Here is a 72089-nt window from a genome sequence, read left to right as displayed (position 1 = left end):
TAAAAAAAAATGTTTTCAAGGTATTTTTTGATGCTGAATCTAATGACATAAAAATAAAGTCAATACGATTGCTCTAAGAAAAGTTATTTCCGATTAAAAACCAGGGTGCTTATTTTTTGACCTCAACAGGTAAAACTCAAGTAGCACAAAAGTCTAAAATACACCAAAATATTTGGAGTATTTTTTGCACTTTCGTGATATGCATTTTGAATATTAAAAATATAACATTTTCTCGTATATAATAAACTCCACTGGTTAAAAAATTAAACCGATTTTGGTATATAAATAGAGCTAATGGTATAAAAAATGAACTGGTTTTTGGTGAAAAATTATTCCTTTGAAATTGAAAAATACACAATAAATCTATGGATAAAATACACCATTTAAATTATTCTGATTTATAATTTGAACCAAAGTTTATTTTGTAACCTTAAATAGTTTGATGAATTAAAATGTACACTATTTCTTATGAAATAAATGAAAATAAATTATTCTCTATCACAATACAATTAATATGATTAAATATGAATTTGAGTGCCTAATTTAAGAACGAAACAAATTCCATCTACTGATTTTAGATACTACCCCGTATAAAAATCAAGCGCCTCAAAAATTTCAATGAATTAATGATTTTCTTTTTTCGATTATAAAAATCAGTTTTTCAAAAATAATAATTTTTTTGTTGTTTTTACATTTTTTTAGAAGCGTTCTCTTATTATTATATAAACGAATCGAAAAAAAGTAAGAATTCGGCATAATTAGGCCGATATAGTACTATTATAGTAAAATAATTAATCGCTGTCTTCATTATTTAAATGGCGGCCATGGAAAAATATGACGTCTCCCACTTATGCATATCGGCGTATTTTTTGCACGGAATCTTAAAAGAAATGTTGAAATTTTGCACAGAAAAGATGATGGTATAATTTTTATACCATCTTTTTTGATAAATACACCATTTTATTCAAATTTCTCAATTTTACACCAAAATTAATGAATTTACACCAATTTATACACCACTGTGCTACTTGAGAATATAACCGAAACCCATGTAAAAAAAAGCTACACTAACAAAATTTGGGATGAAGGTTTAAGATAAAACAGGGACAAAAGATTCATAAAGTTTTTAAAAATATTTTGGGTGAAAGGGTGTTTTTTTTTGATAGGTTAAGTTGTGTGTGAGAAAGGTATCATAACAGCTAACTTATATTTTATTAATTTTTAAAACTTGGTGAAATAGTTTTGGATGGTATAAGAATTAAGAATCTATAAAAAGTAAAAAATTATTTTGAGTGAAAGGGTGTTTTTTTTTTCAAGAAATGATTAAATTCGCAATTAGTATTACAAAAAATGGGAAAAAATTGTTACACCAATGAAAATTGGTAAAAATGTTTCATTTATAACAGAAAGCAAGAACTCAAAAATTCTATATACAAATATTTTAGGTTAAAGGGTGTTTTTTTTGGGAAATAGGGAAAAATCCGCGATAAGTCCGATAAAATCAATGGTATAAATGGTACACCCTTACGAAATTCATTAAATATGTTCTCTTTCCCATGGGAACTAAGAATAATGTAAGTCTATAAATTTTTTTTATGTGAAAGGGTGTTTTTTTTAGAAGTAGAGAAAATATGGGTTTATTTGAAAAAGTGTGAAATACTAGAGTAATATTAGTGGTACCCTATTGAAATTTAGCAATTATGTTACTTTTAAGATAAGAAACAAGAATCTTAAGTGTCTATAAAAATATCATGGTTAACAGGGTGTTTTTTTGAGTGAAAACAAAAATGATGGGTCACCCTATTAAAATTTGGTAAAAACATTGATTTTGGGATAGAAAGCAAGAATAAAGAGTTTTCATAAAAAAATTTTTGGTGAAAGGGTGTTTTTTTCGAAGAGACAGTAAAATCTGTAATTGGTCCCAAAAAGCCAATGATTCATTTTATTTATGGTTTTGATGACAAATTAAACATTTATAAATAAGTTCTTACACGTTTTACGCGATTCATTGGCTTTTTGATACCAATTACAGATTTTACTGTCTCTTCGAATTTATTGTGCTATTTTGTCTGTACTACTATAGAAACTTCTTTTTTAAATAGTTTTATTTTAAAACAATGAATATTCTCATGAAAGAAAATACATCGATGAAAGTGCTGTAATAAATATATCGGGCAGTCGATACAATAATATCTTACGTTGCACTCTCAAAAGATAAAATCGCATTCGTATGTTTACCCAGAGCTCCAGTCCTTGTGAATCTCCTATTACTCTAGCATGAAAATTTTCTGGCAAGTAGACATATTTAATTATTCAGCTAGCGCTAATCAGTGTTGCAGCTTGCAGTAGCAGCAGTATCAGCCAGTAAGGAATATTGTATCAGAGAAGACAAAATAAAAAAAAAAAAAATAATTCTGTGGGTGGGTAAAATTGTATTTGGAAAAAGAACGTCAGGTTGAAATTTGTACATCGAGGCGAGTTGGAAGACTGGAAGCTGGGGATACTATGACAACGACATCAGGCGGCATCGATTGTGCAACAACAAAGAAGACTCTAGAGAACACATCACCATCATTGTATGTTGTAACTAGAATAAAACAAGAACTCCATTTTATATACATCCATGGCATACATATAGATATAGAAATTTTATCTATGGTGGAACAATGAAAACGGATCCGGATGTAAATTTTTTATGAATTTTTCGAAGACTGATGGAGAAAAATTGCAATGAAACTTAAGCGAAGTGAATATTGTATGAATGAAAGAAGTATAATGGAATGGAATTTTTTCGGTTCAACTTTGTTCGGACAATGTTGATATGCGGATATACAGAAACTATATAGTTTTAAAAAAGTCAAAAACCTTATGTTGCTCTAGTGATTTATTGATTTTCAGTTATAGTAGCTTTGTCTAAGCTAAAAGCAATGTCAAATGCAACAGAAATAAATCGGTATATTGCTGTTGCAGAAATGAAGATTTATCGGTCAAGGTGTTCATCGTTCTTACGGAATAACTAAAATAGTCTGAAGAAATTAAGAGCTTATGTCAAAAACAAACGAAAAAAAAAGGATTTTAATTGCCCGAAATATATTTCTGAAATATATTTTTGTAATTTTTTTTACCTGAATGTATAAGCCTTTTGATTATGAACTCTATCCTTAATTCAAATAAAAATCGCAGACTTTGGTCAAAAGATATCGGCTTAGGAGTGTTACTTGCTCTTATAGTAAAAGTTGCTTAAAATGTTAAAATTTGTTATACAAGCATTCATAAAATCAAAAATTAAATTTATTTTTTCATTAATTTTATAAGAAAAAAATGTAAAAAAGGATTAGAAATTGTTTTAAAAACAACGTAAAAACCCTTTTGAATGGTTTCAATCTTCAAACTGAATATGCCATTTAGTTTCTTGTATATACCAAGGAATTTTTGGGTTTGTTTTTTTTTTTTTTTAATTGTAGGATTTTTTTTTTAGTTAAATTTTTTTTTATAAAAAGAGGTTGTCTGTAAAGCGATGATGTTACGTGATAACGTCATCAGAAAACAGGTGTGCTTTTGTTTAAAATGAGTCAATTGAAGCGTTTACTTATTTCAAACAATCATAATTTACAAAAAAAAATCTAAAAAAATACCTTTTTTATTTTGTCGTTATATTAATTTTTTATTTTAAAAGCTTTCAAAAAAAAATTATGCAATTTAAAAGCCAAGTATTTCTTCTTAAGAATAAAACTGTTTTTAAATTTTTACAATGCGCAAAAAGTATAAAAGTAATTTGTTGAAAACAATCATTTTCATCAAAAAAAACAAAAAAAAACATGAATTTTTATCTTCTCACGTCATTAATTACATATTTTTCCCTAACAACCTTTAAAAATGTTTATACCATCTGAAAGCTTATTGTCTTAGCTCATATAAATATATATATATCTACAAAAAAATCTAGAATTTTTTTAAGTCGATCAAATTTCATTAAAAAAAGGAAAAAAAAAAACATTTATTTTTATGTTCTCACGCTATGGTGTCAATTTGTTTTTTTGACAACTCATAAAAAAATTTATACCTACCATGTGAAAGCTTATTATTTCACCTATCATATGACGTATCAATCTCATTTTAAAGATGCCTACAAGAGAAGTAAGAATTTTTTAAAGTCAACCGAATTTTCCGACCGAGATTACGGTACTTCCCACACTAGTGGTGGTCATGGTCTATCATTACTCCATATACTTTATTCCTGTATCTATTAAAGAAAAAAAGATAAAAATATAAAACGATGAAAATCGGTTAAAAACGGTCAAAAAACTGTTTTAAAAACTTGTTTCTTCCGTTATTCAGTCAAAACTCACTAAACAATTCCATTTTTTGCACATGTATGCATAAGGGCAAAACCTATAAGTTTGAGATCATTTGAACGCTTCAAAAAAAAAAAAAAATTAAAAATCAAAAACTACCCAAAAATACCCCTAAAAAACAAGGTGTTTTTTAAAAATTCATATTTCGAAACGCAGAGTGTTGGAAAAAAATCCGTACCAGGCGCCTAATTTGTTTTTCCCTCATCTTTCACCTGGCACCTTTAGAATTGTCAAAAAAAATTTCCCTACCAATCATTTTGTCATAGCCCCAGCACGTGTTTAACGTTTCTTAGTTTCAGAATTTTTTAGAATTTTTTCTTGAATGCAGTTTTTTTTAAATTAGTCTCATCTATCTATAGCAAAAAAAAAATAAACTCTCTAAGACTTTGCTTTTAGATTTAATCTCAAATTTCATCTTTACGTTTTACCCCTGTTTACCCTATTAAATGACAGAATTTTAAAAAATCCTTAATTTGTATTAAGCTCTAGGTTATTATCTTTCAAATAAGCAGCTATAGAAGATTTTTGTATCTCTAATAGTTTATTTTTAATTTTTAATTGAAATTTTTGCGCGCACTGCGAAAGTGCGAGAGTGGAACGGGAGAAAATGGCGTCACTTTTTTGTTTTGACGTTATCACGTCAAAAAATTCAAAGAATTTTAAAAAGAAAAAATGGTATGCTATTCTTAAAAAAAAAAATATTATTTGTCACATGAAAAACAGAATTAAAAAAAAAAACGTATAAACCCGTTTTGAAAAACTTCATTTTTCAAATAAAAAACTTGAAATTTTTTTTTTTAAGGATTTGAAAATTCTTAGACATTTTAATATTACGGCTGCTTAGACGAAATCGACTCAGTCGTTTATGAGAATGTCAGAAATCAAGAAAACGTTTCTATTGCAGGTACCGTTAATAAAAGTTCAATAAATGAATATATTATTTCAGAGAAGAACTTTATTTGACACAGAACACGTATTTTTTCAATCAGAATCGCTAGAGCCGTTTTTGAAATTTAAAGACAAGACAAGTTAAAAATTATGAAAAGTGTTGTTGACTTCCCTTTGAAAGTAAAAAAGTACGCAATACAGACGATAATATTATTGAGTTTCCAGGTGCACCCAGATTCGTCTTTTGGTTTGCAGGGTTTACTTGTTTAGTCTCCAAGCTCCAAGCTTACTGATTTGCTAGGTTTTTTTTGGATTTAGTAATACATCAAAAGTCAGTTTTTTTCTTTTTTAACAAAGAAACAATTTAATTTGAAACCTCTGTCTTCATTAGCCAAATCAGACGTATACCAAATACCAACCGACCTATAGCGAAACAAAGTTTCCAGACACTCTTCAAGTTGAATTTACATTACGGCGAACTCTCAAAGAACTCACGAACCTGTGATGTATAGACTGTGTATTGTGAGAGTGTAGTGACCATTGTTTCAATTTGCATATTAATCTATGGTGTTCCAGTCTTTTACTAATAGGAAAGCCCAATTTCAAAGGACGACAAAATCATATCTCAATCCTTGCAACAGCAGCAATGCTCTGTCTATAGTGCAAAAGCAATTGTCGACAATGACTAAAACACTACGACGAACGACGACATCGAGGCGAAATATATTAACTGAAGCTGAACTGACGGACTATTCGAAGAGTTATCAGGACATGACCCGGATACAAGGAGGTTGAGAGTCGTATAGGGTTTAGGTTGGTTAGTCGTTATTTCTTCTCCTTTTTGTTCTATTATCAGAATTCACGCTTTTAGCCAAAAGCAAAAACTAAAGTAGTATAAGACACAACTAGTACACTCAACTGTAACGTATTACTTTCCTTATTCCGTTTTCTCTGTACGCTGGCAAGAGCTCGATTAAAAATTCTGAAATTCAAATTTACTACCTACGAGTATTTCAGCTGCTGCATGTTCTGGTCTTTTAGGATAGGTTAGAGGTTACTTTTTACCTACGTATTTCGTCTTTACTTTGCACCTCTATTATACACTACAAAACTACTACAATGTAGAATTATTATAGTAGATAGAGATGTATTGCAAATGGATGGTATTTTCTTCATTAAACTTTCATATGGTCTCGTTTGTAGAGGGACATAGTTTCTAGGTGTTTCCCTCTTGTTAACGACGGAATAAATTTTGTAAGAATTTGAAAAACGTTTTGTAATGCGGTTTAAATAGTTTTCTCATTATTTTTCATTTATCTTTTGAATAATTAATAATATTTAAGTTGGACTAATTGAAATACAAAAATTATGGAATTTATATTTTTGTAATGAAGAAAGAATTAATTATGAGTTTTTAAATGTACGATGGGTTTTTTGATATTTACTTACTTCGATAAGCTCTCTATAATTTTGTTTTCAATTGTCAAAATTTTCCACTTTGGTCATCCATAGAATTTGACAGTTCATTAATTATTATCAGATTGACGGATAGAAAACAAGACAAGGTCTATCTTTAAATGAAAAAGTTTTTTTTGGAAAATCATTTTATTAACGGTACCTGCCATAGAACCTTTTTTTTCAAATCCGATTATCTCCGAAATTGCTTATTCGATTTCAACGAAACTTTTTGCGAGGAAGCATTTATACAATTTAAATATAAACCAATAAACAAATTTTCAAAAAAATAATTTTTGGATTTTTAAACAAATTTTGAAATTTTTTTTTTGAAAAATCAAATTTTCGAAAACGGGACATTGAATTTTTTTGAAATTTTGTTTTTAGATGTTGATTAGTGATTCCTACAAAATGGCATACCAATTTTATTTTAAAAAACGGCTCTAACGATTTTGAAATTTTTTTTCTAAAAATACATCTTAATATATCATTCAAAACTGCATACTTGTTTTGGAAGGCAATTTGATTTCAGATTTTATTTAAAAAAAAAAACTAATTTTATTTTTTTTTCCAAATTTTTATATAAAAAGACTTAAAAATTTAAGCAAATTTAACTTTAAGAGCAAGTTCGTGCTACCCAGTCGTGCATTTTAGTTAAATATTACTTGAAGTCATCTTTTTAAATCTTAATGCCGACTTTTCATGAGTCGATTTAAGTCTTGCTGAGAAGTTTTTTGTTGTCAATCGACTCGTGTGAAAAATATCAATTTAAACAAAAATGCATTTGAATATTTATAGCAAATACAAAAACTGTATATTTATTGTAACTAAAATTGCAAAAAATATTTTGAAGTCAACAAAAGATCTATTGTAAATAAAAGAAATTTCTGCATTGAAAAACAATCAATGCAAAATTTGTGCATTAAATATTTTTCTTTTAATATTGGTCGAATTTCTTACAATTAGCTTTTTTTGGTTTTATATTTTATCTTTAACAGAATTTTATAGAGTTTTGTGAAGATGTACGTTCTTCTGTTTTTTTTTTGTTTTGTTTTTGTTTTTGTTTTTGAAAAAATGACATAATTTTCAACAAAAAAAAATTATGAAAAATGTTTTTTTTTTTTTAAATTTCAATACAGCATTAGTTGGTTGAAACTTTTACTTAAAGATGGTTAAAAATAGCCTATCTGCTATAATAAAACAAATATTTTTAAAAACGAAAACAATAAAAAACGCATTTTTCAGAAGGATTTTAATTGAATGGGCTTCAAAATGATAGGTATTCACTAGTGATGGGAACTATCGATTGATTTAAACTATCGATAGTTAGTAACAAAATGATTTGAACTATCATTCATTCATTCATTCATTCATTCATTCATTCATTCATTCATTCATTCATTCATTCATTCATTCATTCATTCATTCATTCATTCATTCATTCATTCATTCATTCATTCATTCATTCATTCATTCATTCATTCATTCATTCATTCATTCATTCATTCATTCATTCATTCATTCATTCATTCATTCATTCATTCATTCATTCATTCATTCATTCATTCATTCATTCATTCATTCATTCATTCATTCATTCATTCATTCATTCATTCATTCATTCATTCATTCATTCATTCATTCATTCATTCATTCATTCATTCATTCATTCATTCATTCATTCATTCATTCATTCATTCATTCATTCATTCATTCATTCATTCATTCATTCATTCATTCATTCATTCATTCATTCATTCATTCATTCATTCAATCATTCATTCATTCATTCATTCATTCATTCATTCATTCATTCATTCATTCATTCATTCATTCATTCATTCATTCATTCATTCATTCATTCAATCATTCATTCATTCATTCATTCATTCATTCATTCATTCATTCATTCATTCATTCATTCATTCATTCATTCATTCATTCATTCATTCATTCATTCATTCATTCATTCATTCATTCATTCATTCATTCATTCATTCATTCATTCATTCATTCATTCATTCATTCATTCATTCATTCATTCATTCATTCATTCATTCATTCATTCATTCATTCATTCATTCATTCATTCATTCATTCATTCATTCATTCATTCATTCATTCATTCATTCATTCATTCATTCATTCATTCATTCATTCATTCATTCATTCATTCATTCATTCATTCATTCATTCATTCATTCATTCATTCATTCATTCATTCATTCATTCATTCATTCATTCATTCATTCATTCATTCATTCATTCATTCATTCATTCATTCATTCATTCATTCATTCATTCATTCATTCATTCATTCATTCATTCATTCATTCATTCATTCATTCATTCATTCATTCATTCATTCATTCATTCATTCATTCATTCATTCATTCATTCATTCATTCATTCATTCATTCATTCATTCATTCATTCATTCATTCATTCAATCATTCATTCATTCATTCATTCATTCATTCATTCATTCATTCATTCATTCATTCATTCATTCATTCATTCATTCATTAATTCATTCATTCATTCATTCATTCATTCATTCATTCATTCATTCATTCATTCATTCATTCATTCATTCATTCATTCATTCATTGATTCATTCATTCATTCATTCATTCATTCATTCATTCATTCATTCATTCATTCATTCATTCATTCATTCATTCATTCATTCATTCATTCATTCATTCATTCGATTAAAAACTATTGAATAAAAAAACTATTCAAATGAAAATAGTAACTAAATGAATGAATGAATGATTTAAAACTATCGAATGAATGAATATTTTACAACTATCGATAGTTTGATAGTTTTTATTCGATAGTTCCCATCACTAGTATTCACCCACAGCTTAAACCACACGTAGTTTCAGTTTAATAGAGCCTTTCTTTTGTGTTATTCGATTAAGCTGAAAAAAAAAAAAAATTTTATAAATTTTTCAAAAAAAAAAAATGCGATGACGTTCTGAAAAATAATAAATCCACATATAAAAATAAAATTTCAAGAAAATTTTGTGATTAGTTTTGAAAAAAAAATCTGTAAGGGCCATTTGCTGAATCGAAACTTAAATAATTTATGTTGAACATAAACTCTTTTTCTCTACTTTTTCCTCTGAGTAAACTGTCACATAAGGATTTATGTTGAACTTAAATGCTTAAGTTTCAATTCAGCAAACGGGTCTAAGAAAAATTGAGATATTTTTTCATATTAATTTTAGAATTAAATTTTAAGAAAAAAAAACTTTTCCATTTTGTCATAAGGCAAGGACTATTAATTTTGATTAAAAAAAATTCAATTTCTCTTCTAGGGAAGCTTCCAAATCTTATAACAACCAAGTTAATGGCAAACCGTTAGCTCAAGACACAGACAGGCTGACAGTCTTTATATTCAATTTAACTTATCCTTTTTTGGTATCCCCCGCCCACTCTTTATTGGATTTAGTTATGTCATGGAAAATTTTCAAGCTATAAACCAATCAAATTATGGGTCACTGCGGTGTATACGTAACCTTTGTTTTCTATGGAAAAACTTAAAACTTTATGGTGCTTGTATCAATTTGACTCACATTTTTTAGATGAGAACATATAGTTCGATGAATTCCACAACACTGAAAATGTTTTCCATAAGATAAAAAGTCATAAAAATCAAAATATTTATTTACTTTAAAATCGATTTATTTTATTTCAGCTTTCTTTTTAGTTTACATTAAACTTTACAAATAACCAACTCGTACATTTATTATGATATAATAAATTTTTACTAAAGTAAAATGTTTCTGTTTACAAAATAATAATATAATACTTATGAAACTAAACAAAAAATATATAATATTATATAAAAAAGAAATAAGAGACTAACGAAATTCATTTTATTTTTTGTTTTTTTTTTTAGATTTTTATCATTCCAAACATTTACAAACATAAATCACTATTTCTAAGAATAATCTGATCACAGCTATGTTTGGAAATAATTATAAAGTTAAAGTTCAGTGTTTCGATATTCACTGAGTATTGAAATGAAAGTCATATTGAATTCCGTTGCACATTTAGTTTACTTCACCAAAGTCTTCTAACGATTTTAAGAGCGTTTGCTTTATTTTTTTTAGTTAGTTTTAATTCCTACGAATATTTTTAAAGTGCGTTTTTTTAGGAAGACATCTTAATATTGATCATGATTCTTCTCGCGCGCGTTTCGAAAACGATTTCTAAGTATACAAAATATAGCAACAATACCTATTTGCCTCATAACTGTATATTAATTATTTTTTTTTTTTTTTAATTTATTAAGTATTTATAAATTTATGGTGCTCCATCATATTTATTCTTAAGAAGTTGATATTCACGAATTCTTGATACTGCATATTTCTGTAATTAAAAAAAATCATTAAGAAAAATACAAAAAATTTGTTTTCAAAAACTTACGTAATAACCAAATTCAATATTTTGAAAAACATTCACCAACGACCATAATAAATGTGTTATCATTGAAAACATTTGAACTTCTTGATTGACAGTTTCGATTTCTTCAGAAGTCGTAGTGTACAATTCTCAATATCTTCATTATCCTTTTGCAAATAGGCACTAATAAAGTCCTGACGTTATTCTACTATTACAATACCGAGAAGCTGTTTGAAAAGAGAGAGAAAATTTTTCACTGTTAATTTTTGATATTTTTTAATTATAATACTTTTTAGTAAAATTTGAAGTTATATTTATTTCATTTTTCTATCCCAAGATTCTCTTTAAAAGAGTTTTGTTTTTGTTTTATTCTATTATTCCATAATAAAGGAAAAAAATATAAAAATATTGGTCACTGTGGTGTATAAGTACTTTAATTTAAACAATGTAGGTACATGTTTGAAAAAATTGTTTGGTTCACAATAACTCAACCAGATCGCTAAGAGAGATTTGGTTTTCATCCATGAATAGAGCTTAAAAATACCTTTCTTTTGATATCTCATTCGATGGATTTGAAGGAAATTTTTGCAAATGTATTTTTTTAGGCAAGGGGTTAACCTTGATTTTTTCTCGAAAATTATTAAAAAATCGATTTGTAATTTTTTCACCCAAATGTGTTGGCCTGCTCATTGTGAACTCATACCTGCAAACCAAATCTTGTTTCGAAACCATGATCCAAAAATATCTGCTTCCGAATGCAATGTTTCTTGTTTTGAGACCTTCCTATTGATGTGAATTTCGAGCGAATTTTTTAGAATGAATTTTTTTCGGCATTTTTTTTTAAATTTTTTCTCCAAAATTTGAAAAAAATAAATTTTTAATTTTTTTTTACCAAATGCATTGCTCTGTTCACTGTAAACTCATATTTGTAAAATAAAGCTTGTTTTGAGACTTTGGTCCGCAGATATCTTCGTAAGTGAATCATTATAGATGTGACTCATGAAAAGTGAAATGAATTTTTGAATCTCTCAAAACTCGAATAGCTCACAGTCAAAAACATTGTCTCCATTTAAAAACCGCACTTTCTCTCTAAATGACTAATGATTTCACAGAAAAAAACTAACCTACATTTTGATATAATTCTACTCTTTGAATTGAATAAATTGGATCAAAACTCTCTTTGACAAATCAGTAGGTATCCAACAGAATATCGCAAAAAAAAAACGATAAAAGCCCAATCAAAAACATACATACCCTTTGTAGAAAACTGAGGACTTTTACACACTTTCATTACCGCAGGTCGCGGTTGTTGTTTGCACTCATTTCCTGCCGGTCGTCGAGTGCCATACAACACGCACTTCAATAATCTGTATTTGAGGCCTTGACGACCACATGGAGCATTAAACTGTAAAACACAATTAAGTCACATTAGATCACACAAACAAAGAATAAAAAAAAAAGTTCGTTCTTTCTGATTCTCATCAAATCGAGTCTCCTTAAATTCACTTAAGGAACAAAGTTAATAAAAATATCTTCATGTACAATCAAAGACATGACAAATTGATGAAAAACTATGTTAACATTTTCATATAAATTTACACCCACTCACCCTTAATCCACTTCCCGAACCACAATGTTCTGAACACTCTGACCAATTACTGGTTACCCATTTGAACGTGATCTCGTTCGTGTTTCTACGTTGCTGCTATTCATATTCTCGTTCCAGAAATATGTGGCTATGATGCTGTAGTTTTTTTTAACATGTGTCCTCTGTGTCGGTCATCATCAACAGTTTCAGTAGCAACAGTTGCATCATCATCATCATCGTCGTCAATTCTAAATTCTTTCATAATCATCTGTGGCTTAACTTGTTCATTCTTTTCAAATCGTTCCAAATCGACACCAAATTGCAAACCCTTTCCCATTAATAAATGATGTTGCTAAATTTCTGTAACGGCCACAGGTACTGCAAAAATAATTTAAAAATAAAAGAAAAAAAAAAGAGAGAAAAAAATAAAAATTCATTCATTTTATGAAGAAGATTTTGAATATTATTTAAATGTAAAATAAAAGACATACACAAAAAAAAATATCAAAGGATATAGCAGAAATGTACACGAATGATTCTTGAATTACCACGATAACATTCCTCTTTCTCATGTCTAATACAATATTGCCCCCAACTCTAGACTTAAAATAAAAGTAAAAAATCAAAAAACGCTTCTTTTTCGTTAATTACTGATTGTAGCCTTTTGCTCATTTTAATTTCTTTGTACAAATAAGCGGAGTGAAAAAGCAAAAATTATAGAAGATCAGTCGGGCGCTCTTTTAAAATCTCCCGAAAACTACTTTTTCGCTAAAGTGGTTTTCAATCTGAAGCGATTTTATTTTTTTTTTTATATATATATATAAAATCCCATCATCAGATTCAAAATGCGAGTCCTTTTAGCTACCACCATTTCCATCAGCCATGACAGAATCAAGGAGGTTGGCTTTCATGCGGATTATTGAAAGATAATTCGTGCACACTCTTTTGAAACATCCTGTGATGAGTATAAGTTGCGGCGACGACGATGTTAATGGCAGTGTTGGCATTGCGAAGCTGCTTTAGTGAACTTAATTCACCAGAGTCAAAAATCGTCATCATGCTACGATAATTATCTGCTGAATAATATTTAATGACTCAAACCTTAGGTTAAGGAGTTGTTAAAAAAAAAAATTAATCCTAGTCGTCGTGTCGCCTTATCGCGGATAATGAGGATGATGGTCGTAAAAGGGGTAACATTCAGTTTTTTTTTTCTGATTTTTTTTTTTAGTAAGTTTAGGTATGTATCTCTATCTATCTCTGGATGTATCCTAAAGCGAGAAACTTTTACCTACATTTTTAATTACCGGAATACTTTTACAAGTCATAGAGACGTTGTACATAGTTTTTTTTTTTTTGCCTACATCTATTTAGTCTAACAGCCTGAAACAGAGAGAGAGAGAGAGAGAAAGAGATGTAAGGAGGGGGGAGGATCCCCAAAAAAAAAAAAAAAAAAAGGAATCCATCCGCCATCATCATCCTCATCAACATCGTAACATCTATCTATCCATGGATGTCCTTGGTCCTTGGTTTTCAACTGGAGACGAACATTTTTCCGCTTCGGAAGTAAATTTTGGATTTTTAATTTGTTTTGCTCTATATTTTTTTTATTCATTTGTTTTTGAGCTTTCAAATGGAAAATGTTGAAGTAGGTACCTACTTTTGCAAAACGGTTCTATATGAAGAGGATATTTTTTTTTTTTTAAATTTTGTGTACAATATTATGTTATGTAGTTGGTGTAGAGAGAGTGTCATGGTAACCTGTCATGAATTTACTATTGAAAATTAAACATTTTAGTGTTGAGAGGGTGTACTTATTTTTGTGTTTGCTTTTGTTTAAAACTATTTGTAAGGGTGTGCTTGTTGAATTTCTCATCAAGGAGCAGTTAAAAAATCCTTTAGATTCTAGAACGTTTAGAGGGAAATGACACTTTCGACAGAAGTTTTATCTTTTTACTCTCAATTAACTTCAGTTTAAAAAGGGATAAAATTGCTCCTTTTTTTTTTTTTACTCAGGTGAAAAATCCTTAATCTTTTGATAATTTAGTTAGAAGTATCTGTTAAAAGGTTTGAATTGGAAGGTAGAACAATACCAATATTTTATTCTGAGCTTTGATCCACTTTTTAAAATATTTAAAAAAAATGGATTTAATTGCATCAAAAAATACTTTAAGCCATTTTGTTAAAAAAAAGACCATATACCTATTTGTTAGTTTTTGTTGATACTCATGAATTCAAGTGAAACATTTGGGATCGGGTCAAAATTCTGCTTTTTTTCTATTCTGTTTTTCAAAATTCTGCTTTTTAAAATTCTGCTTTTTAAAATTCTGCTTTTCAAAATTCTGCCAGCATTATATTTGAACAAAAAAATTCTGCTAATTCTGTTTTTTTTTTTTTTATAGCATATGCGCTGGCTAAAGAAAAATACAACTCATTAATGTAATTCAACATTGGTACTTTCCTAAATTTTTTTATTTAAGTGTCGCAAATATTTTTTGAAATGCAAATACTGACTTTCTTTCAAATAAAATATGTATACTAATTGGAACCGATGTTGTATATTAATTTTTTTATTCAAATTTTTGAATATTCATCTTTATTTGATAAATTAATAAATTTTTAGTTATTTTCGGAAATGTTTAATATTAAAAACCTTTTCTTAATATTTTAAAATTTATTCATTTATAAAATAAAAATTAATTCGCATTTAAAAAATGACAAATTATGTAGGTAAGTAATCAAATACATATAATACATCTTTTTCAAAAAGATGATTTTACAGAATTCTGCAAAAAATTAAAAAAGGGTTTGGAAAATGTTAAAAAGCGCGCGCTTTTTAACATTTTCCAAACCCTATTTTAATTTTTTGCAGAATTTTGAAAAGCAGAATTATGAAAAGCAGAATTTTGAAAAACAGAATTTTGAAAAACAGAATTTTGATAAGCAGAATTTTGAAATCAGAATTTTGTAAAGCAGAATTTTGAAAGCAGAATTTTGACAAAAGAATTTTGACCCCGGCAGAATTTTGACCCCGGCAGAATTTTGACCCCAACCCGAAACATTTCATTAAAATCGAAATAAAAGCATTTTTGTTTGTTCTTGTTGATTCTCATGAATTCGAGTGACTGTTTTTTTTATTCTAGCTAATTCAAGTCACTAGTTTTTTATACAAAATTTGGCAAAATTCATAAAAAAACCGGACGGAAATATTTTTTCTTAAAAATGATATAAGAGCATTTTTTGATTCTCAAGAATTCAAGAGACTTTTTTTTTATAAAATGAATTGAAGCTTAATCAATTTTTTTTTAATTTAAATAAAAAAATTGTTCGTTCGTTCGATTCTCTCAAATTCAAGTGACTTGATTTTTCGTTCGACATTTGGGATTATTATTAAAAAAAGGAACCAAAACTGAAATAATAATTTATTTAAATTAAATAAAAACATATTTGTTCGTTCTTGTTGATTCTCATGAATTTGAGTGACTTCATTTTTTGAACAAATTTTTTAAAAATTCACGAAAAACGGACGGAAGTTAAAATACTTTCCATACGAGATTTAATAAAAGATTTTTTTTTGTTCGTTCTTATTGATTCTCACGAATTCAAGTGACTCTGTTTTTTGTACAACTTTTGGGAAAATTAAAAAAAAAGGAACAAAAACTAAAATAAAAATTCTTTTAAATCAAATAAAAATAAATAAAATTTTTGTTCGTTCTTGGAAAATTTCATAAAAATCGGCTGAAAAGAAAAATATTTTTCTTTAAATTGATTAAAAAAAAATTTTGTTTGTCCTTTTTGATTCTCAAGAATTCATGTGCTTTGATTTTTCGTACGAATTTTAGTAAATTCTAAAAAAATAAACAATCGAAACTAAAACAAATTGTTCTTTAAATTTAAACAAAAGAATTTTTTGTTCGTTCGTGTTAATTCTCACTAATTCAAGTCGATTGATTCTCACTTATCAAAGAAGCTTATTTTTTCAAATCAAAGTATGTATTAAAAATTGCCACAAAATTCAGTAAAAGAAGCCATTGTTGTCATGAATTTGTTAGTTTTTACAACTTCTTCACATTTTCATTCTAAAATCAATAATATCCATTTCGCTTTGAAAGCCAAGGAAACTATAACTATAACAAATTCAATTTGAAGACATTCATCCAAGAAATCGTGGTTGTTATAATATCTTGGAATGTTTGGAAGATGAAACGTGCGGCTTGTCGAAATTGCTTCATCAAAGAAACTTACTTCAAAGAGATCCTTAAAGTTCCATTCATTTCGTATCAACATCCATCATCATTATTATCATCATCATCATGAAGCTTTATCCTTGCATGAGTGATTTTCAAATTTATGCATCAATGCATTTTGTATGTATTTGTGCGAATTGTGGGCTAATGCATTTGGATTAGGTTTTAATCAACACAATATCACAATAGCATTTATAGTTTTGCTATTGAAGAAGCTAGGGCATACAGAAATGCAAGCATAGAGAGAGAGAGAAAGTACTTTAGTATTTTACGAGTATAGAGAGAGAGTGAATTAATCAAAGGTAGAATAGTGTAGGTAGGTATATAGAATAGATATATATCTTTGTATCTATATAGCTTACATCCTGCCATGAACAAATTATCCATTCGAAAAGAGAGGAAGCGATAAGTCTATATATTCACACAGGTAGGTACAATGGATGCACTTTCCCGTGTGATAAGTTAATTTCAGAATCCACTCAGTTGATTGAATGATTTCAATTTTAACTAGCTGCTGCTGCTGCTACCTGCTGCTGTATCATCACACGCTAACCTTACTGTTGTTTTTTTTTTTTGTATTTATCTCAATGATATTGCATCTATACATATAAATTTAATGTTCAATTGGGTCGTTGCTTGCTGGAAATCATCGTCATCAATATAACTTTCCTTGTACAGAGATCTCCTTTCAAAGAAATCACAGAGTACGCACTTGAAAATTATGACCAAGAGAGAGAGAAAGAGAAAGACATAGGAATTTTATTTACTAATTAATTAATGCACTTTATGGATGATCGACGTATATTATGCGGTCCGTTTCACGAGTGGCCAATGCACCGATTATTTATTATTATTTATTGATTTATTTTGATTTTGATTTTAATTTTTTTTTTTGTACTGATTTCCTGCTTTACTATCGACCTCATCAATCCTGCACTCATGTAATTCCAATACAAATACTGGCTGATGATGACGGCTTCTCACACTGAGCTATTATATGCTGAAGTAAACAGTTAAATGCTCATAATAAGCTGAAGGTAATTATTTTTTTTTTTTTAATTTTTACTTCAAAGAGAGGTTTTAATTTATAATTGAATGCATCAAGTATGAAATGAATTTTAATTTCAATGAAAAAAAAAATGTTTTCTTTTCAAAACTATATTATTGAAAAGAGCTGATGTTTTTCATTCTTTGGTATTTTTAATTAATTGAAATCGAAGAGTAGCTTCATTTTAAAGCATTTTTAACTAGGTCATTTAAATAAACTTGTGGACTCTGGTGTCTGATTTTCTTAACTTAATATGAACTTGTAGTGAAAAAAATAATTAGTTTTATATTTATTTTTTTTTTTGTCAAAAAGAATATATTATTGAATTAAAAAAATATATCATTGCAAATACTCATTAAATGTACTTGACACTTTTATCCTGAAAGGTCTTTTGGAATATGAAGATTAGAAAGACAAAATTGAATACAATTTTTTTCGGATTTACAATATCACATACGAGAACCATTACACTTTAATTAATGAGAATCAACAAGAACAAACAAAATTGCTTTTATTTGATTTCAAAGAGAAAATATTATAGTTTTCTCCTGAATTTAATAAATTTTGCTGTACAAAAAATCAAGTCACAAGGATCAATAACAACGAACTAAATTTGATTTTGTTTCACTTCAAAGAGAACAAAAAATCAAGTCACTTAAATTCGTGAGAATCAGCAAGAACTAACAAAAAATGCTTTTATTCAAAGAAAAATTATTTTTGCTTCGACTAGTTTTTTTTTTTTTTTGTTTTTTGATTTACCAAAATTCGTACTAGAAGTTGCCAAATCACTTGAATCTATGAGAATCAACAAGAACAAACAAAAATTATTTTATTCAATTTTAAAGAAATTTGGTTTCAGTTTCTTTTCTTTTTTTTCAAACTTTGTATGAAAATCAAGTCACTTGATTTCGTGAGAATCAACAAGAACGAACAAAAAATTATTTTTGTTTCGACTAGTTTTTATTTTTGTTTTTTGATTTACCAAAATTCGTACTAGAAGTTGCCAAATCACTTGAATCTGTGAGAATCAACAAGAACAAACAAAAATTATTTTATTCAATTTTAAAGAAATTTTGTTTCAGTTTCTTTTCTTTTTTTTCAAGCTTTGTATGAAAATCAAGTCACTTGATTTCGTGAGAATCAACAAGAACGAACAAAAAATTATTTTTATTTTTGTTTTTTGATTTACCAAAATTCGTACGAGAAGTTGCCAAATCACTTGAATCTGTGAGAATCAACAAGAACAAACAAAAATTATTTTATTCAATTTTAAAGAAATTTTGTTTGAAGAAAAACTTAAATAATAATTTTCTTATAACTTTTTAATTGTATTTCTTTTATGAAATCACTGAAGGAGCAATAAATAAATTAATTTTTTGCAATTTCGCATTCAAATAAACTTTACCCCTTAAATAATAACTATTTTTAGGCTAGATTTGATGGCATTTTTAGGAGTGACTTAGTCCACTTTCATAATTAAGGGCACATGTAACAACTAGGTACTCCCGACAGATTTCTAGTTCAACATTTAAAATTGTTTTGTAAATCGAAAAAAAAATAATCATAATTTTCCACTCGAAAGTAACATAATCTACGGGTGTTTGTTTAAATTGCAAAAGCATGTACCTCATTCATTTTGTGTCACTCTTTCTATAGGACTTTTTGTTTTTTTTTTTTTTTAATTTTTTTCATATTTTGTCATAATTTAACTTAAAATACAACAGAGATCAAATATAATACCACTTTCATGTACTCATTTATCACAACGGCTTCATCGCTAATGAAAAGTGATTCTCTGGATGAACCAAACCACCCTACACCCCCTCTCGCATAATTTTACAAAAATAAACAAAACAAAAAAAATATACATACAAAACAAGCTAATAATTTTATAATAATTCAAAGTGGAGTGCATTTTCCACTTGAACATTTTCATTTCATTTTATTCAACCGTATACCAAGTGAGCTAATATTTATTTTTCAAATTATTATCTATCAAATAAATTTATTGTTTCAACTAATTCTAAATTCTTCTTTTTTTTTTCTATAATATTCATATATTGGCCATTATGGGGCTTTAAAAGGCTTAAAAAGCCCTCCCACCTTGATACCTTTACACGATATATTTTTGTTGGGGTATTGTTTATTTAGACGTGGATTTGAAAAACAGGTCAAAATAGTTTTATGTAAAGTTTTATATTTCATTTTATTATATTTATAATTAAATAAATTGTATGAAATCTATAGAAAACTAAAACACACACACACATATAACAAAACATGAACTATTCTAAAAAAAAAAAAAACTATTAAAACTTCAAGCTCGTGCAAGGCAATCTATCGCCTACTTAAAAAAAAAAAAAAAATAAATAAAACAAAAGAGTTCCCATGTAACCAGAATAATGTATTTTCATTTAAAACCTAAAAAAAGGATACTAACCCACTTTTTCACTGGAATTTATAAATTACAAAAAAAAAAGAAAAATGGTCCAAAAATTCCAGACTCATTGATGTGAGCTTTATTATGAAGAGGCTGGCACTTAAAATTAAACAAAGATGATCTTGTTTTTCATAAGAGGACTACAACCCATACACAAACCATTTATAAGCACTAGCACATGCTTCAATAACGACGACGACCGACCGAGGACGTCTAAAGGACTTTTGGTTTTGGAATCCTTAATTCATTTTGTAAGCTTAAGCTGCTTGTTGTTGTTGTTATTTTTTATTAATATTTTATATATTTTATTTTACATAAATGGATATTATAACGAACTCGTACGTCCCAATGAACCACATCCAATAAGACATAACATCAGACCAGTCATCAGACATTATATCATTGATGTCGTTAATCATGTCATAAGACATGTCATCTCATCATACATCCCAACTAACATGTCGTCATCCATGTCAAAAGCAATGCCATCCATGAGACATGTAATATGATATTATGAGACATGCCTCAGGGACATGTCTCATGGGACATGTCTCACGGCAAACGTCTCACGGCAAATGTCTCACGGTAAATGTCTCACGGCAAATGTCTCACGGTAAATGTCTCACGGCAAATGTCTCACGGGAAATGTCTCACGGTAAATGTCTCACCGCAAATGTCTCACGGTAAATGTCTCACGGGAAATGTCTCACGGCAAATGTCTCACGGTAAATGTCTCACGGCAAATGTCTCACGGTAAATGTCTCACGGCAAATGTCTCACGGGAAATGTCTCACGGTAAATGTCTCACGGCAAATGTCTCACGGTAAATGTCTCACGGTAAATGTCTCACGGGAAATGTCTCACGGTAAATGTCTCACGGGAAATGTCTCACGGTAAATGTCTCACGATAAATGTCTCACGGGATATGTCTCACGGGAAATGTCTCACGGCAAATGTCTCACGGGAAATGTCTCACGGGAAATGTCTGACGGGAAATGTCTCACGGTGAATGTCTCACGGCAAATGTCTCACGGTAAATGTCTCACGGGAAATGTCTAACGGCAAATGTCTCACGGTAAATGTCTCATGGGAAATGCCTCATTTAACTAACAATTATATCACTTAGAGCCGATTTGTCAATCTTCTAATAAACAGTCAGTTAACTGTTCTACGAATAAAGTTATTAGGCTCATAAACAATCAGATAACCAAATTGAATTTTTCAATCAAGAATAATTTATTTTACAGAATAACAAAAAAAAATTGTCAAACTCAAAAATATTCAAAATTAAACGTCGTTTTTTATTCATATTTTTTTTTTTTTTGTTTTCTTGTGTTCCTCTGTATTTTTTGTCAAAATTCTTTCAAAGCAACTTTGAAAATTGACACAATTTTTTTGTTGAAATTATTCCTTAGAATAATTTTTATTCGTCTCTGAAAGAAGCAGATAATTTTATTGATAGGAATAAGCTATATCTGCCTGTGGAAAAAAGGATTGTTTCTCTATCAGGTGAATAAGTACTAACTGACTGTTTAACTGACTATTGAAAAATTGGCCCTTAAACAACTTAATACTTTGTTTCGAAAAAAATCAAATCTCGCCGAAAAACACAAAACTTGCCCAATCACAAGCACGTTCCTTTCGTTTGATAAAAACTCGACTGCATCTAATTTTGAATTTTCAATATTTTGTCCAGTTGATTTGACATATTTGACATTTAAACACGCCCGCTTCTTTTTTCGCTGTCGCTTAACCGACTGGTTCAAAAATTAAAGTAAAGGCATGCTTAGTTTTTGAGAAACCTGCTTAGCTTATACCACATTACCCAAGTGTACCAAATTTACCTTAATTACTCGACTAATGCCCTACCTGATAAGACTGTTGCCCTACCTTTAATTCAACTCTGGCTAAGGGCCTGCGTCCCATTTAAATAAAAACTTCCCCGGACATAATGAGAGCTCATATAAAGGTAGTTAATGTATACAAACCACTTTCATTAACAACAACAAGAACTGACAAAAAAAAACTATCGAGCAAAAGGTCAACATGTTGTTGCGATAACTTTTTATTATTGCGATTTTTCGTTGGCGACTTTATACCTACTCTATTATACTCCTTTTATACCTCTCGAGCACAGATATTTCTGAGTAAAATTGCTGGCAGATTGGGTAAAAGGATGTTTATATGCAATTTTCAGTACGTATATGAGGGGGTTTATAGCGCAGAAAAAAAAACACACACACAATATTCTATCCATATCCAGACTGTGTAATACTTGGTGAAAAGCGAGTGTTAAGGGTACATATATGGTTTAAGCGTTTTTTCGTGGTAAAAAAATAAAATAACGAGGGCAGAAATTAATTCCTTTGCTTTTGTATAGAAAGATTGTATAATTTTTGTCCAGAAAAAAGGATTATAGTATGAATTTTTTTTTTGATTTTTAGAAAAACATTTTTGTTTAGTCATTGAAAGCTTTCCAGAAATTTCATTCATCCTTTGAAATCATCAACTAAATGATGTATGTATACACAAAATCTAGGTATAAAGAGAAGAACATTTTACATAAACCCTAATGAATCCTTTGGTAACCCTATTCAATTATCGAAAATATAAAAAAAAAAAAAATTGAACAAAGCAATTCTATAGAGTAATGGCTTAAGTACACCAAAGATTTGCAGAAACTATATATTTTATTTAAAATAGTTGGACACAATCTCTTAAATATAAGCACGTACCTACTCGTTAAACTTGTTTAAATACTCCAAAAGGTTGAAAACACTTGTTTGTTTTTACCAAAATGAATCAAAATTAATACAATTTAACGTTTATCAAAAATTAAATTTAAATCTTAAATTGGACTATTTAAGCTCAAAATGTTCATTCAATAACAGTGGTCATAAAATAACCGTGGTTTAAAAAAAAATTGCAAATAAAAACAAAATATTTGTTGGAAATAAAAAAAATTGCATTACAAAAAATAATAAATAAAATATATTTTTTTCATTAAAAAAAATGTTATTGCAATCGAAAAGTATTTTCATTGAAAGTAAAATTTTTATTGCAAATATAAATATTTTGCATGAACAAAATTGTATTGCATATATACAAAATTTTCTTCATTGAAAAAAAAAAAAAAAAATCAATGCAAAATGTGTGCATTTAATTTTTTTTTTTTTTGTAATATTCGTTAAATTTTTACAATTTTGGCTATGCTTGTTTTATAAAGTCAAATAGCCAAAATTGTTAGAAATTAAACGAATATTTAAAATAATATTTAATGCACACATTTTTTTTTTTTCAATGAAGAAAATTTTGTATGCAAAATATTTTTTATGCAAAATATTTTTACTTTGCTTGAAAATAAAATTTGTATTGCAAAAATATAAAAAATTTATTTTTATTTTCAATAAAAATATTTGTTGTGCAAAATATTTTTACATTTTCTTGAAAATAAAATTTGTATTTGTATTTTTTTTTTTTCATGCAAATACTTTTCAGTTGCAAAAATATTTTTTGAATGCAATTTTTTGGTATTTACAAAAAATGTTTTTTTTTAATGTATTTTTTTGAATTGATACTTTGACAACTCTGTTGCCAATAAGAATGTATTGTTTCATTTTTATAATTTAAATCAAGAGGTAATAATATAGTGTCAGGAATAAGTATTTTCAGGGTCACAGTCAGAAAATGATAAGAAAAAGTTCATTATTTTTGTCTCTAGAGGGCGCCATATCCAATTTAATGTGATACCATATAGCACATAACTAGCTCACAAACAAAACACTTCTAACGATATCTTGATTGTCAAATAACGATAAGTAGTTTTGAAGATATGGTGGAGCACATGAACATCAAATTTCGGCTCAGACTCCTTCATAGCTCCTGTTCTGCTTATCATAATTTCACGTATGACATATCGTTAGAATTGTCTTGCTATTCCGCTGATTATAGGTTTTTTAGAATCACTGTACATAAAAATTAAATGTTTAGTTCATGACGTTTGTATCAATATCTCGCAATATAAATAATATTTAAATAACCTATAACCAGCGAAAAAACAAGACGTTTCTAACAATACCTAATATCTCAATAAATAATAAATAGTTAAGGAGTTATAAAGGAACATACATAGTCAAACGCATACAAACTGTTTAAATCAATGTCTTTAAAATTAAATTCAAAAATTTAATGAAATAATTACTAAAATATGCTTAAATAAATTCCCTACACCTCAATAAATTTCCAAATTCCCCCATCACTTCTCTGGTATTTTCCCACTCATTCCTCTTATTTGATTCAATTATAAACTCAAGAGGTCGTACATTATAATCATATCACTTTACCTATTATTTTTTTTTTCAGTCTTATTACAACATCACCTTTTGTGTATGGAGAGAGTCAGAAGGATATATAAAATAGGTATAGGTAACAAACTGGAGGCAGGTGTTTGGCTTTTACTTAAATCAAATACAAAAGCCTCCTGGAGATAGTTAACTGTTAAAAAGTGTTCTCAAAGTCCCATTATATTTACACTCCTAATTAGCAATTCCCAGATTGTTATGATAGCCAAGGAAGAAATATTTATGTACTAAAGCAATGGTATGAAATTGTGTAGGCGTACATAGATAAGTAGCTAGTAGTAAGTAAAATTGTTTCAAAGAAGAAACCTCGGGGGTAGTTCTGCTGATGCTGATGCAAAAAGCATTCAATTATCTTTTATTTTTTTCTGGCTGCTTTTCTCTCTATTTTAAGGGATGTTAATAGGTATTTCGTTTGAATTTTATTGCAAATTTAAAATTTTCAACAGAAGTTATCTACTATACTAAAATTCGTATTAAGGGAAATTAAAATACGAAAAAAATATTTATTAACTTAATGCATGAGTAAATCGTTCTCTCTCTCAATTAAAAAATAAACAAACAAGGAAAAACAGAATATCATCCAATAATTTGTCAAGAATTTTATTGGAAAATTTTTTATTGCTACCTGGAAATAAAATAAAAAAAAAAAAAAAAAAAAATACCAATTTTTTTTTGTAACTTCAGCTCGATTTAATAAAGGACAACATACAAAAATATAACATCCACCACCCAGACCTAATAGACACCAGTTATCCCATAATCAACGCAAATTCAACAATCCGAAATTAGCCAATCGTGAAAAAGAGAGGATTTAATAAATTAATACTCGTTGAGTTCATGGTCAAATGATTCGAATTATGTTTACGTATATTTTTTGGAAATATTTATTTATTCTTTTCCCTGTGTATTTTGTTGGATTTTTATTACATTTTTTTTTTTTTTCAAATTTTTTTTTTTTTTTTTTTTTTTTTTTTTTTTGACGGTTGTTATTGGCTCATCCGTCTGGCTGTTGTTTATCCTGTAACTGAATTTTATATAAATTGAGGATACATGCAGTAGCAGGAACAGCAGCAGCAGGATTCTCTAGTAACAAGAGCAACAGAATAAAATAAACAACAACAAAAAAATGGCATTCTTTTGTTGAAAAATATTGTGGTATCGTGCCAGCGTGCGTTTTTTTTTTTTTTTTTTTTATTTAAAAAAAAAATAAAAATAAAATATTATCTATGTTTTAAAAAAAGTGTCCATTTGGAAAATGAAGGATATCCGCGCGCATGTGTTATCATATATTTTGTGAGAATTTTTGTATTTTTTATGTTTGTTTTGAGTTTGTTTTGAGTTTATTTTTGGGCATAAATTAGATAAATGTTAAAAGTAAATAAAAAAAATAGGGACAAATAAAAACAAATGAATTTTCGATAGCTAAATCATATTTTGAATAAAAAAAATTAGGAGGATGAACCTAAACCGGACCCAATGGAACTGTGAAACCATAAAAATATGATGGCGTAGATAGATTACATACAAAGTAAACAATAGATGTATTTTTTAATTTATTGTGTAGTTTTTTTGTTTATTTTGGGTGAAAAAATATAACCGAAGTGATAGGGAATTACAAATTTTAACACAGCTCAGAACTGAATGAAAATTAACAGTAAAAAAGTTGTACAGGATTTTTTTTTGTTTGCAAAAATTTTACAAAAATCTGGAAAAAGCAAAGAATAATGGAGTTGCATGAAATTCATTTGAATGACTCCAGAACAAAAAAAATTCAAACAAAAAAAAATTTAAATATATATCAAAATTAATGCGATGCGAGCCTCATATCAACTATAACCTTCGGAAAAGATAGCATGTTCTAATGATACCTCATTTGTCAAATTACGATAAGTAGTTTAGAAGTTATGATGGAACATACATACAATTTTTTTTTTTTCAAATGATTATTTTTATAAAAAATTATTTCATTTGCAGAATTTTTTGGAGTTTTATCAAATGACTTTAGAAAAAAGTTAAAAATATAGTTAATTTTGATATAAGTTTAAGTGCTTCATACAGAAAAACTGTTTTTATTCATACATTTAATAAAGCGGTTTTATCATGAAAAACACGAATTCTTTTGAGTTTTCAATACTATATTTTTCTAAATCCGAATTTTGTTCAAATTTTATTTCGCTATTTTAACGATTCTTTTTACCATTTCTTGCAATTGTAGATAATAAATCGATTATACAATCTAGATTCTGTGTACAAAAAATTAATTAATTCTTGTCAGAAAAAGAGTGAAGTACTTCAAAAAATTGTCACTATTAAAAATTAACAAAATAAAAAATACATAATAAATGAGTTTCTTAAACTTTTTTAAGTTGTTTTGCATTTTCAAATGCTGCAGCAAAACAATGAGTTTTTTTTTTTTGTGTAAACATCATTCTAAAAAAAATTGGCCTCCAAACGAAGAATCCCATTTGTGCATATTAAATTTTTGTTTATATAAAAATTTTCAAAACATTTTTAAAAACAAAAATTTGATAGGTATGCGACTCAAAAGAAATAATTAATTGAAAAAAGGCATACTTCGTTTTGTGGTCTAAATCATTTTAAATGGTGCACTTCTGTATGACAATTATTAAGAATTTTTTTTGGTTGGGGTCAAAATTCTGTAAGTGCCAAAATTCTGTTTTGAAAATTCCGTATTTCAAAATTCTGTGTTTCAAAATTCTGTATTTTAAAAATTCTGTAAATCAAAAATTCTGTATTTTGAAGTTCAGGAATTCAAAAATTTTCAGATTAATGTAAATGTTAAAAAGAATGTGAGCCCTTTTTTTAATACAATTTTTTTTATTGTTTACTTACAGAATTTTAGATCCAGGTACCTACCTAAATAATTTTGAAATACAGTATTTTAAATTTAGAGAATTTTAGATTTCAGAATACTAGAAATGCAGAAAATTGGAATGAAGACTTGTATTCATACACTATTTTTGGTGCATATGCAGAATTTTGGAATATGGATTATCGACCCGATTCACAGTTTTTAATTGTGTTTAAATGATAAATTGTACGTCCCTACATACATAAAGAGGTGCCAAATTTTGATATTGTGGGATAAAAAAGATATGAACACTGCTAAAAAAAAATTAAGGGATAGTTCATTGTTTTAGATTTAATAGATGTGATAAGATTTTGTTGTGTAATAAAGAAAATTGATCGATATTTTTTTTAGATTTTAGTAAAATTGGAAGTTTTTCTTCTATAAATCTTCTATAAGGGTAACCAATTTCATATATAGGGGTTTTTAACTTCTTATTTTTTTTTTTTTTTTTTTTTTTCAAAAATTCGATAACAAATAATTCAGCAACCAGACCTTCAAAAAACTTTTGGTTTTCAGCTATGAATAGAGCTTAAAAATGCCTTTCTTTTGATGTACCACTCGAAGGGTTTGTAGGAAATTTTTGAAAATGTCTATTTTTCTCGAAAATCCTTAAAAAAGGAGTTTTGATATTTTTTTTCACCTAAATTTATAGGCCTGCTCATTTTGAACTCATATCTGTAAACCAAATCTTGTTCCGAGACCTTGATCCGAAAATATCTGCTTTCGAATGAAAAGCATCGAAAAAATTCGATAGCAAATTATTCAGCAACCAGACCTTCAAAAAACTTTTGGTTTTCAGTTATGAAAAGAGCTTAAAAATGCCTTTCTTTTGATGTACCACTCGATAGATTTGGATTTTTTAAAAATGCATTTTTTGTCGAAAATCCAAAATCCGATGATAACTAAATTTGGGATAAGGTTTGGCCTTGTAGTCCAAAAATTATTTAAATTTGCTAAAAACCACTCTAAAAATTACGAATCAAAGAATTATTTAACAAAAAACTTTTGTCCCCTTAATTTCTTTGAGCAGTGTATAACTTTTATGATGCAGATGCACAGAATAGAGACAACAACAAAACTTACCTCATCTTCCATTATGCTACTATCAGCATGCTGCACTCGATCGGATTTTGGTCTACGGCTTCTTTCTCTGCCATTGGCTTGTTGTTTTTGTCTTCTTTGAGTATTTTTTTGGTCTAAATAGAAAAGTAGAGAAAAACAACAAAGTTTATTCTACTTTCTTCCAAAAGATACATTTTATATTTTTCTTCATAAAATGTTGCTTTTAAAGTTAAAAAAAATGAATATCTTTCAGGAACAACAACAAAAGAGTATTAACATAGCCAACGGGAGTATACGAGTAAATTAACTAAAAAACAAAAAAATTGTAAAATATTCTCTCTATCAAAAAATTAATCGCCATATACCGAACTGAATCTATATTTCAATAACTTCCTCTCCACTATGTAAGTATCTGTATCTTCTTTGTAAAAAAAAAAAAAAAAAAAAATAGTAAACTTCAACTACATTCACATTGTAATCCAATATTCTTCTTTTACAGAAAAAAATGAAAAAAAAAAAATATAATACTTCCGAAAATCTTGCTAGAAAACAAGACAAAAAAAAAACTGAACAGAGACAAGAAAATTGAACTCTTAAATTGGATTAAGCTAAAAGAGAGATGAAAAGATACAGATACGTCATCTCTGGATACCGAATTATGTCTTTCATGTAATACACTGCTGTTCCTGCTGATAACATTATAGCAGCAGAGGTATCACCTTAATGCAATACTTACCCAACGTCAGATGTCATGTCGGCAGAGGTAAGAGGTTCAGTGTCACTTCTTTCCCAGACCAGACGGTTTGCAATGAGTAAAGACAGACAAAATGAACATTGGCACATCATGTGCAATAAAGATAACTAGTGATGGGAACTATCGAATTAAAACTATCAAACTATCGATAATTTTAAATCATTCATTCATTCAATCATTTAGTTACTATTTTCATTCGAATAGTTTTTTCATTCGATAGTTTTTTATTCGATAGTTTTTTCATTCAAATAGTTTTTTTAAATGATAGTTTTTTTCATTCAAATAGTTTTTTTATAGGAAAGTTTTTTCATTTGAATAGTTTTTTTTAACGATAGTTTTTTCATTCGAATAGTTTTTTAAACGATAGTTTTTTCATTCAAATAGTTTTTTTTATAGTAAAGTTTTTTCATTCGAATAGTTTTTTTTATTCGATAGTTTTTTCATTCAAATAGTTTTTTTCAACAATAGTTTTTTCATTCGAATAGTTTTTTTATAGGAAAGTTTTTTCATTCGAATAGTCTTTTAAACGATAGTTTTTTCATTCAAATAGTTTTTTTTATAGGAAAGTTTTTTCATTTGAATAGTTTATTTTATTCGATAGTTTTTTCATTCGAATAGTTTTTTTAACGATAGTTTTTTCATTCGAATAATTTTTTTTATTCGATAGTTTTTTCATTCGAATAGTTTTTTAAACGATAGTTTTTTCATTCAAATAGTTTTTTTTTATAGGAAAGTTTTTTCATTCGAATAGTTTTTTTATAGGAAAGTTTTTTCATTCGAATAGTTTTTTTCATTTGAATAGTTTTTTTTATTCGATAGTTTTTTCATTCGAATAGTATTTTTTAACGATAGTTTTTTCATTCAAATAGTTTTTTTAAATGATAGTTTTTTCATTCGAATAGTTTTTTTTTAGGAAAGTTTTTTCATTTAAATAGTTTTTTTTATAGGAAAGTTTTTTCATTCAAATAGTTTTTTTATACGAAAGTTTTTTCATTCGAATAGTTTTTTTATTCGATAGTTTTTTCATTCGAATAGTTTTTTTTATAGGAAAGTTTTTTCATTTAAATAGTTTTTTATAGGAAAGTTTTTTCATTTGAATAGTTTTTTATAGGAAAGTTTTTTCATTTGAATAGTTTTTTTTTATTCGATAGTTTTTTCATTCAATAATTTTTTTTATACGATAGTTTCAATAGTTTTTATTCGATAGTTTTTATTTATTCGTTAGTTTTTATTCGAATGAATAAATGAATGAATTATTCGATAGTTCAAATCATTCGATAGTTCCCATTGCTAAGAATAACTGCCATAGGCGTCTGCAGTAACCTTGCTAGAGTTATATCGTGTAACTTATGAAAGTGTTGTTACCTCTTACAGACGCCACTGGCAACATCTCAACTCACAATCGCAATAATCAAAAGAAAGTTGCACCATCATCCCCAAAACCTACCTGATTCATGTTTCTCATAATCTTTCGCCTAAGCTCCGGGCTTCGCTTTAACATCGATATTAATTTCAGCAGCGCTCAGTCCCGCATGACACGAATACACTCCGGCATCCCCAAATGTAATATCCAATACCCGCAGGGAGCCTTTCTTCGAGATTTTGAACTTCCTCGATTTGGCTAAAGGTTTGTGGTCTTTTGTCCAACGTATTTTCGTTCGATTGTACCTTTTCACTGGACACTTGATTTTCACTTGTGTCCCAAAAAACACTACCCCCGCCCCGCCCACTTTCAATGTGATTTTACTCTTCTTCGGATCGTGCTGTATATGTGTGCTATTGTTGATGGATATTATGGGCTTGGGGTCTTCGGGGGACATGGCTTCTTATCGGCTGGCTTAGCACTGGGACACATCGATTCTGGCCGTTCAATTTTGTGTTCCTGAGCCATTATTTGCTTGCACTCGACCTTGCGTTCTTTTATACCAAAGCCGCATGTGTGCGAACACTTGGACCATTCGCCCACGTCCCATCGCACCGGACAATCGAGGACATTGCAATACTGACGGTCTGCTGGTGGTGGCTGGGGACACATACTATTCGGAACGACCATTGTATTCTCGCCACCCCGTGTCACTTCGTGAATGCATTGGACTTCCCGGGTCTTGATGCCGATGCCGCACGATTTGGATCAGGGTGTGTAGTCGGAGTAGTTCCATCGGGGTGAACATAGACGGTCGTTGCATGTTCGCACTCGGACTTCGGGTTTTGTTTCGGGCGAGCAGAGGAAGGGTGAGACGACGCTTCCGTTGTCTTCTCGGACGCAATTAATGATAAGCTCCTCGACACCACCAAGGCAGTAGACACTGCAGCTAGTGTAGCCTTGTTCACGCCAAACATATGTTTTGCCGGGTTTGGATACGCCAACTTTTATCGAATCTTGAGGGTATTGTTCGTCATAGTTGTGCGAGGGTAGCATGCATGGTTGTTGGACGCATCGCTCGACTTCATCGTGTGGTTTTGGGCCTTCACAGAGGCTGTCATTGACAGTGGCAATGGTTCGGCTGTATTCGAGGAAGATCTTGCATTTGTAGGGGCGACGACGAATGCCTTCGCCGCAGGTTACGCTACATGCTGACCATTCAGTGTCCTTGATGAATCTACAAAAAAAGAGTGAAAATGGTTGGAAAATAGGTATGTTTTAAGTTTCTATTTTTTAACCATTTTGACAATTTTAATAGTTTGGGTGTGGTTTGCTACTCGTATCTGCTGGGGGGTATTTTTGTTGCGTGTGATAAATGTATTGTAATCCAATTGATATGATGGCTTGATGGGGGCAGTTTTTTTTTTGAGAGAGAGGGTAGATGGGTGGAGGATTTGAGAATATGGTGTTTTTTTGGAATAACCAATCAAATTGACGGCAATATGCGATTTATCATCATATTCACTGAGCCGAGCACAAATTTTTGTGGGGAATATTGATGAAGCACAGTGAAGCACGAGAATATTGATATATACCACGAAAAGGAGGACATGTGTCACTAAGTTTTTTTTTTTCTCTCTTTTTTTTATTAGAAAAGTATATTGCTGTTTCAATAGCTGGACACCTTTGGTTGAATTTTTTTTTCTTGTTTGTGTTTCTTTTTTTATGAGATTTATGAATTATGAAGACTTAGTTCGACCAGGGAATAGGAAATCATATGAAATTGGTTATATTTGTGAATCTGACTGCATGGTCGGTATATAAGGAGACTTAGGGAATTTGAAATGAATTGGTGGTATTTGAGGTTTTCCTCAGTATTTCATTTTATCATTTTTTTCAGAGATTTCCAGACAAGTGAAGTATATTTAAAAGGGAAGAGAAAGGAAGAAAGATTGGTTTCATTTAATAAGAAGAACTTTTAAAAGAAAATGCTTAAAATTGATGCACAACCACAGTAGTGCCTTTGGTGATTTTTGGGGTCAAAAATAACTTGCATATGCAATTTGGTACACTGTAGGACTTAAGTATGGAGAATATAAAAAAGCTGTCAAATTTTATTTATTCAAAATGGCGGCTTTAAAATGGAGTTTAAATAGAATTTTCATTTTTAAAACGGTAGCTAGATATAGTTATAAATTTGGCTAAATTCATTTGAAAAACTTGTTTGAAAATAAATGAAAAAAAATTCAAAAACTTTGAAAACAAAGTTTAAAAAGTGCCAAATTAGTAAAACTCACTTTTAGACATCTTAATATTATGCTACTTCATGATTTTATTAGCACAATTTTGACATCTCTCCTATTAATTTGTATTTAAACAATGACTATTTAGGTGTAATAGTTTTGCCAACTATGCTTTAAAGTTAAGATTAGAAAACATGATAAAATGAAAAACTGAAATAGGTACAATGTTCAATAAAATTGGTTAAGTATTTTTGCAATGAATCAAAATATACTTTTCAAACGGATTTCAATATTCTTAATTCAAATTCAATGAAAAAAAAATTTAAACAAAATCAACGTCACAAGAAATACTTTAAAATTAAAAAAGAAAATAATTTAGGTACCTACTAGATTTAAACAAAATGTTTATTTTTTTTTTTTTTTAATTATAATTTTAAGTAATATTTTCCTAATATTTAAAATAATAAATTAAAATTAAGGATCCAAGTTTGGTCAGAATATTTATTTTTATGTCTCGAACAGTATTATATTGGTAAAAATGGACCGTAATTTTTTGTTAATATAAATCTTAAACGAGATTTGCCTACAGAGAAAACCGCACCAAACACTTTTCCAAGATGGCGACACCTGCCTAGTCCTTTTTAATAAGGAGATGTACGAAAATCAAGGTTGTAATAATATCAATGTATGCATTTTATGCATACAAAAGTATTTTTTAATTCAAATAAAAACTTTTTATTGGTAGAATTAAATTTTTTTTCCTGAAAAAAATTTTAAATTTGCAGTATAGTATGTAAAATCTTTTTTTGTTTATTTGAGCATTGAATTTATTATAGAAAAATAAGCAAAAATGATATAAAATGTTTTTGTTTTTTTTTTTTCATTTTTTTTTTTTTTTTTTTTATTTAAAATTAAAACGATAGCTATTCATTTATTAAATGCTCAAATAAACTAAAGCGAATTCAATTTTGCTCTTGTAATAGTGAATAGATTATAAGCCAGTCAAAGCATAAATCAACAATGCAGAAAATTCAATATTTCACTTTCAAAAAAAAAAAAAAAAAAAAATATTACAAGAATAAAATCAAATTGTTAAAAAAAAATAAAAGTTAAATTTTTTTAAGAATTTGACTTTTATTTATTTTACCTATTTATATTAAAAATTTATATTTCAAACTATTCGTTTGGGAGAAAAAATATAGAATATAAAAAGCAGACGGTTCCAAAGAAAAAAAAATTTTAATTTAGATAATATAAAAAAAAAACAATTGGAAAAGTTTTTGAGAAAAATCAAGCTTAAGATTTAAAAAAAAATCATTTTTGTTTGCTTTATTTTGCTTCAAGATATCCTAGATCTGAATTTTGTTAACATTTCTATCGTTACGGGTGTGACAGCGTTACTTTTTTAAATATAGGTAAATTTATATAAAACCAGTGTTCTTTATAATCTTCATATAAACTAAAAGTCTATTTGTATAATTTTTTTTGTTAGCCCCTTTTTCTCCAAATAATAGAAGAACAACTTTAAAATGACAAAATTTGTTTCGATTTAGTTAAATTTTAGGAGTTGCTGATGCTGGCTTATTCCGATTTTGCAGATTGTATGTGGGCGTAGAATTTATAAAACTTCATTAAAAACACAACACAAAAATTCTGTGTTTTTTATTTATATTTTTTTAGAACGACTTTATGGTTAATTATTATAAGCAATTTAAGGCTTATCCAGATACGAATATTAATAAAACTTAACACTTTATTTAGTGATAATTTAAGAAGTCCAGAAAAATTAAATACTAAAATTATTTAAATTCTTCTAAATGCAACAAAAAATCATCCAGAACAAATCATACATTCATATCCTGCTCGAAATTGTGGAAATCAATTTTTCCTTGACCCTGACAACAAAACAAAACCAATTTATTCGATCCTTCTCTAATATACCCGAACGACCCCAATATAAGTATGAGTATCAATACATATGAGATGAGTAGGTATATGTTTGAGTAGGCATTAAGTTTATTTGTTTTTTTTTTTTTAATTTTTTATTCAGAAGTCAGCAAATAATTACCCTGAATACCACACAAAAAAAAAAACAAAAAGAAATAGAATAATGATACAAAAAAAAAAAAAAAAAACAACAAGATAATAACTAACGACAAGCTCATTTCCAATGGGCATTAGGAGCGGTTGTTTTTGTGCCTGGTGTGTCTATTGATTACCACGTTGTCCTTTTTTTTTGTCTTGTTTAACTAAAAGACAGCAAGAAAACAAGGAGCTAAGAAGGTATCGAAGGTACACCACTCATCGAAGACGACGACGACGACGACTTGGACACATGTAAAAGTAAATTTCAGACTATGGAAATGGTAAGATGAATGGCGGAAAGAGCAGGGGTGAAATCAATAAAATTACAATTTAAATGTTATTCTCCATAATGTAGTAGGTACACTAGGCCACGGAGAGAAAAAAAAGAGAGAAAGAGAATGATTCTGAATAATTAATAACAGAAAAAATACAAGCATTAGAAGAGAATCAACGTTGTCCTTCCTTTCGTTCGTGCGTCAGTTCTTTTGTCCTTTTGTCTTTTTGTCCCTAAAATCATTCGTTTTTTCGTCGTCTTTAAGGACCTTTCAATAAAAGACAAAAACATAAAACAAATTACAAAATAAAACAAAAAAAAAAACAACAACTTCGGTTTGGCTTTAATTGAATTTGAGCTTCTTCTTCTTCTACTACTCGAACTCGTATGTGTGTACTTTTCATTCACCTAAGCTGCCAATCTAACATCCTTCTGTCGTATGGAGAGTGTATAGTTATAAGGGAACAAAAAACCAATAAAAAAATACACTAATCGAAATCGAAAGGTGGGTTCTTTGGGATCTTCCCTAAAGCCACTACAAGTGGTCTTTCTACCTGGTGTCTAAAGTCTACTGGAGGGTTGATTAAGTGAGGGATAAGGCGTATAGTGTAAAGGTGTGTGTGAGTGTAGTGTGAAATGAAGTGTGAACAAGTGAGTGGTACAATTTCTTCTTTTTTTTTTTTTTCTTCTTTTTTGGTTCAACATTCATCGTTCTGAACATTCACACTATTATCCGAGGACTCTTCTATATAGACTCTCTAGAGGTATAGCTTTTCTATCTAATATAGGGGAGCTAATTAAACTTTGCCCAAGGACATACTCAGTTTCTGGTGCTGGTTCTAGTAGTTCCGTTCGAAACTGGTGCCGGTATACATTTATATCCACGACCCGATACTCTCTATATTGCATCACAACACACATAAACTAGTTTTCACTATAAGGGTAGTGTGTTTTTTGGGGGAAGATGGTGTGTATCTACTCCTACCTTGAAACTTCATTCACTCACAGTCAGTCTTTCGACTTGGCTGAATTTACCACCTGAGCTATGCTTTACGGACTGTGACGACCCGTATTATAATATTACAGACTAGTTAAGGGTATATAGAAGCTGATGGCTATACCTTAAATACAATGTTAATGTTTCACTTGATTAGGCGATGAACGCACCATGGATAGAACCGACCGTATAGACCCTATAAGTGTAGGGTAGGTATATTGAGATGTTATTCCGATAGGCACTGATAATCACAATTGGATTTACTTCCTCCCCTCTTATCGCTTTTCCATCTACAACACTGATGATGCCGTATTACACACTCTTTTGTGGTGAATAAATCACAGAATGGCTCTGGTGTTTGGAGCAGAGGGTAGGTATAACGTGGAAAGACTGACAAATCCTTCTCCGGACATATACAAGTGACAAGTTACGCATTTAAGCTTAAGCTATAGAGAAATCTATATGTACCTTCACTATATATGTACTATACATATATATAAAAATGTCGAAAAAAAGAAGATACAATTTCGTACTAAGCTTTAAGTCTGTCGAATGTGTAATAGGATCCTCAAGTGCAAATACTGGAATTGGAATCGATTAAAAAAGACAACACGTGTCCAACAATTGCTTGACAGATTTGTATGATATATTTACAGTCTGGTGGAAAAGAAAGAGACTTGTAGATTTTGAAACATTTCTTCTTTACGAAGTGAGACCAGGATTTTTTTGTTCATACATTCGGAGGCAGAAACTTCGGATCAAAATCTCAAAACATATTTTGATTTAATGATATGAGTTCAACAATTTTTTTTTTTTTTTTTTTTGATTTTCGACAAAAAAATGCCGAAAAAAATGCATTTTCAAAAATTTCCTTCAAATTCATCGAGTGTGATATCAAAAGAAAAGTCTTTTTAAGCTATATTCTTAACTGAAAACCAAAAGTTTCTTGCACGTCTGGTTGCTGAATTATTGCAATCGAAATATCGAAATTTTTTTTCTAGAAGCAGATATTTTCGGATCAATTTCTCAAAACAAGATTTGGTTTACAGATATGAGTTCACAACGAGCAGACCTATAAATTTAGGTAAAATATTAAAAATCAATTTTTTAAGGATTTTCGAGAAAAAATCAAAGTTAACCTTTCCGAAAAAAAAATGCATTTTCAAAAATTTCTTCCAATTTCATTAAGTGAGATATAAAAAGAAAGGTCTTTCTAAGCTCTATTCATAACCGAAAACCAAAAGTTTATTGGTGGTCTGGTTGCTGAGTTAGTCGCATGCAAACATTTTTTTTTTTCTTTCATTCGGGTGCAATTTTGGTTTACAGATATGTGTTGACAGTCTTAAGGTTTTATTTTTAATGTAAAACCGAGGAAGTGTGGACCGAAAGAATCAGGTATACGGTATCAGGTATAGCAAAAGACGCTGAGAGTTGTAAGAGTAGAACCCAAAAGTTTGTTTTGGAGTTTTAGCCGGTAAGCTGTTAAAACTATGGCGGCGAAGGTAACAAAAGGTTAAGTTATTTGTATTCATCTGTTCCCTCATTACTTCCTTCCTGCTTATCATAATTTGACAAATTAAGAATCGTTTGAACCGTATTTCTTGCTCGCTGCTTAAAGGTTATTTAACGTTACATTTGATTGGATAAGGCACTTTATAGATCAAAAGAAATTTTTTTGCATATCTACAGTTGTTCAGGAATGCATCTTTAAATTATTATTATTTTTCATTATTAATATGTACATATTCATTTTTTAATTCATATGTAAATAGTTATTTTCATGCTTTTAAAACATTCGCATAATTTGTTTAAATATTTCTTATTTGCCAAACAAGTCAAATAATACCCTATGTTTTGCTATTATCATAATTTGGATCTTAATCCCTTTTTGTTTGTTTCAACATTACCTGATAAGAAGCTTAAGTACTTATAATTTATGTATGTACATATGTATATGGCAATTGTTTAAGAAGATTTTCGCATGATCGATGCATATTTGCATAAAATCGATCTCTTCTTCAAGCAACCACCATCCAGTACAGTCCACTTGTTTAAAGCTAAAGTTAAAAGCATTAGTCTTGATCGAATTAATTCTCAATAAATTAAATTGTTATAACGTTTTGAACATTTGTCTTTAATTTAATTTAACTTCGTTTGGAGAATTTATTATTGCTGATCAAAGTTGGTCCTATCGTAAAGCCGGATTTTTTTGTATAAATCGGATTTATTGTAATTTTGAATTTTGTTTGAAATATATTTATATACATATGGTGGTTGCTCGATCTTTTGGATTTTTTGGATTGGAGCTGGAGACATTTTGGGTATTGATATACCTAAAGGTAAAATTGTATCGATTTATTGAAAATAAATATATGCTGTTGCTGTTTGCTGGGATTGCTGTTTTTGTTGGATTGCTGTTGTTAGGATTTTTCTGGAGTGCTGTTCAGGATAGTTTATAGATTTTTTGATAGACATTTGAAGTGCACAATTTTGTGAAATCGTGTGTTAGAATTGTTGGTTTCTCGTGTTCGGTTTTGACTTTAAAATAATTATAAGAATCATGAATATTCTAAGACAATCACGTGGGCATTTGAAAGGGTCGATCACGAGGGCTCATTCGTATATCTTAGAAGTTGCCGATGAAGATATCGAAAATTTAGAAACGCGATTAGAAAGGTTAGAGGAAACGTGGAAAGATTTTTGTTTGAATCACAATGAATTCTTTCAATATTCCGAGGAAGAGGGATACGTTGATCCCGAAATCGATTTTGAAACCACGGAAAGGAAATATCTTGATGCTAAAAGTGCATTCATAAAAGCTATTAGGAAAAATTCTCCTCCACTTCCTCCACCTCCTCCTCCACCGCGTAACCAAGCCAATAGTGATTCTTCGGATGAACATTCCAAGCAACAAGCCGCCTTGTTGGAAACGTTTTTAAGCAATTCGTGTACAGTTTCAGCTGCGAAAAGCAGTGAAATTGAGTTGCCCAAATTTAAAATATCTCCTTTTGGTGGCGATTATCGCGAATGGCCAGAGTTTCGAGATATGTTTGTCGGGAGCATTGGCTGCAAAGAAAAACTCTCGGGTGCTCAGAAAATGCGTTATCTAAAATCGTTTTTGACTGATGAGGCCGCAAAACTTTTAAACGGAATTGAAATAACCGACTCTAATTACGAAGAGGCTTGGGATAAACTTGAACGGCGCTATAATAAGCCGTTGTACATTATAAACGCGCATATAGAAAGTTTTATGAAGATGCCAACGGTGGCAGTTTCGGATAGTGGTCATTTGCGTCGGTTAGCAGATAAATCAGATGAAGTTATTCGTGGTTTGAAGGCTCTCAAATCTGAAAGCAGAGATCCTTGGCTGATTTATCTATTGCTTAACAAAACTGATATCGAAACGCGTAAGGCTTGGGCTCTTCATAACAACAATTCGGAAAAGGCTACCGTTCAACAACTAATCGACTTTTTGGAAAAAAGATGTGATGCTTTAGAAGCATGCGCAACTAAATCGAGTGATTTGAAAAATCGTGCAAATAAACCAACAACGCGTTCGGGTAGTTCTTCGAACAATATAAAAAGCTTTGCCGTTTCGAATTCCGTGTGTCCCATGTGCAAAGGAAACCATGTGCTACCAGATTGTTCTCAATTCCTTGCCCTGCCCATTACCTCTCGTCGTAGTTATGCTAGGGACCACAAACTCTGCTACAATTGCTTAGGAAGCAACCATTCTTCGTCGCGATGTCGTTCCAAAACTCGTTGCCCTCACTGTCGAATTCGTCATCATGTTCTTGTGCATTTGGATTCTCCGACACCAGCTGCTGAAACTAATAATCTTTCTTCAGAAACCCCCTCGACATCTCAAGGTTCCTCGTTGTCTATTGTTAGCAATCATGTTCAAAATGAAATTCGTCCCTCCGGTATTTTGCCCACAGTTGTTGTCCAGGTTGCAGATACTCTTGGTAACAAACACCTTTGTCGCGTTTTGCTCGATACAGGTTCCCAAGCTTCTTTTGTAACTGAAAGTTTGGTGAAAAGGTTACATCTTCGTCGTCGTCACGCTCGTCTTCCAATTTCCGGAATCTCTTCGCTAGAAGCTGGTGTTACACAGGGTGCTGTGACCCTGAATCTTAAATCCTGTTTTGATTCAAATGAAATGGATGTCGAAGCCTTCATTTTGAATAAAATCACTTCGCATACTCCTCTAGTTCCTCTTGATTTTGATAAATCTTTGCTGTTGGGTGACTTGAAATTGGCCGATCCAAGTTTTGACATTCCAGGACCAATTGATGTTTTGTTAGGATCTGACAAGGCCTGGAATATTTTGCGGGATGGTCGTCGCACTGACAAAAACGGGAACATTATTGCCCATAATACCATTTTTGGATGGGTTATAACAGGTAACGCTCCAACCAAGGAAACTGTGTCCTTGTTTGTAGGAACCATGCAGATGGTTTTAAGTCTTCTAAAAACATTTTGGGTAATCGAAGAACTTCCTCACAATATGTACTCGTTAGATTCTGGGGATTTTGCAGATTCTCATTTTTGTAAAACCTTCTATCGTGCGCCTGATGGCAAATATGTTGTGGAATTACCTTTGCGAGGACAGGATGTAAGTTTTAGTAACACTCTCCCTGGAGCATTGTCTCGGTTGTTTGCTATGGAACGTCGTTTTGCTCGTCAGGAAAAACTTCGTTTGGATTACTGCAGTTTTATGAAGACCTACCAGGAATTAGGACACATGGAGCGTATCCCAGAATCAGAGATTGAGCCTACTTCTGGGAACACCTTTTATTTGCCGCATCATGCTGTTGTGACAAACAAATTAAGGGTTGTGTTTGATGGGTCACATAAGGATGCAAGTGGTACGAGCTTGAATGAGATGCTGCATATAGGACCTCCACTCCAGCGTAATTTGATTAATGTCTGTTTGCGTTTTAGAACCCATCAATATGTTTTTTGTGCTGATATTGTTAAGATGTTTCGACAAATTTGGGTCGATAAAAAACATCGTGACTACCAACGTATTGTTTGGAGAGAAAACCCTAATGAACCCATTGGACACTATAGGTTGTGTACAGTCACCTACGGTACTTCACCTGCTCCATTTCTGTCGATGCGTGTCTTGAAACAACTTGCCTTAGATTACAAAGATCGATTCCCTATTGCTTCACATTCTATATTGCATGATTTTTATGTTGATGATATCATGACAGGCTCGGATTCGGTGTCAGGTATTTTAGAATTGAAAAGAGAGTTGATCGAGTTGCTATCCTGTGGCGGTTTGCAGTTAAGCAAATGGAGCTCAAATTGCTGGCCAGTTTTGCAGGGTTTAGATTGTGAACCAACATTTTCTCTTGATTTGAATAGCGCTGAAAACTGTACAAAGGTCCTCGGATTAATTTGGAATCCTCACCGGGATATTTTTACCTTCAAAATTTCTCTCGAATCATCGTTTGCACCTACAAAGCGAATGCTGTTGTCAGAGATTGCTAAAGTCTTTGATCCCTTGGGTTTCCTGGCTCCTGCCACCATTTTATTTAAAATGCTGTTCCAGGAGTTATGGGTGCATGAAACGAAAATCGGATGGGATGATCCACTGCCAAGTGAAATAGCTGACAAATGGATTTCCTACCGAAAGGATTTGCCTTGCTTCGAAAAGGTGGAAATTTCGCGAAGGTTTACCTTAAATTCGAAAAAATTTGATTTAATAGGATTTTCCGATGCATCGCAGAAGGCATATTCAGCTGCTGTCTACATTCGCAGTGTATCTGAGAGAGGAGAGATCGAGGTTCAACTGGTTGCTGGTAAAACCCGCGTCGCCCCTGTAAAGCAGTTAACTATTCCTCGTCTTGAACTTTGTGGGGCACTTCTGTTGACTCGGCTAGTAAAATTGGTTCGCTCTTCCTTAGATATTAAACCTACACAAACCTTTGTTTTTTGCGATTCTCAGATTGTGTTAGCGTGGCTTTCATCTCCTCCTCGTCGATGGAACACCTTTATTTCCAATCGTACCGCTGAGATTCTTGATGAGCTACCCCGTTCCGAATGGAACTATATTCGCTCTGAGCAAAATCCTGCTGATTGTGCATCGAGAGGGGTTGAACCTCGGAAATTGTTGCAGTTAGGTATCTGGTGGAAAGGTCCAGATTGGATTTGCATGGAATTTGATTCTTGGCCAATTTCAGCTGTTAGTGAGGAGATAGAAGAAGTGCCTGAAATGAGAAAGCAAACAGTTGTTGCCCATGTGTTGTGTGTCCAAGAAGGACTTCTTGACAAACTAGGAAAACGAGTATCTTCTTGGTTCAAAGTTCTTCGAATTGTAGCTGTCTTTGTTCGGCGGGCCAGGAATAATAATCTGCCTCCAGAGGAACGTATGCGGGGCTTCTTACGCTCCTCAGAGTTGCTTTACGCAAAACAGAAATGTCTCTTATGGGCACAAGAAGAGTTTTCCGATGAGATACAATCTTTGAAAACCGGAAAATGCATCTCTAGTCGTTCTAAACTCTCGTCTTTGTCGCCGTTCCTTGATGATGTTGGGCTGCTTCGTGTCGGCGGCAGAATTTCTAATGCGGTTGATGTTTCCTACAGTTTAAAACACCCTATTATATTGCCTAAAGGTCATGCGGTTTCTCGACTAATCATTCAGGATGCTCACACTAAATTCCTTCACGCAGGTGTATCGCAGCTCTTTTCGTTGATACGGCAAGAATTTTGGATTTTCGGGAGCAGAAACCATATACGAAAGGTTGTTCGAGAATGTTTGGGTTGTTTTCGACAACGTCAAGCTACATCGTCACAACTCATGGGAAACTTGCCTTCTTCTAGACTATCACCATCTTTTGCATTCGATCGTACGGGCTGTGACTATGCTGGACCAATAACACTTCGACTCGCCAAAGGAAGAAATCCAAGGTTTGTGAAAGGTTACTTCGCATTGTTTGTTTGTATGGCGACAAAGGCATTGCATTTGGAAGTCGTCAGTGACCTGTCTACCGATGCCTTTTTAGCAGCTTTGAGAAGATTTGTAGCAAGAAGGGGAAAATGTAGCGTCATCTACTCGGATAATGGTACAAATTTCCAGGGAGCAGCGAGAACCTTGTGCAAATGGTACAACCTGGTACGATCCGAGGAACACAACCATAAAATTTCTTCAACATTGGCAGCTGATGGTATCAAATGGGAATTTATACCACCACATAGTCCTCATTTTGGGGGACTCTGGGAAGCGGGGGTAAAAAGTGTTAAACAGCACCTCCGGAGGGTAGTAGGGAACAATGTTTTGACCTTTGAGGAGATTTCCACTTTACTTTCCCAAATTGAAGCATTATTAAATTCCAGGCCACTTTGTGCTATTTCTGATACAGATTTGAACCCATTAACACCATCTCATTTCCTTATAGGTAGACCATATACTGCTATACCGGAGCCCAGCTGCCTTGACATACCACTAAATAGAATTGGAAGGTGGCAACTCATACAAAATATGATGCAAGGATTTTGGCGTCGATGGCACTATGAATACCTAACGTCCCTTCAAGAGCGCGCTAAATGGCAAAAGAAGACCCCGAATTTTAAAGTTGGTGACCTAGTAGTTATAAAGGAGCCAAATATTCCACCATCCAGATGGGCGCTAGGACGAATTCTAGTCCTTCATCCCGGCGAGGATGATCTGGTGCGTGTTGTGTCTCTTCGCACCAAAAATGGAATATTCAAGCGACCAATAACGAAACTGGCTATTCTACCTTGTTCCTGAAATTACTTCAGGGGGGCCGGCGTGTTCAGGAATGCATCTTTAAATTATTATTATTTTTCATTATTAATATGTACATATTCATTTTTTAATTCATATGTAAATAGTTATTTTCATGCTTTTAAAACATTCGCATAATTTGTTTAAATATTTCTAATTTGCCAAACAAGTCAAATAATACCCTATGTTTTGCTATTATCATAATTTGGATCTTAATCCCTTTTTGTTTGTTTCAACATTACCTGATAAGAAGCTTAAGTACTTATAATTTATGTATGTACATATGTATATGGCAATTGTTTAAGAAGATTTTCGCATGATCGATGCATATTTGCATAAAATCGATCTCTTCTTCAAGCAACCACCATCCAGTACAGTCCACTTGTTTAAAGCTAAAGTTAAAAGCATTAGTCTTGATCAAATTAATTCTCAATAAATTAAATTGTTATAACGTTTTGAACATTTGTCTTTAATTTAATTTAACTTCGTTTGGAGAATTTATTATTGCTGATCAACAGTTTTTATAAATAAAGTATTTACTAAGCAAATCATTATATGGGACAAGTCATCATAGACAGTTCATCAAACGTCAAATTCAACATAGAGAACATTTCATCCAGGAAAACAGTTAAAAAAAATAGCAACCACCTCCAAATGAATTTTTGTTCCTATCGGATTTTCTAATGATGAGTTGTCCATGATGAGTTGTCATATGATGAGTTGTCATATGATGAGTTGTCATAAAATGCTGTGTTATTTTGTGTTTATTTTATTCAAGTTTATTATTGACAATATCGATTGTCATATCTAAGACGAAAAACTAATTTCCAAATTTTCTGAGTAGAAGTTTTTTTTTAATAGATACTAATTTTAATATATCTAAATTTGGTTTCTTTTATTGCCAGACACACTGTCAAAAAGGAAAAAAAAGTAATTCCATACAAAAAGAAAAAAAAAAATTGACCACAACATTTTATACTAAAAAAAAGAAGCAAGAAAAAGTCTGTGAAGACTTACGTTGGATCCGATGAGGGATGTTCTGGTTCACTGCTTCCGCCACCACCACCTCCAATAAGCAACTCAGCTCTTGTAGGAAGTTCTTTATGATGAAGTCGATTCGATTGTTGATGGGCGTAAATTGGTTGATCGTTGTATGATACCTTTTCAGAGTCTTAAACATCCTCCACTTCCTCACCACCATCACCGTCTTCTTCATCGGCAGCTTCTTCTTCATCTTCGTCACTTTTACTAACTTCATCAGGACTTTGTTTCTGTAGATAAAAAGTTTTTTTTTTTTTGCTTTGTAAGAAAATTGATTCAATTAAATGGAGATCCAAAAAGTTTTGTCACATAGAAGAACAAGAACAAAAAAAAAAGGAAAAAAAAAAAAGAAATTAAAGACAACAAACACCAATGATTATATTTTTTATCACAATCAACAAGCGATAGAAAAAAAAGTAAAATGATAGCAACATTTAATAGTTTACCAGTGATGACACTTTATTAAAACAAACGAACAAAAAAAAAAAAGTTACATTTAAGGAAGTTTGAAGAATAGGAGAGAGATGTAAGATTTTAAGAGGAGAGACACTCACATTTTGTTTGTGGATCGCATTTCGCACTTAAACTACCATCCGCGGACTTGCATTCGACGCCACGCATTTGGATTCCATGTCCGCAAGTTACCGAACACAAAAAAATGCATTTAAACATCACCAAAAGAAAAGAAACTCAAACAAAAAACAGAAGAAAAAATAAGGAAAGTGTAGAAGATAGTAAAAAAGTAAAGTATAACTAGAAGCTGAACATAAAAGTGATGCATACTTTTAGGAGAAAAGGACACCCTTAAAATATATAAACATTATAAAGCGAAGTTTCTCCATTTTTTTTTACATTTGTGCTAGTTTTTGCGATGCATCGTAAAAAAAATAAATGCATTCCATATGTTTGGAAATAAGTTGAAGAGACAGTACACACATATCCCCTTCCAATATCCATTTGAACCTCTATCTGTCTCTTTTTCACTCCCCCTCACAAAGGCAAACAACTCTAAATGACAACAAAGTATAAAGCGACGGAAAGTGGAATTTGTGGTTTGAAGATTACGTCAACGAACGTTTCGAAAATTCTTTCCAAATATAACATGATATTACTTTAGATTTGTTCTTATCCTGGTGGATGTGGTTTGAGATTTGGGGGGGGGGGCGAATGGGGAGGTTAGATTGTCGATTTATCTACGTATATAGTAGATTCATCTTCTCTTGTTCTTTTGAATGAACAAAAAAAAAATTAAAAAAAAAAAAAAAAATTGTAATAAGGACGACCATTGATATAGAGCTCCCTTTTCACTGTGTGATGAGATTGTTGGGTGGTGGCGGTATGTCGTATAAATGTAATTTCAAGTCCTTTCTTTCACTTCGACTCGTGAACATTGAATTAATTTTTGAAGTTTTCTAACTTTGAGAGAAAAAAAAAAAAAACACAAAAACATAAAAAATAATAACAAAAGAAAAACACATACAAAATGGAAATAGCTATAGTTTTCATCTTTGAGATTGCATAACACAATAGTTGTAGTAGTAGAAGCAAACAAGCGGACCGCGTTGAATGAACTATTAAAAAATATTTTTTTTTTTTTTATTATTTTTATTTAAAAATGAAATGAAAAATATTTTTTTTTTTTTTGAAGGACTTTAGTACAACATGAAAATAAAAATTCAGAAACAGAGAAAAGAGAGCATTGTATGTTTAAGATTCTTGGAATTTTCTTTTGATTTTGCTTTTTTGAGAAGTGGATGCATTTTAATTTAAAATAATTTTTTATATGGATAGTTTCCAATTTTTTTTAAGAGATTGAGGAGGTTTATTTTTAAATTTGTTCACTTCAGAAATAAAATTCTAGAAATTTCAGCAGATTTCTTTTTTCGGGTCATAATTTTGATTTGTTTTTGATCTTTCAGCAGTGTTTATTCCCCACTCGTCTTTTTAGCCTCGTGCTGAATTACTGCAGTCAAATCAAAGTACCTAGATAAAAACGGCCGAAATAATGTATGGCTGGTATCCCGATTGCTAAGAAAAAAATTGTAAATGTTTTTTAAGAAGAAAATAAAAAAAAAATAGAATAAAACTTGTTTTTAAAATTATGTACAAAACCAATTTTTTGGGGCCTTCATAGTTTCAAACCAAGAAAATTTGTAATTTAATTGTTAGAAACAAAAATTTTTAATAATTGTTAGAGTAGTCTTTTTTTCCAAAAAAAAAATAAAAAAAACTCTGTACAAATTTTCTGTACAATGATTGATTTTTATAGGTTTATATAATAGCCTCTTTTTTTGTTAAAATCATTCATTGGGGAGAAATAAAAAAATACAGTTCGACTTATTTTTGACTGAATAAAAGTTGTTAGATCCATTTTTGAGAAGAAAATCATTGTATATTGTAAAGTGATTCCCCCTCTCAAGCGAAGACACAGCCTTCTTCAAACTTCTACGATTTAGGTTAGATAAGTCTATCTAGGTACCAAGTAAAAAACGTTTTTGTTTAGAAAATGGTTTTAAAATTTTAATTTTTTTTATTTTCCCCCAAACTAATTGTTCAATTTCAATGAAATTTAATATAAAAAAAAGGCACGAATGGGTCGCTCATAGAGTTCAAAACGCTAAAATTATTAAAACTTTTTATATAGAAATTTCGTTAATGTATATAAAAAACAAAAAAATAAATTAATAAAATTTTGCATTTTTTAAGTTGCATTTAAAAAAAAATCATTTTTTTTTTTTAATTTCTTTTAGGTACATAATTTTTTGAAAAAAAAAAAAAACTTTTTAAAATGAAATTATTAGTGACAATTATTAATTAACGTCTTAAACCTAATTTTTAAAAATATTCAATGTACCGTTTTCAAAAATTTGGTTAAAAAATAAAAATCACAAAATTTTTAAAAATTCTCTGCTCAATATCAGCGCTTTCTCAAAACATCGAACAACATAAGTTTTTTTTTTTTTGACAGAAAGCTTAACTTTCTATTTGATTTGGAAGAAATCAGCACCCGAATTGCATCGAATGCTTGTTTCACAGGTTCTGCTAAAAAACCAAATCAAAGTAGAAGGGAGGCGAAATTTACTATCTTACATTCCACAACATGTATTTTTTTCACAAAATTATTTAGTTCCCATTTTTTTTTTTTTTCAAATCATCAGTTTATTATGGGAACCCGTCAAAAGTGTGAAAACAAAAAGTATTCACGACTTTTAGTATTAGGTAGGAAAGTATGAACAGATAAAAGTATTCAAGGAAAAAAGTATGCGCGACAAAAGTTCGAAAAATGGAAAACTATTATTTTGACTGGGTTTTGATCTGGCAATAGTTACAAAGAGAAATGAGAATTTGCGAAAACAAATGTGGCGATGGACAATTCTGATTGGTCAAGAAAGAATAAATAGACGAACTTATTGTTAGATAGGGCTGGGGTCTCAGAAAAAAGAGAGTATACAGAAATATTTATTCATAATGATAGGAGGTCTAAATTTAATTTTCAGTCTCGCAGCTGCGATGAGCGAGGCAAGGTTAAGAGTGAGAATAAATAGACGAATTTATTGTTAGATAGGGCTGGGCGCTGGGGTCTCAGAAAAAAGAGAGTATAGTATACAGAAATATTTATTCATAAGGATAGGAGGTCTAAATTAAATTTTCAGTCTCGCAGCTGCGATGAGCGAGGCGAAGAGTGCGCTCGATTTTTTTTTATCCGTAACAATAGTGTGAAAACAAAAAGTATTCTCGACTTTTAGTATTAAGTAGGAAAGTATGAACAGATAAAAGTATTCAAGGAAAAAAGTATGCGCCACAAAAGTTCGAAAAATGGAAAATTATTATTTTGACTGGGTTTTGTAAGAGTGAGAATAAATAGACGAATTTATAGTTAGATATTGCTGGGGTCTCAGAAAAAAAGAGAGTATAGTATACAGAAATATTTATTCATAAGGATAGGAGGTCTAAATTTAATTTTCAGTCTCGCAGCTGCGATGAGCGAGGCAAGGTAGAGTGAGAATAAATAGACGAATTTATTGTTAGATAGGGCTGGGGTCTCAGAAAAAAAGAGAGTATACAGAAATATTTTTTCGTAAGGATAGGAGGTCAAAATTTAATTTTCAGTCCCGCAGCTGCGATGAGCGAGTGCGGAGTGTTGGAGTGCGCGAGATAATTAGTCCTTTGAAATGTTGCAAAATTTTGACCGAACCTTGCATTTTAGGTAGGACAAGATTTTTTTGTTTTGATGTGTAGAGTAGGTTAATGGGAGTATACAAACTAGTTTTCGGGGTTGAAAACCCCGTTTAAACTGTTTTTTAATAATATCTTGCGAACCGTTAGTCCCACAAAAAAATGTTTAAGATGGTTTTTGTAGGTAATTTAGTTCTCTACAATTTTGATTAAGGTACTTTTTTCTGTAAAATTGGAAATAAGAAAGTTGTACTTGAAAATAGATGTACATTTTCAAGAAAAAATACTTTGAAGGGCCACAACTTTCTTTCTACAACTTTTATTGAAAAAATTCTTATGACAATTTTTAAAGATCATTTAATTTTCAACAATTTGATGTGCTCATTTTGCAGATTTCGTTTACATAAAGGTGCTGCAATGGTTCTACAAAAAAGGTAACAATTTATTTTGGTACTTTTATAACATATATTTTATTTTTTTTACTTCAATACGAATGATTTCGAAGGAATATGTAAGCTGGGTCAAAGCAGGAAGAAAATCGTATAGTATAGGAGATTTCAGGTCCTGGGGGAATAGGGCAATTTTCTAAAAAATATTTTACTTGTGAAAAAAAAAATTGTTTAAAACCAACGATTATTTTATTTTTAACGATTATTCTATTTTTAATTAAACCTGTTTTATAAAATAGTTAATGAAAAAATAATTTTCAAAATCAAGACTTTGAAGAAAAATTACGAAAAAAATATTTCGAACTAATTTTGTTCAAAATGTTATGTAATTAAGTGATAATCTAGTTTTCAAAGTTCAATGCTGTTATGTGTTTTCAAACAAAAACAAAAACCGAATGCAAAAGAGTTTTGTCATTTTCGAGAAATTAAAAGAAAAAATCTATTAAGAAACCCCATTATTTTTTGTTTTTTTTTGTGATATTTAAATGGAAGAAATAATTTTCTTGAAACTTAAGGATCAGAAAACATGGTTTAAAATTCTTTTCATTATTATCAACTGCTTGCTTACATATTTTGTGTTGTTTTCATTTAAAAAACTGAGATTTTATTGCTCCAAAGTATTTATCTCAACTCATTTTTAGTGGGGGAAAAATGGTTAAAGTTGATGGATTTAAATACTGTGTTTCATTCGTACAGAATATCCTTTATAAGATATTTTCGTGAAATTTCAACTCAGATAAAGATTGAATTTAATGTGTGCACAAGACATTTTTTATTTATTATGGTTTTGATTAATTCAAGGTTAATCGTTCGAACAAAATTAGTTCGAAATATTTTTTTCGTAATTATTCTTCAAAGTCTTGATTTTGAAAATTATTTTTTCATTAACTATTTTATAAAACAGGTTTAATTAAAAATAGAATAATCGTTAAAAATAAAATAATCGTTGGTTTTAAACAATTTTTTTTTTCACAAGTAAAATATTTTTTAGAAAATTGCCCTATTCCCCCAGGACCTGAAATCTCCTATACTATACGATTTTCTTCCTGCTTTGACCCAGCTTACATATTCCTTCGAAATCATTCGTATTGAAGTAAAAAAAATAAAATATATGTTATAAAAGTACCAAAATAAATTGTTACCTTTTTTGTAGAACCATTGCAGCACCTTTATGTAAACGAAATCTGCAAAATGAGCACATCAAATTGTTGAAAATTAAATGATCTTTAAAAATTGTCATAAGAATTTTTTCAATAAAAGTTGTAGAAAGAAAGTTGTGGCCCTTCAAAGTATTTTTTCTTGAAAATGTACATCTATTTTCAAGTACAACTTTCTTATTTCCAATTTTACAGAAAAAAGTACCTTAATCAAAATTGTAGAGAACTAAATTACCTACAAAAACCATCTTAAACATTTTTTTGTGGGACTAACGGTTCGCAAGATATTATTAAAAAACAGTTTTAAACGGGGTTTTCAACCCCGAAAACTAGTTTGTATACTCCCATTAACCTACTCTACACATCAAAACAAAAAAATCTTGTCCTACCTAAAATGCAAGGTTCGGTCAAAATTTTGCAACATTTCAAAGGACTAATTATCTCGCGCACTCCAACACTCCGCACTCGCTCATCGCAGCTGCGGGACTGAAAATTAAATTTTGACCTCCTATCCTTACGAAAAAATATTTCTGTATACTCTCTTTTTTTCTGAGACCCCAGCCCTATCTAACAATAAATTCGTCTATTTATTCTCACTCTACCTTGCCTCGCTCATCGCAGCTGCGAGACTGAAAATTAAATTTAGACCTCCTATCCTTATGAATAAATATTTCTGTATACTATACTCTCTTTTTTTCTGAGACCCCAGCAATATCTAACTATAAATTCGTCTATTTATTCTCACTCTTACAAAACCCAGTCAAAATAATAATTTTCCATTTTTCGAACTTTTGTGGCGCATACTTTTTTCCTTGAATACTTTTATCTGTTCATACTTTCCTACTTAATACTAAAAGTCGAGAATACTTTTTGTTTTCACACTATTGTTACGGATAAAAAAAAATCGAGCGCACTCTTCGCCTCGCTCATCGCAGCTGCGAGACTGAAAATTTAATTTAGACCTCCTATCCTTATGAATAAATATTTCTGTATACTATACTCTCTTTTTTCTGAGACCCCAGCGCCCAGCCCTATCTAACAATAAATTCGTCTATTTATTCTCACTCTTAACCTTGCCTCGCTCATCGCAGCTGCGAGACTGAAAATTAAATTTAGACCTCCTATCATTATGAATAAATATTTCTGTATACTCTCTTTTTTCTGAGACCCCAGCCCTATCTAACAATAAGTTCGTCTATTTATTCTTTCTTGACCAATCAGAATTGTCCATCGACACATTTGTTTTCGCAAATTCTCATTTCTCTTTGTAACTATTGCCAGATCAAAACCCAGTCAAAATAATAGTTTTCCATTTTTCGAACTTTTGTCGCGCATACTTTTTTCCTTGAATACTTTTATCTGTTCATACTTTCCTACCTAATACAAAAAGTCGTGAATACTTTTTGTTTTCACACTTTTGTTACGGATTCGTTTATTATTCTACAGAATGTTGCTGCTAAAGAAAAAGTTGAATAATTAAGAGCCTTATTTTTATATATTTCATAAATGCACTGAATTTTGTTTAGGTAGGTATCAATTTTTTTTTTTTTTTTTTGTAATTTTTAGCCCTGATACCCAGTCCGAATGAGCATGATTTTTTAATATAAAATAGCCATCTTAAAATCAAGATTTATGCATTACACATTTTCTGTTCAAATTTGAAATAATGATAAAAAGGTAAAATTTCATTTTTCAGATACGTTCCACAACATGTAAATGATTCTAAATTAAAGTAATTCACAAAATTTCTTCCACAAATCTTCAGATTTATTCTCAAAAAAAAAACTTAACTTAACTGAAGTGTGGAATGCATTCGTTCTATATTTGACAAATTGAATTTCTCTCTAATTTCAATGTCATTCGATTTCTTCGAAACGATTTCTTATAAAACTGAAAGTCTCTTAACATCAAACTACTTAAACACTCCACTTTCTAATATTGTTCATTTTTCTTGGAAACACATAAACCGTAACCATAAAACATAGACAGAGGTAAGCACTCCACACTCCTATAAGTTGTACCAACTATACAAACAATGTTAAAACTGATGTCTATAGGTATACCTGAGGAACTTCCTGCCAACCAATACAAATTTTTAAACTCATCTACGTCCTACCTTGAACTATCTATCCTATATATAGAAGGTACCTAGTTGTATCTTACAAGCACCCAACTATAAACTGTTTTCAGCGAAAGACTATATTCTACAAAACTATACTCCACTGTTTTCTCGTGCCGCCATCACTTCAACATTATTGTCTTGTATCCGCGTTGTGGAAATAAATACAAAAAAAAAAGAAACAAAAAAAACACTAAAAATGAGCATCCTATACTCATTTGTGTACAAGTACAACATATCTAAGACTTCAACCAGTATCCTACCTTTAACCTTAAAGCAACGGCAACAACTATACAAAAATAAAAAGTGAAAACAAAACAAAAAAAAAGGAACTATACAAACAAAATAAAAACTGAATTACTGTTAAATTAGGTTCTGAAAAATCACGTGCCGTGCGCGCTGAAATAACGAACTGCGAAAGGCTTTTTCTTTTCAAAAGGATCTTCTCCCCAGTGCACCTCCCAAAAACTTCCCAACTTCCCACTGTGCCACCCACTTTCAATCCCATAAACATCTTACTACATGTACTTTGTTTTTATTTTCACTTGTGTTCTTTCTATCGCGTCTCTGTGTTCCATAATGTTCTTCTAGCACAGGACGAGAACGACCCACAGAGCTATGCTTACATCCGCTTGTTTGCTGCTGCTTCTGCTACTACCGAAACTCGAATCCAATAGAATCCACCAATCTTACCCAACTCTGACTCTCTCTCGAAGGATATAAATAAAATTGAAGGAATATGAGAAAATTCCAAGAAACATTTACTTTTCATGAACGCTCGAGCGAACATGTGCGCCGTGTGAATGTGCTGTGTGCACTTAAGGCATTGCTATGGAATTGGAGCTATTCTTTTTTTCGTTTTTACTCTTTTTCAAGAAAAGTGTGGATCGTTCTCCCCCCTCATCATTACCGTCCCATCCGTTTTCTAGACACAAAGCCTGTTTCAGTGCAAGCCATGCAGTGCAATATGCTCTACCATCCACAACCATCATGGCTCATGGGTGTGCGAACACTTTATAACAAACCAAAAACTAAATAAAGATCTACACACATTCAGAGAAGAGATGGAAGGCGAAGACGAAGAAGACAAGAAAGACAGCTACGAAAAAAAAAAAAAAACAAAAAAACAAGAAGATGATTCTAGAAAACTTACCCCAGACCATTCCTCGACCTTCCACTTGGGACACTCCTGTACCATACAAGACTCTTGAGTTGGCGGTTTGGCTGTTCGGCATACGATGTCTGGAACCTGTTGGGAAAACGAAAACTACAATGGCATTTGTACAAAGAGAGTGCATAGTGCAATTAAGTAAATAGTAGGTAACTGTGCGGGATGGATAAAAGATATGGGATAGGACAAGTTCCACACAATTTTGCTGGTTGTTGGATAGTATCTCTCACCCTGGTTTTAATGCCATTTGTTTCCTCCGCACACACAACCATTCGTTCTCGATAACCAGGTCCACAAAGACGACTGCACGGGCTCCATTCATCAGCTACCCATCTATAAAGATAGAGAGAGAGAGAGATGAGTGGATGTTGTTAGAACAAAAAAGAAAAATGCCATAAAAATTATGTAAAACATCTAAAATGACTCCGGTGTGTCGGTGTGGTGGAGGTTTAGTCCTCTTTTCGTTATCATCTCGCAGCATCACGGCAAGGCACGATTTGGCGACAACAACGCCTTTCAAGCTCGATATTCCTCTCTTCCCCAATCCACCAATTTTATCTAGGTATGCTCGTTACCTTAGTTATCATTATCGAAGATTCTCATCCAAGTATAGGTAGTGTCTCCACTTCATTTCGGATGGAAAAGTGGATTTGCGAGATAAGTAGAGTAAATATTCTTCGAAAACAGTATGTTTAACAAAAAAGAATTAAAAATTTCACCTTAACCTTTTCCTTTTGTCAGAATTAAGATTAAGATGAATACGTTCCACAACTTTTCCCTCTTCGATATCAATGATTTCGTTTTGTATTTATTTCGGGAAATGAAATTTTAAATGCATTCCACAATATATCCCTTCTAAGTATGCTTAATATTGCTTTGTACTTACCTTTTTATGCCTAGTACTTAATTCTCTTCATTGAAATGAAAAATGAATACACTCCACAAAGAATAACGTGACATTTTCTTAATAAATCTTTGTGGAAAGTATTTTTTTTTTTACTGAATCATTGCATTCACTTCTAGTATATAATAAATAAATGCATTCCACAATATATAACCAGCCATATTTGCAATTTAAGTTTATAGAAGGTATTATTTTTTCGATTTTTTATCAACAAGACCTTTGTGGAATATATTAGTTTTTGAGTGGTAAATTTTTCTTGTGTTCCCATTGGATGACTTGTCCTATGATTAGTTGTGCATTGATAAGTTAAGTTGAAAACCCAAATTCAAGAACAACTTTTTCATCTACAAGTCGTCGTAGTAGTTGTTTCTTGATAAAATTCAATAAAAATATTGACCAGAAAATTTTTGTGAAAGATACAAATCTCTCAGGAAATCTTTGGAACACAGATTTAACTTATGAATAAATATTGCATTTAAATGACTTTTAATGAAAAAAATACCCAATGTAGCTTCTTGTGGAACGTATTTTATTTTCTTTACAAATAATTTTTAAAATTTATTTTTTTATTAAATAAAATGAAATTTTAACAATTATCAGAAGAGGTTATTGTGGAACGTATTCGCTTTCTTATTATTGATGTTCATTTTGCTGTCATTTAAAAACAGATAACCCAAAGGTTCTTTGTGGAACGTATTTGTTTATTATTGTAGATTTTAATTCTTTCATCACACAAAATAAAATATTTTAAAATTAACGAAGAATCATTTGTGGATCGTATTTGGTTTTTTTAATTTGTAAAATGTAGTTTTTTTTTTATAACTTTTTTTCATGAATTCATATTCCTGTCAAACATACTGTGAACTGAAAGATAGGAATAAAGAACAAGTCTCGATTTTAAAGTGTACTTACTTAGGCGGACAGGTATGAGTGTTGCAAAGTACCACAGATGGCTCGGGCCGATTAGTTGCACTGCACAGGGAGTCTTCTACTTCGACACCAGTAACACGATTTCTGCATGTTGGTCGGGACATCTTGTATCCTTTTTTTTTTTGTGTTTAAGTTCGATCGAATAAAAAAAAAAAGAAAAAAAAAAAAAAGAAAAGACATTATTATAAAATTTTTTTCTACTTTTGCTGAAATTTCTAGCATTTTATTCGACAACGACGACAATAATGGTGTGTGGCTTGGTGGAAGGGTATAGTGATTGTCGAAGGAGATATAATATTATATCGATTGATCAATTCCGTTTCTGGAACCTATTATTTCTTATTTCCAAACCGAAAGAAAAAAGAACAAACGCAAAATGAGGGTGACTATATTTTTCATGTTTTATTCCATGTTACCAGGCTACCGAGACCAAGACCAAGAGACCGTCATGTACAACGGAGACGCTAAGTTGTGGCTAAAGTTGAAATCCGCATATTGGTTTTTTTCCCGCTAAAGCTTTAATTTTGTTTTCGTTTACTTTTTTTGGTGGAATTTCTCATTTTTATTGTGTGCCACCATAGCACGTTTAATCGATTAGCAGCAAGAGAAACGGTGTAGTTAAGAGGGTGGTTGTGGCTCTTAAAAAGAGGTCGACGACGACACACAGCCTGCAATGTCCCATCTGAAAATTGTCTTTATAGCTTTAATCGTTTTAGTCCCATTACATACTGTTTTAAGCAGTGTGGAACATTGTGGATCCTCTTGACTCATGAGAGTGCAGCTATATATGACTTTTTCCACACACTCGGAACTCAACAGAGAAGAATAGTGACTTCGATTGAAATAAAAGGGGAGGGGGGAGAATGAGAAATCTCTTATTGTTTCGATTGAGAGAGAAGAAGAGTAAAAAAAAAAGGAATCAAAGAATAAATAAACTTGCCAATATTGGTGGCATGTTGTTAGGGGATTACCATCGACGATGGTATGGTATTAAAACGTTACCAAAGCCGCCACCATCACTGCCATCGATGCTAGCTTTAGTGGTACTTGACATTTTCTCTCAGACCCTCTGGTTGGGGTTTTTTTTTTTTTTTTTTTTTTGTTCTGCATCAACCAATATTTGGTATTTGGATCATATCGATGAGACACAAAGAGGAGAGGTTGTGAAATAAGCGAAATAAAAACCACTGCGAATGTTTTGTAATGGTATCAGCGCCCTCTGTTCCATGTAACAGATAGCGCTGATAGCGGTTGGGGGGTGGTTGATTCAGAGAGTTTGATTCGATGTGATATGGATGACGGAAGAGACAGCTTAAGCAAATACACATCTAGGGAGGAATTAAGTAAATGTATAGAGAGTGGAAGTGGATATCTAAGAAATCTGATGAAGATTGTATGTGAGAGCTTAGTGGATTTATATATTTTTTTTTTTTTCTTTTAAATTTGACTATCACGTTATTTGTGATATCCCATACATAGGTGCATATCTATATACAACAAGGAGTTCATTAGTGGAGATTTTTTGGGGGTAAGGATGTTTAAAAAAATAAAATGCACGACTGGGGCCGCACGTACTTGCTCTTGCTGTTCAAAGCACTTTTATGTTAGCTTACTTGTAGATTATAAGATCTGCCTCTATATAATTTTTTAAGAAATTTGGTTGATGTAGGGGAAGAGCCGGCATGGAGGCCAAATGTTAGTTAAGAAAATTTTTTTTTTTATTTGACTTGACTTTTTTGAGAAAAACTAAAAACGCAGTTTTACTGCAATTACTTTGAATATTAAGTATGCAAAATTTAATCAAAATCATAAGAGACATTTTTGAGAAAATTGCAATAACTCCATAATGATGTACGGGAAGAGCCGACATCCGCGATTTAAAAAAATGTAAAGACCATATTTCCACTATCCGTATTTTTTGAGGAAAACTAAAAACGCAGTTATGTTAAAACTATGTATAGCATTACGTGTTTTAAATTTAATCAAAATCATTAGAGCCGTTTTCGAGAAAATTGAAATACCTCGAAAAGTTTGTATGGGAGGTATACGTTCTAGGTGAGATATTAAAAAACAAAAAAAAACCAACCTTGGAAATTATGAAAAAACTATCTGTACCAAATTTCACGAAAATCTGTCGAGCCGTTTAGGCTGCAGCTACTTGTACAGATGGACGCACGGACGCACAGACCGACGGACGTCATGACGAAACCCACTTTTTTGGACTTCTCGACTATCGTAATGTTAGTTTTGATTAAAACCTCGAAATTTTTGACACGAAACCAATACTTGCCCTATAGAGCAAGTAAAAAATAAAAAAAAACCTTTTCAATAAAAAAAAACGATAGGTAAGGATTTGAAGGAGACTTTTTTTTACATGACATAGATTTATTGGATAAAAAAAAGGTCTCCCTATCAAAACATATTTTTTATTTTTATTTTGATCTTGTATTCCAAGAAAAAATTATGAAGAAGGTATCTTTAAGGTTGTAGCAGTAGCGATGTTGTATATTTTCCTAAATCTGCTGACATTAAGTATGGATTGTAAAACATTTTTGAAAATGACACCACATCCTCTACATCAGTTTTTTTTACTTTCCTTGTTTGTTTTTTTATTTTTTGTCATCCAAAAAGGATATGAAAAAAAAGGTATCCTCTCACTCTCTTCTGTGATGATGTATTTTTTTTTTTTTTATTTTTATTTATTTACAAGCATTAGCCTTGAAAATTTTAAGGATTTTTATAAGGCCAAGGAGAATGAGTTTATGTTTTTTTCTTTTTTCCATGAAGGGTATCAAAGAAATTTTATATATTTAGAAGGAGGTTATTGGAAACTTGAAATGGGTTATATCTTTTCTACAAAGGTGAAGGCTTTTTTTCTTCCTTCAATTCACTTTTTTTTTTCTTAAGTGATGCATGATAATGGTATTTATCAAAAGGTTTGAAAATCTGAAATGCTTCAACGCTTTTGCATCTTGTAAGATATCTTAAATGTAAATTTGTTTTTTTTTTTATTTAGGTGAAAACCATTGAAATATATAGGTAGCCTTTTTAACTATTTTATGTGTTACAACTTATAAGATAATTCAAAGGATATTTATTAAGCTCTGACCAGATTTTGGATGTGTTTGAATAAGAATTCAATCAAGTGATAAATTAGACCAAAATAACATATTTTTTGTCAATAAGAAACTTAAAAAACTTATATTCCACATCTTTTCGTTTGAAAGATGATTGATTGAATGACTAATTTCAAACTTTTTCTGATTAGTTTCATTCTTGTGTAAATGCCCAAGATTATTGTGGAACCTGTTTGTTTTTGATGTGATTTTAAGTTAAATGTTCATCTCTAATGAAGTTTAAAACAAAAATATTTTTCATTACTAGTTTTTATGGATGTTACCAGAAATTAGAAAACTTTCAAAACTTCTAAGGCAAACAACTACAACTTGAAACATTGCATGTGGATTATAAGTTCGAAAAATTGTATAGGATCATTTTAGTAGATATTTTATTATGAAGCTTAGTCTACTAGTTTCAGTAAAAGAAGTCATTAAAAGTGGATTGTAAAATATTGTGGAATATAAATATTCATTTCTCTTAAAGTGAATCCCGCAAAAAAATAATATGATCCGCTACATTATTTCCTCAATTATTTATTTCTCTCTAAGCCTTTGCCAAATTCGTTTTGTGGAACGTAATTCTGGTGAATCGTTTATAATCTATTAGAAGTGAAATCATAAAAATAAATTTTGTTACAACTTATATAAAAAATTATTTGTGGAACGTAATTTGTGTGAGGAATATTTGAACCGTAAAATTGTTGTTTTTTTTTTTTTTGTAAATAAGACTTATTGATTTCATAGGTTTTTCTTGTGGAACATAAAATAGTGTTAATCAATAAAATATTTGAAAATAAATAATTTATAAAGAATTTATAACACATTTAACGCAGTTGATTTTACGGTGAGTTTTTTTTTGTGGAACGTCATTTGGAACGTAGGTACAATTCTGTTTTTCAGAAAATCTTTTTTAAAGCTTATAATATAGGTATATAAAATATTTATCACATTTCTTGGCATTTGAATTTACGTTGAGCGTGGAAAATATAACAAAATGAATACGATCCACAACATTTTTCACACTATAATTCCTACCTAAAATAAAGAACATATGAAATGAAATGGTTTCCCATGCGTTCGTAACTTGAATCAATGCGTAATCACATATCTTGAAAACTGTGCACTGTAGCTATTATACATAATTTCCTATGTTCTACATGAACACAAAAATTACTGAAAGGGAAAACTAAAAAACTTCCTCAAGATTTTCAATATTTTCTTATCAGCTGATAACTCATCGTTGATTTCTTAGAACAACAATTTTAAGAAATTTAATAACTGCATTAAATAAAATGGTCAACGAATACATTCCACAGTTTTTTCTGATTGAAATGATTGAACTTTTTTTTGATAAAGATGTGGTTATGAGATACCCAGATACCTAAATAAAATGAATGGTTGACCATGTTTTGGACCACGTTAATCACTTAACAAACTATAGGTAGCTAGAATAGTGAAGTCTAGAAATCAAAAATATTATTTCCTGAGAAATCCTAAACCAAATTTCAGAAAATTATTACAAATAGTATAAATTGTTGGACATTTTTCATGAATTTTTTTTCGAGTTTTTCTAGAGTTTACATTTTTATTTATTGCTGAAAACTATATCCACGTTTTTTAGTCGGTACTTAATATCCCTCTCTTAAATATACATTTTTTTTGATATATTAAATATCCCTGGTGGAAGCTCTCTGAAAATTTACAAGTTGAATGAAATTCGATCCTTTACACGGATATAGCCGCGAGGTTATTTAAACAATACTCGCATTTGCTATACCAACCAAGTACAAAAACCAAAGCAGAAAATCAACCCAAACCCATCATCGTCATAATATTTATGGGACTTCATGTAAAGCTATTGACTTCTGACTCGTATATATTATTCTTACCTCTATGAACAAAACAATTCTCATCGTCATAAAACATCTAAAAATATAATATTTTCTCTCTTGAAGAATAAAAAGGGGCAAGAAGGGATACAATTTTGGATTTCACTTACATCCCACAACCTCCCCTAAAAAACCCGCTCTTCTGAATACCAATGGGTTGGGTAGGTAGTCTTGTACTACGAGTATCGGATATAGGGGTCGTGCTTTTAGGTGAATTGCCAATTTTTCCACCGGTGGTATAGAAATGGTATGTTGCTGGAATAATGACCTTCAAAAAGGTAAATACAATGCGTGTGCTGGCTTGGGTATAAAGAGGGTTTAATAAGTCGTCGGCATTTTGATAAGTTGCTGATATGTTAAATAGGAGTTGAATATTTTCATAAAATACCTTGGCATAGTGCACTCTACCTACAACAAATATCTAGGTATAACTCTTGCTAATGTGTACTGAGACTCTTTTGTTAGAAGTTTTTTGTTCACTTTTGTGTTTTGTATAAGTTAAGTACCTTATACTGGAAATGGACTACTTCGTTGCTATAGGATTAAAGAAAAGTTGAAGGTGTGATTTAGTATTTTTTGTTTTTTTTGTAGGTACTTTCTGATGATTAATTATATTTGAATGTTGAAAGGTTTGTTATGAATGATCAAGCTATAGTGACCATTAATTAGAAATGAAAACATCATCAGTTTGATATATATTTTACTGACAAGAAGTTTGAAAGAAAATATATATGACTTTTTATTTTGTTGTTGTTAGTGGCTTATAAGGAATAATGATTGTAAATCAATAAAGAAAATCAAGACTTACAAGTTGATAAGTCATAATGATATAAAAGCTATGTACATGCACTATACTATGACTTATGGTTTAGGCATATAATTGGGTCGAGAGATTTGTTATTAAATTATTTTTTTTCTACTCTACAATCCACAAGAGAAATTATTGAACTGGAATCTACATTTTCATTACTCCATTATTGGATATGTATGTCCTTGTCTTTACTTATAATTGACAAAGTTTTTTTTACAAGTTTGTTCTAGAATTCCTTTTAAGATTTTGTTATAGAAACCACAATCTTAACACAGTTCGATTGAAAATGAAAATAAGATTACGTTCCACAGCTACTATTCATTCTTAAAATTATTTGTTTGGTAAATTTCAAGTTTTTCAAGAGTACAGTGGATTGTTTCCCTGTCTATCACATAGGTACTCTAACACTTAAATTGGTAATATGTGACTTGTTATACAATGTGGAATGCATTCATTTTTCACTTCACGAAAGTTGAGGATTAAGGTTAAAAGTTATAGGTTGTAAGTCTTTTTTTTTAAATTGATTATAACAGCTTCTCGTTGAAGGTATATTGGATGCTAAAATGTCGTACGTTCCACAGATAAATTCCAATGTCACAACACAATCATACATTCCACTTTCATGTTTATCGATCTCAAAAATGAAGAACTTCGTTTTTTTGATAGTAAAATGCCAACCCGAATGTATTTGTGAGAAGAAAAATGAATGCGTTCCACAACTTTTTTGGATCCATATTCAAAATTTCTAACGATTTTACTTGAGGTAAGGAATACATATATAAATCAAAAAGTTTTTTTTAGTGAAATAAATATTTGATGGTTTCGTGTATCGAGCTTAACGATCCACAAAAGAAAAATGACTTGAAAGCCCACACAGATTGTATCTCCTTTGAAAGAATGATCTTTGAGTTGTATATATTTACAGAAAAAAACAACAAATTAAAACTAATCTCTACGTTCCACAAAAAAACTAAACTCAAACTAACAACTATTCTCTAAAGTCTATGTTCCACAATTTTGTTAAAATGTTTCTTTTATAATAGCAATATGACTTACTTGTGGATGGTATTAATAGTATTTATAGGCTCTTAAAACGTTGTGGAATGCATCTAATATTTTAAATGGAACATGAGTAAGAGTCCTTTGACAGACTATAAAATGAAAGTTATCAAGAAGTAAAGAAAACTGAATTTCAATTTCGCATATGTTCCACAAAAAAAATCCTACTATAAGAGAATAGTAATTAAGTTCAATATATTTACAGAAAAAAAAATAACTTCATATTCCACAAAAAAAAAAAAACCATTTTACACGAAAATACCTCCGAAAGAAAAATTCCGACGTAAAGGTGACAATATACGTTCCACAGTTGCCTTCAGTTGTTCCCTTCTAACAGCCTGCTGAGAATATTAACCCATTAAGCGAAAAATATTGTGGAGCATAATAGCATATCCACTCCACTTCCTAATCTTTTAATTCGAAAACAATATTTCAAAATTATTCTGGAACGTGTAACATTTTTCACAGTATTCAAATCAATTAAAATTTTAAAGTACTTAATTTGAAACCGAAAATGTAAATTTCTCATACAAAAATTGCCGCAAGCTAAATAAGTACATTTCTCTACCTACTTCCTTCTTCATGATTTTCAAATTTGAAGCTTTGTAATTCTACGTTATGAATTTTTCATTAGAGGTCCCATGTTCAGGAAGTAATAAAATGAACTACCTATAACACTTTGTGGAAAGTTTTCATTTCTCATTTTAAAAGAAAAAAATACAACTTGCAATCCACATCATCTTCAAAATTGATAGAAAAAAGCTGGTGATAAGTTGAAAATCTTACGTTCCACTTTCAATATCCAACTTATTATTTTTTTTAATTTTTTATAAACCTGCTTTGGTATTATCACATGCTTCAAAAATACAATATGTTGAGAATAATTTGTGGAACGTATTTATTTTGCATTATTTTGGTAGAAATAATTAGGCCTAAATGATTGAAAACATTTGTGGAACGTATTCATTTATTTATGGGTATTGCAAGATAAAACCAAATAAATCCCCCACCAAATCAATTTTTCATCAATATTACATGACAGAGTGATTCAAACTTTCACAGTTACCTCAACTACTATAACAAACAAATGAACTGTCTAATATAATGGCACCCTTCAAAAAATAAACATCGAAATCGAATTCACCACCCACAACCACCACACCATTGGAGTTTCAATTTGTATTTTTTTTTTTTTTTTGACAAAACTTACTTCGTCACAAAACTATTCACTCTTGACAGAGTCCTTACACACTAAAAAAAAAAAAAAATATCGAAGGTTGCCATTGCCAGATCATCGTTCGAGCTGTGTGTGATAACAGATGAACACGAACCACAAACTCCTTTGGCCATAAAAAAAAAAAAATATCTATATGTATATTTTTCCCTTCGATGTATTTTTTTTTTCTGCATGTCAACAAGCTACTTACCCCCTCCACAGGTGACTGAACACAGTGACATCGGTGCCGTCTCTCAATGATAGAATGGTTGTGAACATGATTTCCCATCACCCCCACACAATCCACACGCGTCGATCTTCTTCGTTGAACCAATCTTTAGGTCACAGCCAACTCGCTATAAGAAGAAGAGGAGAAAGTATGAAGAAAAAAAAAAAAAAATAAGGAAAATAAAAATAAAATCGGAATAAATATCGAAGAATGATGAAGGATAAGACTTGAGAAAGCAAAAAAAAAAAAAAATTATGTTGAACATTCTGAGAGTTTGTTTTTCGACGAACCTCAAGCACAAACAAGCTAAAAACATTTTGAATAAATAAAGCGTTTTCGAATTTTTTTTTTTCTTTTTCTGTGTTTTTATTATTATTTGTATTTTTGTTTTTGCATTTGACTGAGCGAGTAATACTCAATTCTATCGAGAGGGTAACAAATAATTTATCACAATATAGCAGGTTAGCTGAGAAATTATTCTGCGCTGAACATGAAATAGATGAATTGCTTCGCACAAGGCTCAATATTTATTGGTAGAGGGGTGAAAAAAAAGGGGGTGGAAGAAGTCCAGGGTGAGGAACCATCAACTCTGGTGAAATATAAACGAAAACCGAACAAACAAACAAAACAAAACGAACCAGAACAACGAAGAACAGAAGCAGCAACCTGCGTTGGGCGCCATTTCTGTGGGGTATAGCAGCCTCGCGAATATGCGACAACAACGACGACTATTTTTGACGAAAGTGCTTTGTTTTCCCGGAGACATGTTGTCATTATTTAAATTCCTGTTCGAAGTAATGAATAACTTTGGCCGAATTATTTGGCAAATTGTGGTTTGATTTATGCTCCTCATTGTGCACAACCGTTATGTGCGCTCGCTCGGTACTACTTTACTCCTAGATTTACCTTTGGTATATAAATCGATTGATATGTCGCGCTATGTATTCTGACTTGGGTTCAGGATTTTGGCAAACTGTGGGTGGTAATGAGCATTTTCTGTGTTGATTTCTTTTATTTTTTTTTTTGGTAAGTTTGACAAAAAAGTCGTGCAAACTCCTTGAAATAAATGAGGCCTAATCACGGCATCATTTTTTTTTTTTTTGTTGTTGTTTCCTTCGAGGGATGTCGGGAAGAGACTTGTTTTATTTTTCATGTTTATTTATTTTTTTTTTTTTTTTTTCAAACCACAGACATTTTTTTTCTTGAAGACTTTTTTTTTTTGAAACGGCCTACGGGGATTATAGTAAGGATGTGGGATGTTTACGATTATGTTGCGTTAGGCGATTTACCGCAGAGGAATGTAAATTAAAATTCCGGTAAAGGGTATTGTTTCTTTATTTTTTTTTTTGATTTTGTTTTGTTTAACTTTTTCCTACATTTGTGTACAAAATAAAATGAATAAAAAAAAAATAGTATAAATTCCTCTTTGGAGATATAAGAGAGAGAGAGTCTGCTACTAACAAGGTATTAGACTTGTAAATGAGTTTAATACTCTTTTCGTTTTAATGTTTATCCAATCGTTTGTTGTTTTCTTTAAGAATTTATTTTTTTTATCTTTTTCTTCGTTTTGTCTTGTTTTCATGGTTTTTTGTAAGAAAGATTAAACCCTTGAGGGGGGTATGATTAGGATGAATTTTTTGAAGACTCATTATTTTATGTTTATATTTTGTTTTCAAGATGATAGAAGATATTTTTGACACCTGAGATGTTTTTAAAAAAATTAGCAAGGGACAACTTTTAAGATACAAATTATAATAAAAGTTATCGGGTGGAAAAGGAAGACAGAGAAACTATAATGAGACGAAGAGTTAAGAATATTGAAGGTCGACAGGTAACATGAGCTTGAAAGTTGTTATTTACATATCTGGTTTGTTATTTTTTTGTTTTTGATGGAATTAATTTGTATTTACACTTAATTAAGTGACAGGCAGCAGTTGTTTTGTTAATTGTGAATAATTTAATTTTAGCTTTTTTTTTATTATTCAGAATTTTAATTATTCAATTTTTTTTTTTAATTTTGATTGAATATTACGATAGTAATAGGTCAAAGTGATGCCTTCAAAAATTTAAAAAGGCAATTTTTTAGACAGAAGTTTCGATTAATATTAAATAACTTTTATTAGGGTCTTAGCATTAGCGATTGGAACAGTTCAAAATTTATTGTAAATATACGGTAAATGATTACAAAAATACCATCATAACACTTCATTTTCTTAGGGGTTCATAAGAATTTTTTTTCTCAATTATTAAAGATATGAGCTAAAATAGGGTCCAAAATCGAATTTAGATTATAAAAACTAATTTTAAATTTGTCTCAAAAAAGCACCCTTGCATCTTGGATATCTGAAAAGAACATTTTGGTTCTTGGTTTTATAACAAATACAACACTTTTAACAGAATTTCCATAAATATTGCAACACAATTTGAATGATTATGACCTCTTTTTTTCAAAAAAAAATGTACCAAACAAGATTTTTTGGTTTCACGTGAGTTTAAAAAAATGTTAACTTGGTAGTTTTCACGCTGTATTTCAAATTCATTTTACAAAACACACTTTAAGACCTTAACATCGACGAATGGTTTGTAGAAAAAAAATTTTACTATTTTTGGGTAATAGAGAGCCAGAATGTTAAATATCTTAGTATTAATCTAAAATGCTAGTAGGTTTTCATAACAAATTTTTAAGCAAGTTCTTTTTTAAATTAAGACCCTAGAAGCAGTTGTTTAAACTATGTTAAACAAAGAAAGTAAAAAGTAAGAAATGGACATCCTTCTTCAATATCGATGACCGTCATGATCTCCAATTGGATGACAACTCTACCACTTTAACGCTTTATCTTCAGTTTTAACTATGGAACTTGTTAAATTTAGGACCCTAAAATGGTCAAATAGGTATGACTTATTTTATTACTTTTCGTAAAAAAAAAATTGATTTATGACTTCAAAATTCATGAAAAACACCACTGTTTGACGTCGAGGTCTTGTCAAAAGGTCAATCTTTTTGGCTTTTGGCGAAACTAACAATTTCGCTTCTATAGAAATTCACTGTGAGTCGTTATAGAAGTATAAAAGCAATTTTGCTTCTATAAAGCTTTACAGAAGCTATATTAGCTTTTAATAAACCATTATGGAAGTAAAAAGAATTTTGCTTCTATAAAGCTTTACAGAAGCTATATTTGCTCTGTAAACAATTTTACTTCTATAAAGCTTTACAGAAGCTATATTATCATCTGTTAACCTTTATAAATCGTTTATTAAAGATGGAGCATATTCTTTCATTTACAATGTGACGTAAATTTAATGGGCAAATTCAAATTTTTTTTCTAAATCTTAGAGTTTAGTCTATAATGCACAGTTTTCCTGAAAAAAAAACAGCGCCGAGAAAAGGAAGAAGAAGAAAAAAACATTCGATTCGTCAAACTCTCCCCAAAACTTCCATTATTAATTAAAAGCAGCTTCGAAAGTTCATTAAAATCATTTAAACTTCAAGTTAAATCTCTGCTGCAAGTACCTACTTACATTACACATACCTATTAACATCCATAGTCTACAAAAGAAAGGTTAAAAAAAAAAAAAACAGAAAAACCTCTGCAAAGTCATTCCTCTTTCTCTCTCAGAGTTCATTTACATAACACATATTATCCATTAAGTTTTAAAGTAATTGATAATAATTAAAACCAAAAAAAAAAATAAATAAAATAAAAAAAAAAGGTAATTTATTCTCCACAATGCGAATTAACTTATTTATACCACGCCAATCAACCTACCGTATAAAAAAAAAAATTCACAGAAAATCCAAAAAAAAAAAAAAAATATACTAAAATGAAATAAAAATAAAAAAAAAAATATAAAATAATTAAAAAAAAAAAAAAAAACACTTTTTATCTGGCTCACCTGACATTTGCCCTGGATGCACATATCAAGACTTCCGGCACGACACCGAGTTCCATCTTGTACTCTTCCTGACAGCTGCACAATGACACTCGGCTCATCATAGTGTTCCGACTCATCTCGGCCAGTGACACCGCCACCATCAACCTCTGGCAGTGAAACGTCATCAGAAAGATGTGCAGGTCTCCCCCTATTTTTTTGCAGATTTTTTCACATCCACAGCAGCCACAAAAAAAAAAAGCGAGAAAACAAAAGCAGAAAAAACGTAGAGAGAAAGAGAAAGAAAACAAACAAACCCATTTTACATTAAATGAATAAAGCCATTCAGTTAACGAGTCAAAGAGTGTATAACTGTGAATATTTTATAACAACACACAAGCAAACAAAACCAGGACACTGAATAAACGAAGCGCGAGCGGTGAAAGTTCCATCCAAAAAGGATTGCACGCTTCGTCCTTAATAGCGAAAGGGATATAGGGAAGGTGCATATACTGCAGCTGCTAATGCTACCACAGCAGGAGTAGCAATCTCTGGCTTGTTACAGGAGCTGGAGCGCAGCAAATGTAGGCCGGTAGTGGAGCGGCTCGGTGGCGTTTGAATGTTTCAAGGCAAAAGGATATGGCATGCAACATCCGTAGTCGTGGCGAAGCCCTAGCGTGCTGCTTACTCCACTTCAAGTCCACACACAGCTTATACCTGCCTCTTGATGGTGAACAATACAACTCGCTCTCTCTCTGTTACCCGGGACAGGTCGCTACTTAACAAAGAAAATTCGCCAAGAGCCTTCTGCTGCATTTAAAACGGGATGTTGTTGATGACTTTTACTCCTTAGTCCTTGTTTCTGCAACAGAAAAAAAAAAATTCTTCCACAGGCCGATACAATGTAATTACCGCACTTTGCATCCAGAGAGAGAGAGAGAGAGAGACGACTATGACGATTGTTTATAAAGTGTCCGCAGTTTTTCACTTCGCGTGAAAACTTTCCACGGTGATTTACCGTGTGTTTTATTTAAACCCTCATTTTCATTTACCCCAATTTCATATGCCACTTACCTGCAAGTTAAGTCGTAAAAAAGACTCAGATTTGATGAAATTTTATAATGTTGTAACTAAAATAATGCCAATAGAGGGCGCTATATAAATGAACGTTTCATAGTCAATAACAAGCGGACAAATATGATTCTTCTGAAAATATCTAACTTATTAAGTTATGATAAGTAATTAAAAAGTTATGAGGAAACATACATACTCACATACAAAATATTTTCAAATTCCTATCTGAGTGTGTATATTCCCTTATAACTTCTGATCTACTCATCATAATTTGATAAATTTGGTATTTTTAGAAGTGTCAAATATGCCTGCTGGTTATAGAATATAAAAGGATTTTTTAATATAACGCCCTCTAGAGGGAAAAAGCATAAAATATTCAGGCTTAATTTTCTGAACATATTTTTTTTTTTCTAATTGTTTTGAGTTGATAATTTGATAAAATATTTTTTTAAGATCCATTGTACATTAGAGACAAAATTTATAGTTCATAGTTTTGCCTCCAGAGGGCATCATATAAAACTATGAAATAGTTTTAAATCACCTATTTCAATAAGTTATAGTAAGTAGTTTTGAGTTTGTGAGGAAATATACATACTCATTTATAGACGATCCCGTGAAAAACATAATAATTTATTTTTGTTGCCGAATTCTTTAATTCGAGACTAGAATGCATATTGCTAATAAATTGTATTTTGCAGTTTAATTTTTGTACCTAATAAAAAAAACCTTATAAAAATTTCTAACTTTTCAGCTGAAACTACAACCACTTCTTCTTAGTTCATCCCCATCAGATAAGATTTCTCCAACGACCTTCTAATTCGAGGCTGGTTACTTAAAGACCATAGCCTGAGACAGGAAGCGTTACTGTAACACCAAAGCCTTAATATATGACCAGAGTCTAAGACAGCAGGCGTCACTATAATATGCGGAGCGTTACTATAACACAACTGCCTGAAATAACAAGCGTTACTATAAGAACTTAGCCTGAGATATTAGGCGTTACTATAAAACCGCAGCCCAAATAACAGTCGTCACTATCAGACGACAGCTTAAGATAGCAGGTGTCACTATAAGACCGTAAGATAGCTGGCGTTATCATTAAACTGCAGCCTGAGATAACATGCGTTACTATAAAACCACAGCATGCGATAGTAGGCGTTACTATCAGATCACGGCCTGAGATAGCACATGTTAATACTGTAGTCCAAATAGCAGGCGTTACTCTAAGACCTCAGCTAGAGTTAAGAAGCGTTACTATAAAACTGTCTAATAAGGCAGGCGTTACGACAAGGCGATAAGTTGAGAAAAAAGCCTTTATTATAAGACCAGAGCCTAAGGCAACAGGCGTTACAGTAAATTTGAAGTCTGAAATAGAAGGCGTTACTATAATAAAAACAGCCTGACAAAACAAGCGTTTCTTTAAAAGTTCTAAAAAGAGTTTAAAACTGTTATATTAATTAAATAACTCAAATTTGCCCTTTTTTTAAGTAAATAAATAACAATACAAATTCACTACAAAATTCCAATTGCCTTAAAGTGTCAAAGTGTCACAATAAGTCAGAATATGGTCATCGAATAAAAAAAAAACCTCTTTTGACACTTTTCCTCTAACACCAAACGGACCTAACCAATATAAACAAAACTATTTAAGTCACTTTCTAATTCCAATTAATTACCAAACACACAATTCATTGTTCCTTCTGCCTCTCACTAAGCTCCCTCAAACCTACATCAAGAAAAAAACTCCTTTAAATTATTTGCGTTTATTCAAGAAACAAAAGTAATGATTTTCTTGAGCCACTTGTTAACCTTGAGAAAGGAAATGACGTTAGGTACCTATACAATTGCCACAAAACAAAGGTCATCACTATAATACAAAAATGTGTCTCCGTCTATTAGTTTCGCCAACTTAACCTCATTTTTTTATTAAAGGTGTTTTTTTTTTCTTCAAAGTGACATGATTCCCATTCGATTCAAAAAAGGGTTTGTGGATAACAATCATCTTCTTTGCTGGTATATTATAGAACTTCAATTTTTATAGCTTTTCGTGTTTGGGGGGGTCCTTACTTACAACCCTCTATTTTCGTTTAATTCTCTACAAAAGTAAATACTTCCCGAGCTTTGTGTCCCATTCGACAGTTGACATTTATTTCAATTTCTTTGGAGCAAAACACAACGCCAGGACTTAATGACCCAACAACATGCAAAAGTGCGCTCTAAATAAATATTCATGCAATATAGCAAGTAACCGAACCGAACTCAACCGAATCCAAAAAAAAAAAGAGAAGAAGAAGAAGAAACATGTTCCATATATTTATATACAAATTGGAACCTAACAGGGAATAGCTATACCAAAAGGAAGCTCCTTTTCTCTATGTAAACTACTTTGTTTTTGGGTTCATCCAAATCCTTGCGAGAGAGTCAGTCGATTGAGCTGGATTAGTTAGATAATATATGGAAGAGTGTGCATTGTTGGGGGTATTCTTTGCAATATTTAAAAGTTCAACAAGAGTTTAGGCAACAAAATAAAAAAAAGATAAGTAAAATGGCGCCCGGGCAACGGACGAACAACGTCTTCTTTAGGATCAATAAGCCGTAAAGAAACCATAGAATAACCTTTCTCTTATTCAACCATTCATCCATGTCTAACTGTCTTCAAAGTATCGTTTAAGTT

At 30.6% G+C, this 72089-nt stretch overlaps 1 protein-coding gene across 1 annotated transcript; it reads right to left on the bottom strand.

Moving 5' to 3' along the window:
* Window positions 1–11352: 11352 nt before the first annotated feature.
* On the bottom strand, window positions 11353–68539 carry LOC129915224 (ADAMTS-like protein 1). The gene is given in 14 exon segments (XM_055994704.1): window positions 11353–12531; window positions 12724–12816; window positions 12860–13054; window positions 28664–28844; window positions 29466–29532; window positions 30931–31296; window positions 31299–32083; window positions 45219–45372; window positions 45797–45894; window positions 54298–54392; window positions 54545–54647; window positions 56131–56260; window positions 64454–64598; window positions 68366–68539. Coding segments are annotated over 13 exon segments (2547 nt in total). The 5' UTR covers window positions 64485–64598; window positions 68366–68539; the 3' UTR covers window positions 11353–12282.
* Between the last annotated feature and the right edge of the window lie 3550 nt (window positions 68540–72089).

This window comes from Episyrphus balteatus, chromosome 3, assembly GCF_945859705.1.
Source record: "Episyrphus balteatus chromosome 3, idEpiBalt1.1, whole genome shotgun sequence".
Taxonomy (NCBI): Eukaryota; Metazoa; Arthropoda; class Insecta; order Diptera; family Syrphidae; genus Episyrphus; species Episyrphus balteatus.
Note: the sequence above shows the minus strand (reverse complement) of the source record. Positions and strands in the feature narration are given on the sequence as shown.